A 72,089-nucleotide genomic window follows, 5' to 3' on the forward strand; every position below is an offset into this window, starting at 1 on the left:
CCTGGGTGTGCCCTGCAGGAGTCTCTAGGGTTTGGAGACTCAAACAGGGTTCCGCCCTGAGATACAAATGCTAGTCATAGGCTGGGTTAGCACACAGAGCAGACAGAGACCAGGGAGCCAGGAACGATTCACTGCTTTTCCCTGAGGGTGCACTGAGGAATGGGGCCTCAGACTCTTGGATCCCGGCCTGGACTTTGCGAGGCTGTCTTTTTCATTCTCCTCCTCTAAGGAGGCACAGAGAACCTTCAGGGAACAAAAGCCGGAGCAAACTGGAGTAGATTACTGAGCTTGACACCTAGCAAGTGCAGTGCAATTCTGCCCTGGGGCAAAAATGCCACAGAATCAAGGCAACAGGCTCCTTACCCAGAGGATCAGCAAGAACACACCACCAAGTTTACTGATCACTGAGAATGCCCAAACCCCAGGGCTAGGGGAATATAGCATATAGAATTCATGGGTTTTTTTTTCCCCTTGGCTTTAAAAATAAAAATATTTTTCATTGTGTTGTTAGTCACCATCAAATATATCATTAGTTTTTGAGGCAGTGTTCCAAGATTCATTGTTTATGTACAACAGCCAGTGCTCCGTGCAATACATGCCCTCCTTAATACCTAAGACCAGATTCACGCATCCCCCCCACGCCCTCCCCTCCAAATCCCTCAGTTTGTTTCTCAGTCTCTCATGGTTTAGCTCCCCCTATGATTTCCCCCAATTCACTTTTCCTTTTCTCTGCTGATGTCTTCCATGTTATTCCTTATGTTCCACAAGTAATTGAAACCATATGATAATTGACTTTCTCTGCTTGACTTAGTTTATTCAGCAAAATCTCCTCCAGTCCCATCCACACTGATCCAAAAGATGAGTATTCATCATTTCTGATGGCTGAGTAATATTCCATTGTATATTATGGACCACATCTTCTTTATCCATTCACACTTTTGTCTTTCAGTTTTAATTTTTTGGTCTCTCTTCTTGTCAAACAATTTATTTTATCCACAGTTCTTTAATCTTAACTTTCACTTTTGTACTTAACTTTCTATCCTTCCATTATATTTAATTTTCTTTTTGTAAATATTTAAGTTTCTCTTTCTTTATAAGTTTGGGGTGCAGTTTTTTCTAACAGACCAAAATACACCTAGAATCTATTGTAGTATTCTCTTTGCTTTAACTGCCTAATCATACTCTCTTTTCTTCCTCTCCCTCTTTCTCTTCCACTTCTTGTTTTTGTATGTTAAGTTTTTTAGTTGTTTTTGTTTTGTTCTGTTTACTTCAAGTCTTTTTAAATTTTCATCTTCATGGATACATTCTATCCTTTCTGTATATTTAATTTTATTTTTGTGTATATACATGTGAACATATATATAAAATATATATATATATGTATACATATATATGTTACAAGATTATATATATATGGAAATCTGTAAATTTGTAAAATATAGAAGTGCCAGCAGGGACCATATTATTTCATATGTATTATATAATACTGTATATTGTATGTATTATTTATATATATTTCATATGTATATTTATGGAAGATTTTCCTTCTATACAATATTGAGGTGGAGCTTTTTCTAACAAACCAAAAGATACACTCAGGATATGTAGCGTATTGCTCTGTTTTCCCTACATGTCCCATGATATTCTCTCTGTTCTTTTTACCTGGCTGAGTAACTTCCCTTTTTTTTTTTCTTTTTTTTGGTTTTTGGACTTTTAGGTTTCATTTATAGGTGGGTATTATAGAGGGCACAGATTGCATGGAGCACTGGGTGTGGTGAAAAAATAATGATACTGTTATGCTGAAAATAAGTAAATGAAAAAAAATTGAAAAATAAAAAGACCTCATGTGAGACAGGAATCCATCAGAATCCTAGAGGAGAACATAGGCAGTAATCTCTTCGATATCAGCCACAGCAACTACTTTCAACATATGTCTGCAAAGGCAAAGGAAACAAATGCGAAGATGAACTTGTGGGACTTCATCAAAATCAAAAGCTCCTGCACAGAAGAGAATATGGAGCTTGAAATCATATATGGAAAGTCTTGGGGGATAAATAAAAGTCACACAAACACACAAAAAAATATAATGGCACTAACTTCCTATCTTTTCATAGTTACTCTGAATGTAAATGAAATAAATGGACAATCAAAAGGAACAGGGTATAGGATTGGATGAAAAGGCCAAGACCCATCCATAATGTTATTTAAAGAGAATCAGTTTAGACCTAAAGATACCCCCAGACAGGAAGTGAGGGTTTTGGAAAAATATTTATCATGCTAATGGACATCAAAAGAAAATTGGCATAGCAACCCTTATCAGACAAATTAGATTTTATGGGCACCTGGGTGGCTCAGTGGGTTAAAACCTTTGCCTTCGGCTCAGGTCATGATCCCAGGGTCCTGCGCTCGAGCCCCACATTGGGCTCTCTGCTCAGCAGTGAGCCTGCTTCCCTCTCTCTCTCTCCTGCCTCTCTGTCTTCTTGTGATCTCTGTCAAATAAATAAATAAAATCTTTTTAAAAAATTAGATTTTAAACCAAAGACTGTCATAAGAGATGAAGAAGGCTACTATATCATATTAAAGGCTCTATCAAACAAGAAGATCTAATAATGATAAATATTTGTGTTGCTAACACAGGAGCAGCCAATTATATAAGCAAAATATAACGAAATTAAAGAAACACAGCAACAATAATACAATAGTAGTAGGGGACTTGAACACCCCACTTACAGGAATGGACCTATCATTTAAGCAGAAAATCAACCAGGAAACAAGTGTTTTGAATGACACAGGGCACCAAGTGGACTTCACATATATATTCAGAACATTCCATCCTCAAGGAAAAAAAAAAAATACATTTTTCTTGAGTACACATAGAACATTCTCCTCAATAGATTACATACTGGGTCACAATCACATTTCAACCAGTACCAAAGACTGGTATTATTCCTCACGTATTCTTAGATCCCAGTGCTGTGTGAATTTTTAACTTAATCATGAAAGAAACTCACATATATGGAAAGAACTCACATACATGGAGGCTAAAGAGCTTCCTACTAAAGAATGAATGGGTCAACCAGGAAATTAAACAAGAACTGAAAAAAATCATGTAAACAAATGAAAATTAAAAAAAAAAGAAAACAATGGTTTAAAACGTTTGGGATGCAGCAACGGTGGGCCTGAGAGGGAAGCATATAGTAATACAAGGCTTTCACAAGAAACTAGAAGAGTCTCAAATACACAACCTATCCTTACACCCAAAGGAACTGGAAGAAGAACAGCAAAGAAGCCTAAACATGGCAGAAGAACTAATAAAAATCAGAGCATAAGACAATGAAATAGAAATCAAAGAATGGTAGAACAGATAAATGAAACAAGGAGCTAGTTGCGTGAAAGAATCCATAAGATTGATAAACCCCTGCCAGACTTATCAAAAACAGAAAAGAAAGGAACTAAATAAATATAATAATGAATTGTATTTGACCAACAACAAAGAAATACAAACACTGAAGAAACACAATTATAAGAACATATAATGAGCAGTTCTACGTCAACAATTAGGCAATCTGGAAGAAATGGAGGCATTCCTAGAGTTGTCTAAACTACCAAAACTGAAATGGGAAAAAATAGAAAACCTGAACACATAACCAGCCAGGAAGTTGAATCAATAATCACAAATCTCCCAACAACAAGAGTCCAGCACCTGATGACTTCACAGAGGAATTCTACCTCAAAAGGAACTCTACCAAACATTTAATGAAAAACTTACACCTATTCTTCTGACACTGCTTCAAAAAACATAAATGGGAGGAACACTTTCAAACTCTTTCTGTGAAGCCAGCATTACCTGCTCCCCAAAACAAAGACCCCAGCAAGAAGGAGAATTACAGGCCAGTATCCTGATGAACATGGATGCAAAAATTGTCACCAAAATACTAGCCAATAGGATCCAACAGTCCATTAAAAGGATTATTCACCGCAACCAAGTGGTATTTATTCCTGAGTTGCAAGGGTGGCTCAATATCTGAATATCAATCAATACGATATACTCCATAAATAAAAGAAAGGACAAGAACCATATGATCCACTCATAGATGAAAAAAAAAAAAAAAGCACTGACAGGTATAGCAATTTTTCTTGATTAAAAGTCTTTACAGAGTAGGGCTAGAAGGAACATACCTTAATATCATAAAAGTCAAATAAGAAAAGACTAGTGAATATCATTCTCAGTGGGGAAAAACTGAGAGCATTTCCCCTAAGAACAGGAATATAACAGGGATGTCTACTATCACCACAGCTATTCAACACAGTACTAAAAGTCCTAGCCTCAGCAATCAGATAAAGAAGAAATGAAAGGCATCTGAATCAGCAAAGACATAGTCAAACTCTCACTCTGCAGATCACAAGGTACTCTATGTGGAAAACCCAAAAGACTTCACTCCAATATTCTAGAACTCATGCAGAAATTCAGCAATATGGTAGGATATAAAATTAATGCACAGTAATCAGCAGCACTTCTATATCATGTGAGAGAAGAACGGAGAAATTAAGGAGTCGATCCCCTTTACAATTGCACTCAAAACTGTAATATACCTAGGAATAAACCTAACCAAAGAGACATAGGATTTGTCCTCTGAAAACTATGGAACACTCACAAAAGAAATGGAGGAAGACACAAATAAGTGGAAAAACATTTCATACTCATGGGTTACAAGAATGAATGCTGTTCAAATGTCTATGCTGCCTACAGCAATCTATATATTCAATGCAATCTCTATGAAAATACCATCAACTCTTCACAGAGCTGGAAGAAATAATCCTAAAATATGTACAGAGCCACAAAAGACCCTGAAAATCCAAAGGAATGTTGAAAAATAAAACCAAAGGTGGTGGCATTATAATTCCTGACTTTAAGCTCTACTACAAAGCTGTAGTCATCAAGACAGTATGGTACTGGCAAAAAAACAGACACACAGAGCAATGGAACAGAACAGAGAGTCCAGAAATGGACCCTTACCTCTATGGTCAACCAATCTTTGACAGGGCAGGAAAGAATAGTCAATGGAAAAAATGCAGTCTCTTCAACAAATGGTGTTGGAAAAATTGGACAGCCACATGCAGGAGAATGCAAGGTGGACCATTTCCTTACACTATACTCAAAATGGATGAAAGACCTAAATGTAAGACAGGAATCTAGAGGAGAACACAGACAGGAACCTCTATGACCTCAGCCACAACAACTCCTTGCTAGACATATCTCCAAAGGCAAGGGAAACAAAGGCAAAAATGAAGTACTGGGAATTCATCAAAATAAAAAGCTTTTGCACAACACAAGAAACAGTGGACCATACCAAACAACTGACAGAATGGGAGAAGACTATTGGAAATGACCTATCAGATAAAGATCTGGTGTCCCAGATCTATAAAGAATTTATAAAAGTCAACACTCAAGGGACAAATAATATAGTCAAGAAATGGGGAGAAGACATGAACAGACACTTCTCCTAAGAAGACATACAAATGGCCAACAGGTACATGAAAAAATGTTCCACATCACTCAGCATCAGGGAAATAGAATTCAAATGCACAATTAAATAAAAGAAAAAAAGCACAATGAAATACCACCTCACACCAGCCAGAATGCCTAAAATTAACAAGTCAGGACATAACAGATGTTGGTGACGATGCAGAGAAAGAGGAATCCTCTTAGAGTGTTGGTGGAATGCAAGCTGGTACAGGCACTCTAGAAAACAGTATGGATTTTCCTCAAATAATTGCAAATAGAGCTACCCTACGACCCACCAATCACAGTACTGGCTATTTACCCTCAAGATACAAAATGTAATGATCTGAAGGGGCACATGCACCCAAATGTTTACAGCAGCAATGTCCACAATAACCAAACTGGGAAGAGCCCAGATGTCTTCCAATCCATTCCAGTCTTCCTATCCATTCCAAAAGATGAATGGATAAAGATTATATAATGTGTGTTTGTGTGTGTGTGTACACATACACACATACACACAATGGAATGCCACTCAGGCATCAAAAACTGAAATCTTGCCATCTGCAATGACACTGGAACTATGACAATAGAACTAGAAAGTATTACTGTAAACAAAATAAATCAGAGGAAGACAATGATCATATGATATCATACTATCATACTAGTGAAAATATGTGGAATTTAAGGCACAAAACAGAGCATCATAGGGGAAGAGAGGGAAAAATAAAACCAGACGAAACCAGTGAGGTGCACAAACCAGAAGTACTCTTAATCATAGGAAAGGAACTGAGAGCCTCTAGAGAGGAGGATGGTGGAGGGATACAGTAACTAGGTGATGGGCATTAAGGGGTGCTTGTGACGTAATGAGCCTTGTGTTTGATAAAAGACTGATATCACCGACCTCTACCTCTGAAACCTGTAATATATACTAACTAACTGGAATTAAATTAAAGAACTAAAAACAAAAACAATGTACTGCCTACTATGACTAATGTTTTGAAAAGCATGTTAGCAGTTCTTGATTTGAATTTCTTTTTCAAATTTTGAAAAATGACATAAAGCCTTCAGGGGCACCTCAGTGACTCAGTTTTTTAAGCACCCAACTCTTGATTTTGGCTCAAGTCATTATCTTAGGATCATGACATCAAGCCCTGAGATAGGGCCCAGGCTCAACAGAGTATCTTAAGTGAGCCTCTCTCTCCCCTATCCTCTCTCTCTCCCCTGCCCCATTTCTCTCAAAGACAAATAAATCTTAAAAAAAAAAAAAGATTACATGTAAACTTCTCATAAAAAGATTACATTACATACATTACATACATCTATTTCTAGACACTGGTCTGATGTTTTTTCCTGTAGGTTGACATGCCAGCCATAGATTTCCATTGGTTTTCCACCACAGGAAAGAAACTTTCGCTCTTTTGAGATGATATGCTACTATACAGAGAAAACACTAAAGACTCTACCAAGTAACTACTAGAGGGATTAATGAATTCAGTGAAGTTTCAGGATATAAAGCTAATACACAGAGATCTTTTGCATTTTTATACACTCCTAAGGTAAGTCAAGAAAGAGAAATTAAGAAAACAATCCTGTTTACAATTACTGCAGAACGTTTAAAACACCTAGCAATAAACTTAACCAAGGAGGTGAAGCACCTGTACTCTGAAAGCTATCCAACACTGGTGAAAGAAATGGAAGATGGCAGAAACAAATTCATGAGCAAATGCCATGTTCCGCAATTGGGACAACAAAGATTAAAATGTCCATACCACCTAAAAGAACCCATGGTTTAATGCAATCCTACCAAAATATCAACACCAGTTTTCACTCAACCAGAACAAAGAATCCAACAGAACAGAAAAGACCCTGAGTGGCCAAAGCTATCTTGAAAAAGAAGAACAACACTGGAAGTACCAAAATTCCAGATTTGAAGGTATACTACAGTGCTGTCATAAAACAATAAGGCCTGGTACAAAAATGAACACACACATCAATGAACACAACAGACAGTCCAGAAATAACCCCATTCTTATATGGTCAATTCACCCATGACAAAGGAGATCAGAAATGCACAATGGGGAAAAGATCTGTCTCTTCAGCGAATGATATGGAAAGAGGACAGCCACCCATAAACAATGAAATTGCACTGCTTCCTTACAGTATGCCTAAGAAAGACTCAAAAGAGATTAAAGACTTACATGTGAGACCTGACGCCAGTGGCAGTATCATAGCCAATGAGGTTTATCCGAGGCTCAATTATTGCTAATTGAAAATTCCTAAAAGAATATAGGCTGTGATGTCTTTAATATTGACCAGACATGCCCAGGAATTGGGCCCAGACAAGGAGAAACAATGTTGCAAATCTAATGACATAAAAATTAAATAATGATAAAAATTATAATAAAATATTTTAAATATTTAGATATTTATTAAATATTAATAAATATTAAATATCAATTATTTTTAATAGTTAAATATTATTAAATGTATATTTAAATATTTATTAAATATTAAATAAATAAAATAAACAAAATGATAAAAAAGAGGGAATTCAGGCTTGGAGCAAAGAACAATCTGGCCCTGCCCCACATTCTATAATTCCCATTCCTGACAACTGTACCAGCATTAAAAGATTGGTCTGCTGACAACTTGAGAGAGTTCATGAACCACTATTGGCAGGGAAATGTTACAAGACCTTTTGCAAAGACTGCAAAAAGGGCATACCTTGCTTGTCCCACTTGCCCAACATACAATCTTGGGAAACAAACCCATACCTCCCCTGGGCATTTTAAAACACTCAATGAACCATCTGACATTTGGCAACTGAATTTCATGCAATTTCCTCATTTCATGGATAGAAGTAAGTGTTAGTTAATGTGCCTATGTCTTCTCACTAGACAAACGCTTTCCCTTGGAGAAAGGCCAATGACTCTTTTGCGGCTAAAATCCTGTTAGAAAAAATTACCCCTCCCAGCGAAGCCCTCTTGAAGTATACACAGTGACCAGAAAACCCACTTTACCCTGCAGGCGTTTCACCAGTTTGCAATGTTTTGCTAGTTTTAGAAAAATTTCATTGTATGTTACTGTCCTCTGTCTTCAAAGTTAGTCTCACAAAATGACCACACTACTGGGGACTCCATTGGCAAAATCTACGGAGACTTTCCAGCTCCCTGGGTCAAAGGGATTGCTGTCACTCCTAAATCTCAAGTCCACCCCTTTGTGGAAATAGGTCTCTTCCCCTGGGAGATAGTCACTGGATTTGATTTGAATTCGATGTGCATTCGACCACTGCCTCTCTGGACCCACAGTTGGGAAAAGGGGATGTATTTCTAGAAAGCAAAGATCGAATTGCCTCTATTCAACCTAACCACACGGCAGTAGATCAGACTTTTTCATAGTGCACTCCCAGGGGACACTTACCTTGACTGCCACACCTTGCAACCTGGAGATTCTGTTGGGAAAAATCACAAAGATTCTCTCCAACATCCCCCGAGAAGCCTCTCTCCAATACTGCTAATAAAACCTTGCACTCCCAAACTCCAGGGAATGGACGGTTGGGTCCAGGGACACCTTTAAAGGAAGAACCAAAGCCTGACTTGACCTATACATCATCTGGTCACAAGAAGGTTAATACTGCACCAACTGAAATACAAATCATCTGGGGAGACAGCCTTCCCCACATGTATGGACCAGGCCTGCATTCCTCTCCTTACTATTGCTCCTTCTCCATATTCTGTGCAAAGAACACATCATTTTCTGCATTCTGAGTCTCTTGCAAAAGGAAGAAACTTCTTTGGATTATGGCCTTCCCAGAAAACACTAATTTTGATCTTGTGAGCATTTCTAGACATTTAGATGGTTCAGAATTCAAAAGTCATTTCTTTACCTCTACTATTAACTGAATCCTGATTCCAATCCAAATGCATGGTTTCTGAACTTACAACATAACAGACCACTTTTGATAACACATAGAGTTCTAAACTGTTCTTTTGAAAGAACAATACTGTTTGGAAATGTCCCGGAAATATTCCTAGTCTTACAACACGTTCTCTAATGAACGCTTCATGTTTTTCAGTGTACTCTATGTCTCGAAACACACTACCTGATTTCATTCAGTGCACTCTCACAGTATTTCACTATTTTGCTCATAGCCACTCATGGAGGACACTTCCAGGAGGCATACTGGATTCTGAGTTGGCCTTCATATGGAGAAACCCTCCCTCCTTCAGTCCAAACAAGTGCCAATATATATTTTTAGCTGGCTCCTATCATATGTAGAGTCCTGGTTTTGAAACAACATATGGTTTGGAATTGTCTCCTTACTTTGGTTCTGTACTTGCTGTTCCTCAAATCCTTTGTGTTAACACCATGCCCAGTGAGGTGATGCTGGCTCACTGGTTTCAATCATGAGGAGATACAACCTTCACAAGGGGAGTGGGTGAGAGTTTCTCCCTTTTAAGCCTCTCTGTTCCTCAAGGCTCACTTGAGTAGTTTACAACTGTCATGCACATTCAACCAACATGGGATATGCCAACTAGAAAAGGCTTTGCTGGCACTGAAACACAAAACCACTAAATACAAAGAGCTTGACTGTTGATTTGAAATTCCTCCAAGGAAACCTTCCTGAAGTTTTAATTTATAGTACAATTAACTCACACACACTGTTGTATTCATTTCAGGTGTATAATCATGATTCAGCACTTCCATGCAATAGCTGGCATTCATCACAAGAAGACAACTCAGTCCCCATCGTCTGTTGAACCCATCTGCCCCACCAACACCTCCTTTCTGATTACCAACAGGTTGTTCTCTAGTTAAGAGTCTGTTTCGTAGTGTGCCTCTTTTTAATTTCTCTTCGCTCATATGCTTTATATCATAATTTCCACAAATGAGTGAAATCGTATAGTACCTACCTTTCTCTGACTGACTTATTTCATTTGATCAGACGGGACAAAGTCATAAGGGGAATGTCACAGCAGAGGGAAGAGGTTTTGGTAGGGGGTGTTATGACACAGTACCACTCCACATAAATGGGGAGCCAAAAGGAGGACATGGACTTGATCTTGCACATGGGTGTCCCACTATTCCAGCTAGCAGAACTCTATTCTCATCTCTCTATCCAGCCCCCCACCTCCTCCAACAGGCCTCACCCATGAAAAGCCATAAAGATTTGTACCACCAGATGCCTCCAATGCACTTCTGGTTCTTAACAGCCTTTCAAATTGCCCCCTGTCTCTGACAAGAGTGAACCTCTCCGAAGTTCCGCAATGTGCCAAAGGATCAGTCCCCGCTTCTTTGGCCTACATTCAGTTTTCCTTCCTTCTCAACAAACCCAACATTTGCTGATACTTCTAACCTTGAAGGTTACAAACTAGACGGCACTTTGTTTTACCTGGGGCTCTGATTGCAACAGTAATCCGCAAGTGGGCCCCAAGTGCATTCTTCTAAGACACCCTGAGAGCCAGCAAGTTGTGTTTTCAGCTCCCTACTACATGCTGCTCTTGTTCCTCTTGAGTCGGGATTTCTCCCAAGAAACAAGCCAGCTTCTGTAACAAACGAACCATGGCATCTCCGGTATGGCATTCCCGCGGCCCCTCCATCCAGGGATCCTTGAGTAAAATAGGTCTTGTTCAAATATCCTCGAGGAAAATGAGGACCAAACCGTGGGAACACCACCAAAAATGTAACAATGAGGCGGCTTACCTACCAGCAGGTTTCTGGAAGCCACCCAGAGCCCCTCCCTCAGCTCTCAGCCAACAAGGCCGCTTCTGCATCGCAACACAGGAGGCACCAACCTGCTGCAAAGCCCCGAGGGTCTCTCCAGGGTAGCATCAGAACTGGCTGCAAATGCAGCCCTGGCCCTCTGAGGGGCTCTGGGTCCTCAGCTGGTGGCAGAAACCCTTCTGGCTGTGAGGAAAGCAGCGTCAGATGACGCCATGGTGAGCCTTCTGCTCCCTAAATCTGCTGTGGTGCATGGGCACACAAAGTGCCCTTGCTGTCCTGAGGCGCTTGGGCGCCCTCTGCCCGCTTCCCTGGGAATCCCCGCAATGCTCTAAGCTGGGGCTGCTCAGCGGGAGGCACTGAGGCAGCTCTGGTTCCAGGGAGCCTGTTCTCTACACCAGGGCAGGCCTCTGTGTCAGCACCTCAGACACAAAGAAATCACTTCCTTCTTTCTCTGTGAGTGAAGAATGAATCGAACTTGACAATGTCACTACATAATGTGTAGTACTTGCACAACTCCATTCAATAATAAGACTACTGACATACAAAATGGAAAGTTATAGGGGCTCCTGGATGGATCAGTGGGTGATGCCTCCACCTTTGGTTTAGGAAATGATTTCAGGGTCCTGGGAATGAGCCCTGCATCAGGCTCTTAGCTCAACAGGGAGCCTGCTTCCCCCTCTCTCTCTGCCTGCCTCTGCCTACTTGGGATCTCAGTCAAATACATAAATAAAATATTTTTTAAAAATGTAAAGATAGATGCATTTGCCCACCAAAATAGTCATACTACACAATTACACTACTGTAATTTTTTTTCTTTCCTTCTTTTTCCTCTTAGGAACATTTTCCAGTCAGGCCAGGATATATGAAAGTACACTGATACAAGACATCATCTAGCACCATGATCTTGATCATGAGAGTTTATTTTGACCATGCCAATAAAGTGTTCAGTGACACATAGGTGCCAGGGTCAAAATGCAAACCTAGAAAGAGCTTCACATGTGTTATGAATTACTGCATGTCTCTTTAGATCGTATTTTCAATGAAAGGTGCTTTAGATATGGTAGATGGATGAAATCATTTCCATCAGTCTGGTAAGGAACCAATGTTACCTTCGAGTACTAATTGCCATCTCTTCACAGGCAGAAGAAAGCTTGGTGAAGTATGACATTTCTGCTTGGTTGTAGGAGAAGGCTGCAGGGATTGAAGCCATCCACCTAACATCCTGTGTCAGGATGGGCAGTGAACTTGAGGATAGCAACCCCTCATCCTACTGCACATTGCTAGCCCCAGAGGGAGAATATGGACCTTATTCTCAATACTCTGGGTTGAGATCAGCTGTGCCTCTGTGTCAGTTCCAGGCTGCAGGACCTGGGGCCTGGTTCTGGAACTTGAGATAGGCCCTGCTGGTGCAGGAGGAATGCAGTAGGGACAGGGGCATTGAGAGAGATGGCTCAGGGCCACCTCCCCACAGGGCAAACACTAGACACTACCTGCCAAAGAGCAGCATGCTCTCCCTCAAGCCATCTCTCTCCCTGAAAGATCCTGAGGCTGGGTCCCACATTTCCAGGCCAAATGACGGGGACTCACCTTCCCAAGTGAAATGGCCGCTGGAGGAAGATTGGAGCCCTGGGCTCAGAGAACTCTGATGCTCGGGATTCCTGCCTTTTCTTGCCCCAACACTTAAAGCCCCTCCTCCGTGGGCCATGGTTCCCCCTCCACACTCCTTGGCCATGTCCCACCTGTCTTCATGCAATTCCCCTTTGTCCCTTCCTCTCACTATCCCTGTTACCTCTGACTCTTCCTCTCCTACTTTCAGACTCCTGGTGGTGCCACACTGTCTGGGTGCTGTCCAGAAGTCCATTGACAGAAAAGCGTATGATGAACCTGTTGACTTAAATTAGTAAGTGTCATGGAGATCCCACACAGAGCAAGCATGAGAATCAGCTTGTCATTTTTCCATGTATGTACATAATGTAAGGTCCACACTGACACATAGTGAGGTTACAGAGATAAGTGGCGTTTCTAGAGATGATTTAGGTGTAATACATTCTCTGTTAATATGGAATGATTTGAACACCATAAATCTTTCTATCCAAAGTTGAATTCCCAGGACTGAAGGAAGTCTATGTTTTTTAAAAATATATTTAAATTTATTTATTTTCAGCATAACAGTATCATTATTTTTTCACTACACCCAGTGCTCCTTGCAATCTGTGCCCTCTAGAATACCCACCACCTGGTACCTTGACCGCCCACCACCCCGCCACTTCAAACCCCTCAGATTGTTTTTCAGAGTCCATAGTCTCTCATGATTCACCTCCCCTTCCAATTTACCCCAACCCACTTCTCTTTAACTCCCCATGTCCTCCATGCTTTTTATTATGCTCCACAAATAAGTGAAACCATATGATAATTGACTCTCTCTGCTTGACTTATTTCACTCAGCATAATCTCGTCCATGTTGCTACAAAAGTTGGGTATTCATCCTTTCTGATGGAGGCATAATACTCCATAGTGTATATGGACCACATCTTCCTTATCCATTCATCTGTTGAAAGGCATCTTGGTTCTTTCCACAATTTGGCGACCGTGGCCATTGCTGCTATAAACATTGGGGTACAGATGGCCCTTCTTTTCACTACATCTGTATCTTTGGGGTAAATACCCAGGAGTACAATGGCAGGGTCATAGGGAAGTTTTATTTTTTTTAATTTCTTGAGGACTCTCCACACTGTTCTCCAAAGAGGCTGTGCCAACTTGCATTCCCACCAACAGTGTAAGAGGGTTCCCCTTTCTCCACATCCTCTCCAATACATGTTGTTTCCTGTCTTGCTAATTTTGGCCATTCTAACTGGTGTAAGGCGATATCTCAATGTAGTTTTAATTGGAATCTCCCTGATGGCTAGTGATGATGAATATTTTTTCATGTGTCTGATAGCCATTTGTATGTCTTTATTGGAGAAGTGTATGTCCATATCTTCTGACCATTTTTTGATATGATTGTCTGTTTTGTGTGTGTTGAGTTTGAGGAGTTCATTATAGATCCTGGATATCAACCTTTTGTCTGTACTGTCATTTGCAAATATCTTCTCCCATTCCGTGGGTTGCCTCTTTGTTTTCCTGACTGTTTCCTTTGCTTTGCAGAAGCTTTTGATTTTGATGAAGTCCCAAAAGTTCTTTTTCGCTTTTGTTTCCTTTGCCTTTGGAGACATATCTTGAAAGAAGTTGCTGTGGCTGATATCGAAGAGATTACTGCCTATGTTCTTCTCTAGGATTCGGATGGATTCCTGTCTCACATTGAGGTCTTTTATCCATTTTGAGTTTATCTATGTGTACGGTGTAAGAGAATGGTCAAGTTTCATTCTTCTACTTATAGCTGTCCAGTTTTCCCAGCACAATTTATTGAAGAGACTGTCTTTTTTCCACTGTATATTTCTTCCTGTTTTGTCGAAGATTATTTGACCATAGAGTTGAGGGTCCATATCTGGGCTCTCTACTCCATTCTACTGGCCCATGTGTCTGTTTTTATGCCAGTACCATTCTGTCTTGGTTATCACAGCTTTGTAGTAAAGCTTGAAATCAGGTAAGGTGATGCTCCCCCATTTAATTTTTGTTTTTCAACATTTCCTTAGCAACTCGGGGTCTCTTCTGATTCCATACAAATTTTAGGATTATTTGCTCCAGGTTTTGGAAGAATACTGGTGGAATTTTGATCAGAATAGCATTAAATGTATAGATTGCTCTAGGCAGTATATACATTTTAACAATGTTTATTCTTCTGATCCAAGAGCATGGCATGGTCTTCCATCTTTTTGTGTCTTCTTCAATCTCTTTCATGAGTGTTCTGTAGATCCTTGAGTACAAATCTTTTACCTCTTTGGTGAGGTTTATTTCCAGGTATCTTGTGGTTCTTGGTGGTATTGTAGATAGAATCAGATCTCTAATTTCCCTTTCTGTATTTTCATTGTTAGTGTATAAGGAATCCACTGATTTCTGTACATTGACTTTGTATCCTGCCACAATACTGAATGGCTGTATGAGTTCTAGTAGTTTGGGGGTGGGGTCTTTTGGGTTTTCCATATAAAGAATCATGTCATCTGCAAAGAGAGAGAGATTGACTTCTTCATTACCAATTTGGATACCTTTTATTTCCCTTTGTTGTCTGATTGCTGTTGCTAGGACTACTAATACTATGTTGAACAAGAGTGGTGAGAGTGGATATCCTTGTCGTGTTCCTGATCTCAAGAGAAAGAACGCAAGTTTTTCCCAGTTGCTGTGGTTCTTTCATAGATAGATTTGATGAAGTTCAGGAATGTTCCCTCTATCCCTACTCTTTGAAGCATTTTAATCAGGAACGGATGCAATGCTGGACTTTGTCAAATGCTTTTTCTGCATCAATTGAGAGAACCATGTGGTTCTTCTCTCTTCTCTTATTAATTTGTTCTATCACATTGATTGATTTGCAAATGTTGAACCATCCTTGTAGCCCAGGGATGAATTCCCCCTGATCATGGTGGATAAACTTTTTAATGTGTTGTTTGATACTGTTTGCTAGGGTTTTGTTGAGAATCTTAGCGTCCATATTCATCAGTGATATTGGTCTGAAATTCTCCTTTTTGGTAGGGTCTTTGCCTGGTTTGGAGATCAGGGTAATGCTGGCTTCATAGAAAGAGTCTGGAAGTTTTCCTTCTGCTTCAATTTTTTGAAACAGCTTCCGGAGAATAAGTGTTATTTCTTCTTTGAAAGTTTGGTAGAATTCTCTGGAGAAACCATCAGGTCCTGGGCTCTTGTTTTTTCCGAGGGTTTTGATCACCACTTCAATCTCGTTACTAGATATTGGTCTATTCAGGTTGTCAATTTCTTCCTGGTTCAATTTTGCTAGTTTATAGTTTTCCAGGAATGCATCCGTTTCATCTAGGTTGCTAAGTTTATTGCATATAACTGTTGACAATAACTTCTGATGATTGTTTCTACTTCTTTGGTGTTCGTTGTGATCTCTCCCTTTTCATTCATAATATTATGTATTTGAGTTTTCTCTCTTTTCTTTTGGATTAGTGTCGCCAGTGGTTTATCGATCTTATTGATTCTTTCAAAAAACCAGCTTCTAGTTTCATTGATATGTTCTACTGTATCTATGGTTTCTACCTCATCGATCTCAGCTCTAAACTTGATTATTTCCCTTCTTATGTGTGGAGTTGGTTTGATTTGTTGTTGATTCTCCAGTTCTTTAAGGTGTAGTGAGAGCTGCTGTGTTCTGGATTTTTCAGTTTTTTTGAGGGAGGCTTGGATGGCTATGTATTTCCCCTTCAGACCGCCTTTGCTCTATCCCATAGGTTTTGGATGGTAGTATCTTCATTGTCATTGGTTTCCATGAATTGTTTTAGTTCTTCCTTGATCTTCTGGTTGATCCAAGCATTCTTAAGCATGGTGGTCTCTAGCATCCAGGTGTCTGAGTTCCTTTGGGACTTTTACTTGTGATTGAGCTCCAGTTTCAAAGCATTGTGATCTGAGAATGTGCAGGGAATCATCTCAGTATTTTGGTATCGGTTGAGTCCTGATTTGTGACCCAGTATGTGGTCTATTCTTGAGAAGGTTCCGTGTGCACTTGAGAAGAATGAGTATTCTGTTGTTTTAGGGTGGAATGTTCTGTATATATCTATGAGGTCCATCTCGTCCAATGTGTCATTCAATGCCCTTGTTTCTTTATTGATTTTCTGCTTGGATGATCTGTCCATTTCTGAGAGAGGCGGGTTAAGATCTCCAACAATTAGTGTATTCATATCAATATGACTCTTTATCTTGATTAACAGTTTTCTTATGTAATTGGCTGCTCCCATATTGGGGGCATAGATATTTACAATTCTTAGATCATCTTGGTGGATAGTCTATTTCAGAATGATGTAGTGTCCTTCTGGATCTCTGACTGCAGTCTTTAGTTTTTAAAATCTAATTTGTCTGATATGAGAATTGCTAGCCCAGCCTTCTTTTGAGGCACATTGGCATGAAAGTTGCTTCTCCATCCCTTCACTTTCAGTCTAGGTGTATCTTTAGGTTCAAAATGGGTCTCTTGTAGACAACATATGGATGGGTTCTGTCGTTTTATCCAGTCTGCAACTCCGTTCCATTTTATGGGCGCATTTAGGCCATTCACACATTGAGGGTGATTATTGATAGATACGTTTTTATTGACATCATGTTACTTTTGAAGTCTCTCGTTCCGTAGATTGTCTCTATATTTCTGTTCAATGCTATTCTTGGGCTTTTTCCTCCTTTAAAGAAGCCCCCTTAATATTTCCTGCAGTATCGGCTTGGTGGTTGCGTAGTCTTTTAAGCCTTGCCGATCCTGGAAACTCTTTATCTCTCCATCCATTTTGAATGTCAGTCTTGCTGGATAAAGTATTTTTGGATGTATGTTCTTCTCATTTAGTGCCCTGAATATATCTTGCCAGCCCTTTTCTGGCTTGCCAGGTCTCTGTGGACAGGTCTCACGTTATTCTGATGGGCTTTCCTCTGTACATAAGGATCTTCTTTGTCCTAGCTGCTTTCAAGAGGTTCTGCCTACAATTCTAATTCTTCATTCTAACTTTTAGGTGTCTCGACGACTTTCAAGAATCTGTAATCTTGGGGGGAAACCTTTCGGCCTCTAGTACATAAACTCTGGTTCCATTCATGAGATTTGGAAAATTTTCATGAAGAACTTGTTCCACTATATCTTCTAGACTTCTTTCGTTCTCCATCCCTTCAGGGATTCCAATGATTCTGACGTTGGAATGTTTCATGGCATCATTTATTTCCCTGATTCTGTTTTCGTGGCTTCTAAGCTGTGTGTTCCAGGCTTCCTCCTTATCCTTTCTCTCTATCTGTTTGTCCTCCAGATCATTAATTCTATCTTCTGTCTCAGTTACTCTAGCATTGAGAGAATTTAGATTACATTGGAACTCATTGAGAGCATTGTGAAGCTCATCCCTGGTAGCTTTCAGCTCTTCCCTAATATTGAAATCATGGTCTCTGGTCGTTTTCCGTTCGGCCCTAATCAATTCCGTTTGGTCACCCATGGCTTTCTCCAACCTAGCTATTGCTTGGATAATTGTAAGCCTGAATTCTCTTTCCGACATAATGTCTATGTTGATAGCCTTTAGCTCTGTTGCAGAAGGTCCATCCTCTCTATTTTTCTTCTGTTGGGCATTCCTCCTCCTAGTCATTTTGGTGAGAGATGGCTGAACGGGTGTAGCTGGGTGTATCGTCTGTGGTGCAGTCAAGGTGCACCCTGGAATGCTTCTGAGCAATCAGGGTTCCCCAACCAAATGAAAGGAAAAAGAAAAGGAAAAGAAAAAAAGAGAGAAGGAGAGAGACAGGAACGAAAAGTGAGATAAAAGAGAAGGTTTAGCCCAAATGGGTCCTAGGTAAGATTTATGAAGCATACAAACAGACACAGACAAACAAAAAGACTGATAAAACTATATGACAGGAGAAAGAAATTATATATATATATATATATATATATATATATATATATATATGCAAATAAAGGAAGAACCTCATCAAAAAGAACCCTACATATAAGATTTATATACTATCAGGATAAACACAAAATTACAGAAACACTGGTAGAAGAAAAAGATGGGAGAGTGGTTGTATATTCTCAGTGTGGGTGAGGAAGGTTGTTTTGATTCTTCCTGGATGTATCTTGATATCTTTGTTAAAGGACTCAACTTTCCTAAGATAAGGGGGGATTAGGAATTGGTTTACCTATAGGGGTGGCATTGATTGGGGAAAGGGGATTACCTTGAAGTTTAACTCTATATGAATATTAGAAAATAAAAATTAAAAAAAGGAATAAACTAAACTAAACTAAACTAAAATTAAAAAAAAGAAATTTAAAAAATAGAAATGCAAAAGGAAAACACAGTTGTATGTATCAAAAATTTCAGGTTAGAAGGTTATTATGGAACTTGATGTACTGCACATCTCACTGTGAGAGTAAATAGGTTAAAAATATTCTATATAATAATAAAAAAATTAACTATATAAAAAATTAGCCAGAATAGTGGGAACGAATTAATAATAAAAATTGTCCTATGAAGTAGTGGTGGTTGTTCTCTTGTCATCTATTATTTTTCCCTTTTATGGGTTGGTTTTCTGGGGAGGGGCCTGCCACGTGGGTTTTCAGTCCCTGAAGTTCTCTCAGCTAAGTTTTCCCGCCCCCCTCAAGGGAACTGTTTTTCTCAGGCTTTTGTTCTCTGGAGGTTTTTATATTTGTTCACTTTTGTTTTTCTCTCTTGCCTTGACCGCTTTTGATGGTTTTTGTAGGTTTAGAGGAAAGCAAACTGCACCCTGACCTCCATCTCAGAGAGAAGCCTCAGTCTGCCTGCAGAGCCCATATGAATCCCCCTTTGGCCGCTGGCAGAGCAGGTTCCCAGTCGCGGTCCCTGGGGACTTAGGATTTTTCGCTGTCTGGGCAGCTCCAGAGTGCCAGAGAAGTTCCAAGCAGTGACCACACGCAGATTTTCCTGCTGGCCCGGTCTTGGGAGTGCCTGGACTTTCCGGTCCTAGAGCACCTGGCTGGCATTTGTGTGCACCTCTCTCAGGGGAGGGTGTGGGGCATGACTCGGACTCTGATGGCACAGGAGGGCACTTGCGTGGGTTCTGCAAAAAGACTGTGCTTCTGTTGGCTGGTGAGCCTCCCAGCCCTTCACAGGAGCCCAGCACACTCTCAGGCGCACTGGTGGTTCAGGGAACTGAGACCTGGTTTCTCTGCTGCACTCTCTCTGGCTCTGTGCCAGGGGTAACTGTCCTGGGTCTGGGGACTTAAGCCCCTACCCTGACAACCCAATCCCAGCAATTACCCACCCCCTGACCCCACCCCACACCCGTGGTCCTTTGCTCTTTTTGAGTGCTTTCTACCAGACTCCCAAGTTAATGCTGGTCCCCAGGTCAAGGCACTCTCATACTGGGATATTACTTCCCAATGGGTCGCTTCTGGTGGCTCCATTTGTTTATCTTCTGATATCAGTCCGACTTTTCCACTCAGCTTAACCTGCGCACTGGCTGCTTCTATTCCAGTAGAGATCCAGACGTGTATAATTCTTATCTCAGGCTGTTTTCGTGGGTGATTGGAGATCTTTGGAAGGTAATCAGCTCACATTATGGTGCAGGTTGAAAGGGCGCCTCCTCCTACTTCCCCACCATCTTGTCTCCCTCCTGGAAGTCTATGTTAATACCACATATGCAGTATCATTTTCATTCATATCACACCGGTTATTCCTATGAGATTCCCTTTTGCAGTTTTTTTTCCCACTTTTGCAGTTTTATTAAAAAAGCTGTTCAATTTCCAAATATATGGGGAAATCCTAGTTATCCTTTCTTGATTAATCCAGCACATTTGCAATTATGATCAAAGAACAACTCTTGTGGGTTTCAGTCTTCTGAAATATATTGAGACTTCCTTTATTTCCAATGTATAATTATAGTTGAATTCAATTCCTTCTTTGAAATAGACTAATATCCAGGCAATCCTGGACTCCAGACTGGGGCCCATTCCCCCTTGGAGGGCCAGGATATAAGGAAAGGTAGAGCAAGACCTTCATTTATACTCACACCCCCTCTTACTTACTAGAGGGGATCAGGAGAGATGGTGGACCCAAGGATCTTCCAACACCTGAAGAGTAGTAGTCTGGAGCCAAGATGGATATTGGGAAACCTTGGAGAGCAGAAAAGGAGGAAGGGACATAGAAAGTGGGAGCAGGGGAGGTAGGGTTGGATGATAGTGAGCCTAGGACTGGATACAAAGATAAGGACTAGACGTGAGTTGAGGGTGAGCATATAACCAAGAAGTACCTTTATGGACAAAATGGAAGTCAAAGAAGAAGCTTCAAAAGATAGGATGTTTGAACTCATTAACAGTACCACTGATAATGATACTACAATGTATGTCTCCTTCCAGCCTGAGCATTCCACTTTGTGTGACAAGTTGAATAATCTCACTATTATCTAGGTCACTCTACTGCCTTGCATGCATAGATTTTCAGTTCTCCTACACAAGGGAAATATGTAAGTTGGTTCTCATGACTGAGCTTTGAGATCTCCCAAGAATGTGTGTGTTTTAAAAGGTAGATCCTCTCCTGGGGCACAGAGAGACAACACCCACCATTGTTGGCAGCACCAGGAGTTATGAGGGGTTGGGTGCCTCAGAAAGTGACTCTAAGACAAGGATGTGAGTATAAGTAGTTTCTCTGGAAGGATCTTTGGTGGGAAGAAATGATGGGAGCTAGGATGTGAAGAAGGAGGGCAGCCAACACAGAAGACAGGGTGTTAGTTTAGAGGTCACTGCTTGGGCAACTCTGTCTCCATCCACTGGGAACGTTTTAAATACATGCAGAACAGCCCTGAGTCATCCCATCCAAGTGCAAAAAGACCTGCACGGGCTGAGTGTTGCTCTTATGGACATTGGTTACCTGGCTCTCGAGCTCACTGCCATGGCCAAAGAAGCCAAGGAAGCCAATGGACACCCTCGGGTAAAGAGCTGCAGGCAACTGTGAAGGCAGCCACTGTGTGTACAAGACAGGGCTTGCCAGTGAAGACACCAGAGGGCACCAACCCTCTCCTCTCCTCTCCTCTCCTCTCCTCTCCTCTCCTCTCCTCTCCTCTCCTCTCCTCCCTATCATGACTTATGGGATCTGAAATATTGAGAAATTAGTGTAGTGCTGCCCATCATACACCAAATGACTGCCAGGATGCCTTAATTTCCTGATCACTTACAGTCCCAAGACTGATACTTCTTAAATAACAAGTAATTTCTGTCCCATGACTACTCCAACCCTACTCTTTCACTCCAGAAGTTTCAGTTCAAGCAACTCTTCTTTTTTTTTTTAAGATTTTATTTATTTATTTGACAGAGAGAGATCACAAGTAGGCAGAGAGGCAGGCAGAGAGAGAGAGGAGGAAGCAGGCTCCCCACCGAGCAGAGAGCCCGATGCGGGACTCGATCCCAGGACCCTGAGATCATGACCTGAGCTGAAGGCAGCGGCTCAACCCACTGGGCCACCCAGGCGCCCCTCAAGCAACTCTTCTTGCAAGCACTCTTCAAATCTTTCCAGGAACAAAAAAAATGCACCTTTAACAAGGGAAGGAGGACTATCGACAGCGTATACCTTGTGCCAGGAATAATGAACACTTTTGTCCTCCAGGAAAAAATTCCTATTCCTTGCAGTCTCGGAAGTCATAGGATCTGAGGCTTAAGAGTGTTCACTATCCTTGAAATCAGTATTAGTAAGTGCAGCTTTACAAGCTGAACAGCAATTGACAGTAGATTGCAGTAGTGACAAAATTAAAAATCTAATTATGTTCCCTTCCTATAAACATTAACAATTAACTGTGTATCTTGAAATCAACCATTTATACATACATACATGCATATACATATACATATTTTTTTGAGAACGAGAGAAAAAAGACTGAAATGGTGGGGTGGGATAGAAGGAGATGGAGAATCTTTTTTTTTTTTTTTTTTTTTTTAAAGGTTTTATTTATTTATTTGACAGAGCGAGACACAGTGAGAGAAGGAACACAAGCAGGGGGAGTGGGAGAGGGAGAAGCAGGCTTCCTGTTGAGCAGGGAGCCTGATGCGAGGCTTGATCCCAGGACTCTGGGATCATGACCTGAGCCGAAGGCAGTCGCTTAACAACTGAGCCACACAGGTGCCCCTGGAGAATCTTTTTTTAACAAGATTTTATTTATTTATTTGACAGACAAAGAGATCACAAATAGACAGAGAGGCAGGTAGAGAGAAGAGAGAAGCATGCTCCCCACCAAGCAGAGAACATGATGTGGTGCTCAATTCCAGGACCCTGAGATCAAGACCTGAACTGAAGGCAGAGGATTAACCCACTGAGCCACCCAGACACCCGAGAGGGAGAATCTAAACAGACTCCATGCTCAATGTGGCGCCTGATTTGGGATTAGTCTCATGACCCTGGTATAATGACCTGAGGCAAAAATCAAGACTCTGATGCTTAATCAATTGAGCCACCAAGGTGGTCCCCCCATATCAACTCTATTTTATCCCCTCCAGTAACCTCTAAATAGCCTTTGTTGGTATTAATCATTCTAGTATTACAACCATGATTTTTCCCTCCATGAGTAATTAGCCCCTGAAATGGCAGGCACCAACTTCATAGAGCGCCATGTAAGGACACACCCATTCTAGATTAGAAAACTACATTATGATAGAATACAAAATGTCATATATGTTTTACCTTAACATAAAACATCTGTAATTGCTCTTTCTGTGATTTCTATATTGTGTATTACTCAATTTTGGTAACATAAATGCTATAATTTAAATAAAACAACAGGGGTGCCTGGGTGGCTCAGTGGGTTAAATCTTTGCCTTTGGCTCGGTCATGATCTTGGGGTCCTTGGATGGAGACCCGCATCGGACTCTCTGCTCAGTGGGGACCTTCTTCCCCCCCTCCCCCCGCCTATCTACCTACTTGTGATCTCTCTCTCTGTGTCTAATAAATAAATAAAATGTTTAAATAGTATAAATGAATAGATAAATAAATAAATAAAACAATAGAAGAGAATAGGTGGCAATTACTAGTAAGTAATGGTAGGAATAATTATGCTACATTATGCATTTAAAAAAAAATATTACTAATAAACTTTTCACTTTGTAATAGGTTTAGACTTACCAACAAAACCAAATAGAAAAGACAGGACTAAACATTTCCATACACCTAACACAGTTTGCCCACTATTTTCCTTTTTTGTAATTCTTTAATTCCAATATGGTTCACATATATTAGTTTTTGGAATACAACAGATGGATTCAACACTTTCATGCATTCTCTAGGGCTCATCAGGACAAGCAGCTCCTTCATCCCTATCACCTACTTCACCCATGCTGCCAACCATCACTTTGTTGTCTGTCGTGAAAAGTCTGAGTCTGGATAAAAGAGCTCAGACTGAGGCAGGAATCCACCAAAATCCTAGAGGAGAACACAGGCAGCAACCTCTTTGACCTCAGCCACAGTAACTCCTTCCTAGATGCACCTCCAAAGGCAAGGGAAACAAAAGTGAAAATGAACTTTTGGGATTTCATCAAGATCAAAACTTCTGTGCCACAAACGAAAACCGTCAACAAAACAAAAAGGCAACCCACAAAATGAGAAAACTTATTTGCAAATGACACTACAAAGGGCTGATATACAAAAACTATAAAGAACTTCTCAAACTCAACACCCAAAAAACAAATAATTGAGTCAATAAATGGGCAGAAGATGGGACCAGACACTTCTGCAAAGAAGACATACAAATTGCTAACAGATGCATGAAAAACTGTTCATCATCATTAGCCATCAGGGAGATTCAAATCAAAACCACACAGATACCACCTTCCACCAGGTAGAACCGCAAAAACTGACAAGGCAAGAAACAACCAGTGTTGGAGAAGTTGGGAGAAAGGAGAACCCTCTCATACTGCTGGTGGGAATGGAATTTGGTACAGCCACTTTGGAAAATGGTGTAGAGGTTCCTCAAAACATGAAAAATGAAGGATATGATATTTTACACCAGGGATGAACCTGTTAAAAAAATTACATGTGGCCAAGTGATTCATGTTGGCTGGCTCAATTATTCTCATGATACCTCATTTTTCTCTTCCTCCCCTTCATCCTCTTCAGCAGTAATTGGATAATCAAATATTTCATTTTATAAAGACATTCCAAGACTGGAAGGATGTAGAGTGAGTTCAATGAGTTTCATGCTGAAGGAAAAAGATGTGACAGTAACATGGAACCCCCATATCCTGGGGGACTGACAGGTTTGCAAGAGGGGTGGCCCATCACAGTATTAATCCTTCCAATACTGGGGATATTGAAGTGAGTACACATGAGCCTAAGTGATGCCTTTATGCAGCCTGGATGGGGTGCGGGGTCAACAGTTTTAGATTTAGAAGGCCAACAGTTGTTCAGGGTCTTTTAGAACTGAAGGATTAATCTGAATTGCTTGATTGACTCACTGACTTTATTTATGATAAAAAAATGTTGGTCACAGTTTCACGACATACAGAATTGAGGCAGGCAGTCAATACCTTAACATCTGCTCTCCAGGGTTATGTTTTTAAAAGACTGGATGTGTAGAAAACAAATCTGACTTAGGCACCAGCCACAGGTCTTTAGCTTATGGGTTGCAGCCTGCCAATACACAGGGGCCATCTCTGGCTCACTGATATCACAAAACAGAAACAGAATCTGTTACAATGAAGATGTAATATTTCATCATGAAGGTTTTTTTTTTTTTTTCAAAACAAAGGTCACAAATTACTCAAACTCATAATTTATTCTGTTGTGGTTTGTAGCAAATGAAAAAATTATTTTAAAATGAAAGAATATTTTGGGAGTGATTTAGATGTTAAGTTTTGTGCCATAAACAATTTATATCTTAGGGAATCACAAGAAAATATTGAAAGCCCAAACTCTGGAAAGATTCTGAATTTAGAGTATTATAGATTATTATAGTGTTTATATGCCTAATCATATAGTGATAGTAAGATCTAGTCTTATATGTATAACAAAATTCAAAAATAATTTTTAATGCTACTACAACATTATATTAGACCTGAAACACTATTGAGAATATTCAAAGAAAAATGCTAACCCTGGTTATTGACGGGAAAACAGGTAAAGCCCATCAGTGATGAAAAGCTTCAATTATAACAGATGTAATATTAAGAATGTCGTAAGGGGGGCGCCTGGGTGGCTCAGTTGTTATGCATCTGCCTTTGTCTCAGGTCCTGATCCCAGAGTCCTGAGATCAAGCCCCACATCAGGCTCCTTGCTCTATGGGAAGCCTGCTTCTCCCTCTCCCACTCCCTCTGCTTGTGCCCTCTCTCTCTGTAAAACTAATAAATAAAATTAAAAAAAAATAATGTCATAAGGGGAGCACCTGGGTGGCTCAGTGGGTTAGAGCCTCTGCCTTAGGCTCAGGTCATGATCCCAGGGGTCTGGGATCGAGCCCTGCATCGAGCTTTCTGCGGTGCAGGGAGCCTGCTTCCTCCTTTCTCTCTGCCTGCTTCTCTGCCTACTTGTGATCTGTCTGGCCAACTAATAAATGGAATCTTTAAAAAAAAAAAAAACTGTCATAAGGGTGTGCCTGGGTGGTTCAGAGGTTTAAGCACCTGCCTTCTGCTCTGGTCATTTCTCAAGGTCCTGGGATCTAGCCATGCAGCAGGCTCCCTGCTCAGCAGAGTCGGCTTCTCCGTCTGCCTAACCTCCTCCATACATGCTCTCTCGTTCTCTGTCTCTCAGATTAATAAATAAAATCCTAAAAACAAAGAATTGGGTCATAAAGATAGATGATACATTGGTTGATTTTCTTAGCATGGAGAAGAAATAAGGATATGTTAATTTATGAAATCAATAAATGGTTAAAAAAAGGATACCGTCAAAATATTGCTTATATCCATACACTGCATGTTAACTAAGTAGAACTTAAATAAAAATTTGAAAAGAATAAATAATTGCCCATATCCAGACATAAGATAATGGAGCACCTGCAGCATGTTTGGAAAAGAATGGAAGACATTTTTTCTTCCCTCACAATGATTACGTCCACTTGCACCTTGCTCAGAAACTAACCTTAAGAGGGACATCATCTCCATTTAGGAGATGCAAACATGCATCTTTCATATTCCATATTTCAATATGCAAACTTTCAAAATTTCATACTTAGGATATATGATTTTTCCAAATTCAATGGACTTGGGAGATATTCTCAGGCCTTAGTCATAAACAGAAAATCTCCAATAAATACACTATAATTAAATGAAATCATATGGATGCATATAGATTACACTTCTTTTGTAATATGTCAAGGTGGCATGATAGTTTTAAATGGGTGCGAAACGTTAATAGAGATGTAAACAACAAATCCTGAAGGGACACAAAGTTGCACGCTCACCAGAAGGTCTGTTTTCTTTACAAGTCACAAAGGAACCTAAAGGTACGTGTGAGGCATGGAAAACTCAGGAAGAGCTATGCATATGATATCTGAATTAGAAATAAGCAACAAAGGAAAAGAAAATGTGGGAAGTGCATGAATCGGTCGATCTAAGCATCTATTTTAATATCTTCAACAAATAGCAGCAGCTTTTTTTCAAATGCTGATTCACAGGTTTTGCTTAGTACAATCTTTTGCATATTGAGAAGTGGTCTTGACACGTTGAACAGAAGAAATCTCAGTGGAATCCTGCGAAAGAGCTCTTCCTGAACTCTTTAACCAATTTAAAACTGCTGAAGATTGTTCCTGGCTCATGAGAAAATTAGAAAACATGGCAAATCTCAGTTGAAAATAAAGAGATAAGCAGGGGCACCTGGGTGAATCAGGTCTTGATGTCAGGATCCTGGGATCGAGTCCCACGTTGGAGTCCCCACTCAGTGTTGTCACCTTCTCCCTCTGCCTCTGCCTCCCCCTCCTCACCACTGTACTTGCATAAAATCATTAAAAAAGAAAACAGAGAAAAGGAGATGAGGTAAAAGGCACGTTTTGAAGATATTATTGATGAGTTTCCTTCCAATGATCATGAGAAAGGATAAATAAAACAATTCCTGTTTTCCTTGTAAATTTAACCTTAAAAAAATGAAAGGTTTATGGAATCAGGGACCTGTCAAGTTTGCACTTGTTTTCCAAGTACTGTAACATTGTGGGAAAAAATAAACACTGAAAAGTAATAAAAGCATCAGTGCAGGACAGTCTGTGCTTTTACCTGGGGTACTGGGTCTAGCAGAAGTCAGAGAGCGGGATCCCAGCTCCTCCTTCTAGAAGGTCCTGAAGGTCAATGGTTCTTGCATTCTTGGCCCAACCCAATGTAGCTCCAGTTTCTCTGAAGCTGAGTCACGATTTCTCCCCAGAAAGAAGTTGGCATTGGTGAAAAACCAACCACAGTATTTCTGTTGCAGTGTCCCGTGACCTCTCAATCCAGAGCCCCCTGAGTAAAATAGGGTCTTCAAATGTCCTCAGGGACAATGAGGACCAAACCCTGGGAAGAGCCCCAATATGTCATCACCTATTGTACTTTCTCACCTACCAGCATGTTCTGGGGAAGCTCCCAGAGTCCCCTACTCAGCACTCAGCCAACAAGGCAGCTTCTCTGTCACACCTCAGGAGGCAGGAAGTTACTGCAAAGGCCCCAGGGTCTCCCCAGGGCATCGGGTGAACCGGCTGGAAATACAGCTCTGGCTCTCTATCCTGCGGCAGTGAGAATGGAGCTGGACCCCATGACCTGGGAAGAAGGAGGGCTTTGCAGGATCCAGCAGCTCTGCTGCAGAAGGGATTGGGAAAAAAGGGCCTAAAAGGGGACAGAAGCATACACACCCAAATCCTCCTGCTGCTGAGGAAGGGATGGGTCTCCTGTCTGGGAGCTCTGCCCTGACCATCCCTCAACAGGGAAACTGTGGGAGGACTGTGGGGCATCATGGGTCTTACCACAAACACTGCCACTATCAGCTCCACTCAAGGCCCCCCTGTGGTTGGAGGGCAGCTGGTGAGGTGAAAACCCTGCACAAAACCTGGTTTAATGCAGGGCCTCCTCACCAGGCTCTCAGGGCTCACAAGACACTTCATTCTCTGCTCACTGTCACAGTAGACCACTGCCAAGGGACAGCCACCTGTCCCGCTGATCACTACCTCCCTAAACAAGCAGGTGCCATGTGCTCAAGAGGATCTGTCACCAGAGTTAATACAAACACCAGCAGATCTAAATTCAACCTGGGACCCCTCCCCAGAAAGGTTCCTGGGGTCCCTGCAGTAGAAGTACCATGAAGGGTAATATTGCTCTATCCTCCATCCCCCCACTGCTGCCAGGGTGTTATCTGTCTGAAGGCTTCACCCTGTGCCCTCGAAGGAGAGGGACTGTAGTTCCCGCTGAAGGGAGATGCTGACACAGAGACAGAACCATGAACAGTTTATTGGGGAGATACCAGGAGAGACAAAGCACAGGGTACAGGATGGGCAGAGAAAGCATTCAGACCACCAGGAAGAAACATTCATATCTTGACTAGATATAAACTCATTGGAGCCTGGTTGTTGGAGGTCAAGGAAGTCTTCAGATTACAAAATTATTACCCTGTAAGGCAAGAGGATTTGGGTTAGTACAATGAGATCTTATGTTTTCCTAAATGCTCTCTGCCTTGCATACTGTATCTGAGGCCTTGGATGAACACTTGTGTGTGTGGCCACATCTGTGAGTCTGTATGTAATAGACAATAACTGTCTTCACATCTCACATAGAAATATCTGATTGTACCTGTTCTCTTAACTATATTTTACTTCATTGTGGCTAGGACCTGACATTTAATAGAAAAAAAGGGGGCTCTTTGTCTTGTCTTTGAAATGAGAATTGCCACTACCGGGGCTGAGGTATTACACTCTTAGTGTATTTTATGGACTTAAACAAACATTTTTTGATGCTCATTGGCATGGAGCTATTTTCATTTAAACAGTGAGAATGGTGAATGGTCAGAGCCCAGATTCTTTGCCAATTATTATTATTATTTTTTCTTTTTGAGACAGAGACAGAAAAAGCACAAGCTTGTGAGCGAAGAGGGATGGGGGAGAAGGTGAGGCAGAGAGAGAATCCCAGATAGGCTCCACACTCAGCACCGAGCCCGACTTGGGCCTCAATCTCTAAAGCTCGAGATCATGACCTGAGCAGGAATCAAGATTCTGCTGCTTAACCCACTGAGTCGCCCAGGAGCCCCAGCAGGTTCTTTATGTACTTCAACTCCTATTGTTCTAGTGACCTCAGAATCCAATATGTTCTCTCTATGGCAGATTAAAATAAAAGCTGAGGCTCTGAGAAGGCCCCACTGAGAGCTGGTATTTGGACTGAGAAATCTGGAATACAGGCAAATCTGGACACTGGGACTGAAGTCCCAGGGAAATGCACAGCTATAGACAGGGTGGTGATGCCGATGCGGAGGCCTGGTGACAGGGCTCCAGCTAGGGCTGCTCCTGGCCAACCCTGACTCTCCCACTAACAGTCTGACTCGGGCTGAGGCCAGGGCGGCCACCCTTCACTGGTTCTCCGTCTTGTCTTCATGTTTTCTCACTGCGGGACTTAAAGTCAGCCAGACAAGAATCCCCAAAGACCAAGTTAAATTTCCCAAATCTCCACGACACTCTTTCACATGGTTCAGAATTTTCAGAAATTCAGGGAAACAACGCTCTTCACAGACTATGAGTGAATGGCCTCATGGCAAAAATGAATTTCTGAGACAAATAATGGCGTGATCCACACTGTGTGAGTGAACACATGCTGCAGTCGGTGTGGACGGCATGGTGTCTTCACACTCACTCTCAAGCTGCTGGCCTGCCAGGAACGGCCTCACCCTCCCTGAGAGAAGCACAGCCTCTCCCTGAGCACCGCAGGCCTTCTGGGCATCCACAACCTCCTGTTTCTGTGTGACTCAGGGCTCCCTCCCTTCTTTCTAGATACATCTCTAGTTCTTCCCTTATACAGAACACACAGTCTATGTCCTGTCATCAGTGTGTCTCTCCCTTCTCTCAGACACACACCTTCAATTCCTCACATTAAGGCCTCATCCCTCCCGGAGCACAGAGCATCGTCTCCATACCATATGTGTGTGAAACCTGCTGTGCCCAGCATTCGGAGAAGGGCAGGTCTCTGCCACCAAAAGGAGCCTACAACCCTCTCAGTATGACTGGAAGACAAGGTCCATCAATTCTAAATACAGAACAACCAGAAGAAAGTTACCATGTCTTTAGCAGTCTTCACTCCCTCATGCCACGAGAGGCCTGTAGTCAGCACCGCTGGTCCTTGTGAAGGACGCACAAGCATCTATACCCACACCATGGAAAAGACAGAAGCTTCTCCACCTGGAAGTTACTGGGCAACATTCCAACAAACCCTCTGCACCTGCCTCCAGCATCTGCCACTTTTTCTTTCATTCTCACCTCCCAGACCATACAAGAGCATTGCCTACAAGTTTCTAAACTGCAGAGGACAAGGGCAGACGCCTACGCTAATGAACAATGAAGGGACCACAGACCTTGTCAGGCGTATATACAACTAAGGAAATGACAGCTTAAACCCTACACACTGCAGATGAAATGAGAGGTGTTTTTCCCTCCCAGAACAACGTATGCAGATACTGGATGTGCACAACGGTAAGAGACAGATGTCTGCCATTGTGCAACGGAGACACTTCCTTCCCAACAATGGCACCTGCCCACTGCTTAGTGTGTGCAAATAGCCAGGCACAAGCACGTGTGTCCTGAAGAACTTCAGAATCATACAGCGTCCCCAGCCTGGTTTCCCCTTGAATGTCAAGCCCTGAACACAAACTCTGCCTTTGCTCCACTGACACAACCAGAAGGTGATGATCTGGAAATAGACGTCTGTAAGCTCTGCATGAAGACTTGTCACTTTGAACGGGAAACGACACCACACACAGACCCCAGGATATACCCAACACACACAGATCAGGACACTGTGCTGCCCAGAAAGGAACAGGACTCCAGAAATGGGTACAACTGATAACACGCCTGCATTTACTTGGTTCTTTTCTGGGACCTTCTCATGCACGGTGCTGCTATTGTCCCCTTGGGCTCCACAGGCTTCTGATTGGGACCGAAGGCCGAGAAGGGACAGAGGTGGATTCAGACTGGCGACGACCACACAGGATTCAAGCCAACCCTCTACCCCTGCCCCAGCCTATTCCCCTTTCTCCTTCTGGAGGGTCCACCATGTTTCTCACAGTACCCCCCTGACCCCTGTGGACGAAGGCGGGAACTGTCCATCACCCTCGCAGATACGACCACTCTGCCTGGGACATATGTTTCCAGAACTAATCTATAATGCTGGACAACTGGGGGTCTCCACATGTGAGACTGATGTGAAGGTTGTGCTTCATCCAGCCCAGAGCCCAGAACATCGTGTCTGTGTAGTACACCTGGGCAATGCTTCTATGTCTGTCCTCTGTGGAATGTCACTTTTCTGCTCCATAGTAGACGCCTGCTGCCCAGTTCTTTATGGCGAACCAGACAGTCCATGATATGGACGTCAGACAAAGTGGAGGAATGTTACCATGTCCTCACTTGGGCTTATTGCTGCACTGCAAAACCTTGTGGTACCACCTCTCCATCCTCTCCACCGACAGAAGGGGTTCAACTATGAATAAGCTCTATGACCCATGTCAATTCAGATCATCTCACCTTGTGGTGGAGGAACGAGGTGTGGCCGAGGCCCCCATGTCGACCACTGTGGAGGTGGATGAGGAGGAGGGAAGTCTGGTACATTCCACCCCATGTGGTAGGGCATACGGAGGAGCCCTGGGCAATGAGGGAACTCTCTCACACCTCTAGCGACCTGCAGAACAGACAAGAAAATATTTTAGCAAAACAGACAAAAGTTGCAACACCAAGAAAAGAAACCAAAACAAAGAGCTCTCAGCATCCGGCTCCTTCTCCAATACCACCTTCCAGGAGAGCTGCATCATGCTAGAAAACTTACATGCCAGTACAATGAGCGGGGAGAGGGCAATGGCTTTTACAGAAATAGCCTGTCACCACACATCACTGCCCATGTCGGCCCACATTCTCCAGCAATAAGTAGTGTCTTCAAGATGAAAAAGGATCATTGCAAACTAAAGCAGCACATTCCAGACACGGAGGCATCGAAATCCTGGACAATACTTCCTCTATCCTCCTCAGCCACCAGAGAAGATTTTGCTTTGAGCAGAATAGAGAGAATGTGACGAAACTGAATGCCCTTTCTCCACAAAGTTTCCGAGCCACTTGAGGGGAATCGTTGGCCTATAAGTCCCTGACTCTACCCACGCTGCCTCGCTCCTGACAAAGGGGTCCTCTACTCTCTACAGTTTCTGTCCATGGCTACAAAGACACTTGAGGAATTAGGGCCTTGTGGTCTGACAGGGGCACTGGAACAGTGTCGTCCAAGGGACATGATATCAAAAACCTTTATTTACACTGAGCAGCTGTGCTTGTCTTTTTTTTTTTTTAAAGATTTTATTTATTTGACAGAGAGAGATCAGAAGCAGGCAGAGAGAGAGAGAGGAAGGGAAGCAGGCTCTCTGCTGAGCAGAGAGTCTGATGTGGGGCTTGATCCTAGGATATAGGATCATGACCTGAGCCTAAGGCAAAGGCTTTAACACATTGAGCCACACAGGCGTCCCCTGTGTTTGTCTGAAAACACAGCCATTTGGAAATTTCAACCTACTGAGTTCCAGAGTAATTTTGTACAATGGGAAATGAAGATGGGAAGGCTATATAAGAGAATTCACAAAAGGGTATATGCTTCCCAGTGGAAAACTTCACATGTGTGATGAGAAAAGAAATCAACTCTCACAGTAACTTAGGACCAAATGACCTGCTCCTGGAAACCCAGCTGAAGGGCTGGGAGGCAGTGATCATGCACGTAATCACTGATGTCCCCCTTCAGAACGTGTGACCCAGTGTGCGATTACGACAGTGCACATAAGAGCTTTGACACTTCAAAATACTTGTAGAAAGGGTCTTAAGTGGGCTGGTTCTGCAAGGCACATTTTCCAGCAGAAGTAAAATGGAGATGACTTGTGAAACATGCCCTGAGAACATTGCAGACTGCAAAGGAGACAGTATAAAATGCAGAGAGAGTTTTCCCCAGTTTCCGTTTGTGAGGATTCCCAGACCCATCTATCCCCAGCATGAGCACAACACCAGTGCACCTGAACGTAACCTAAAGGGAGTCGCGCTGGCCAGAAGACTTCACTGTGGAGGGAGGGGCCCTCCTCCCCCAGTTAATTCCCCGGAGTGCACTGTGGGCAGGCAGGGGTACACATCCGCACACACATCTTCCCCACCACCATGTTCCAATACTATAGCATCTGTGCCAGAACAGCTATCCGCCCCCTGTGTCTCACCTAGCACCTGGGGTGAAGAGATTCCATGGGTAAAACTACTGTCACCACATGTTAATATAGATCTGCACACCTCGACAGAGACAAGAGTGTGACACCAAGGATAATCAACTAAGGAAAAAACTCCATTCATGACAGGCCAGAATCTACAGCTGGGACCACACCTCCCCCATCACAGCAAACAGAGCAGCTCCTTCTATACTTTGAGAACAAACACAATGATAGGCCGTGGAAAGCCTGTTGTCCACACGTGGAAGTGCAGGTGCTTATGGGTCAACCGGAAGCCCACCAGCATCCCCCCTGAACAGCTCTGCTTCCCTCCCTGACAATGGGATCTCCTACGCTCCACAAGGGCTGTCCATGGCCACAGACACCGCTGACGAGATAGGACTGTCCGGAGTCCTGCAGAGGACCTGGAAGAGTGCTTTCTGAGTAACAGGACCCCTTTGAGTGAGCGAGACCAGCTCTGTGGATCTACGTCCCCGACATTTGGACAGTCCTTAGCTCAGGCACAGAGCAAATGCCTAGTCTTTGGTACTGAGACCCACTGATGGGCCGATTCGATACCCCCAAATGGGAACCAGTGTGTCTGGAGAGCACAGGCAATGCTCCCAAGATGGGTCGGGAGAGACCCTATGAGTTGGCACAGCCATCAGACCCCATCAGAACCCGCTCATGGAAGCACAAGTAAAACACGTGTGAGGTGTGGGCCTTGCAGAGAGTCACTGGGATTCCCTCTTCAGGGCTGCTGCTCCAGGGGGTGTTTTCTATGACACACCTGGCACCTGCCAGAGTTCATCATCATCTCACCCGGGGCCAACTGGAGGGATTCCAGCTGTCGTCTTCATCCACTCAGATGGGACGCACGGGAGGTCACAGCTCACCTTCTCCACAAACACTCAAGCTGCCCAAAGCATGTGGGGCAAGTGTGACGCGGTCTTGGCTTTTCCCATTTTCCATCTGAGGACCTCTGCAGATACCCTCCCAGGTTAGTCTCCTGACCCGAATAGTAAAAATGCTCCAGCTCCCACAGGAAAGCAAACGGCAAGGAGTCAGCTGGAGTAGCTGACTTCACTGTGGGGTGAGATGTCACCCTCCTTCAGTTATGTACACACACACATACACGCACGTCCACACACACACACATACACACACAGATGCATGAGGTGAGCATCCTACCATCACGTGTCTCAAAGCATCTACAGCTTTGGGAGGAAGCACAAAATTGAAGATCTCTAACAGAGCAGGCAGAGGCTCCTGGGTGAACAGCGTGCACTCTGAAAGGGATGATCGCAGGACACACACCAAGGCCACAGGCTAGGACAGGGACCTGTCCACACTGCAATCCATTTCAGAAACGGACACAACTAAAAATGCCCAAGCACTTACCGTATGCATCTCTGGGTTGCTTTGAGGGCTAGTGCTGCTGTTCATCCTGGGAACCACTCTAGATGCTAGATCAGACAAAGGTCAGAGTTTTATATTGGTTTCGTGCCCTCCATGCCTTCCTCTCCCCATCTTGCACTCTTTCCCACACTTGGGTCCCTTATCAGAAGGTTTCACCCGTGACTCAAGTGAGTCCTTTGCAATGAGAGACACCAGTCTCCTCTTGCCTGAGACACTCCAGGGCCCTGGTTCCAGTGTTTCTGTAAGTAACCCATCACGTGTAAACAGGTCGGGGTACAACTGGCTATCAACACTAAAATTGGGGTGCTCAACACACATCAGAAAAAAATCACTGTATCTTCATAGATTAAACACCTAAGTGAGAATAGCCTTGCGTGGGGACATCCACAAACCCTCAACATGAACAGCCCATGTTCTCTTCTCAGGCCACAGGTGAATGGTTCATTTGTCCATCCTGCATTTGGGACCTAGAATGCGTGACTGGCCAACAAATAAACATTTCAGGGAAGAAACAGATTTTGACATTTGTATAGTCACGAAAAAAGAAATCATAGACAGATTGAGCAATAAAGCTATGGCATTGCACAAAAAACATGAGAGGAGTAAAATATATTTCATTGCTCAATATGGTCCTATAGATGACAAATAAAACAAAAATATAGAAACCTCCATAATGAGTAAATAAATGCCCTTTTTCACAAATAGTCTTTTTTTTTTGTCAAGGTTTGACCACTGAGTCAAAGTGGAAAGGGTGCTCGTCTCGCACCTTCTCAGGATCAGCTCTTCCAAAGGGGGTAGCAGGGGGAAGGTGTGGAGTGGCGTGAGCTCCACCTGTCACGGGGGCAAGTGTCCTGCTGCCTGGGGACATATAAGAAAAGCACCCTCCTGTCACCCCTTCAGACAACCTGCATGCTGGAGGTGGACACACAGCAATCACCCACAGGAACAGGAAGGACAACGTGTGGTTTCACAGCAGAAATCAGGCTGCTGCATTTCACATCGTGCTCCCTACCTTGCCACACAGGCTTCTGCGACTCAGGCCTTCCCGGCATCAGTTCCCGCCTCACGGATCCCACAGGTAGCATCTCCCTTTGCATCATGCGCAGTCTTGAACACAGAAAAAGAATGGACATCTCTAAGAATTACAACACCATGTCCTCTCCTACGCAGTAAACAGCATAGCCGTTACCTCTCCAAACACCCGTAAAAACGCACATTAAACTCTCACACCTGTATTTCAGGTAGGCGTTCTCCCTGCTCTGCTGCATCATCCTTGTTTCCCAATACCGAGCCTTCATCTGCGGCAGAAAAACACACCCACCTTCAGTTGTGTCCAACTGTGCCGCAAACGAAGATGAGGAAAAGGAAAATACTTACCCAGTTAGCCAGAGCGTTCCTCTCTTGAACTGGGATCTGAAAAAGCCAACACACCAGAAACCCATGTTCAGGGCTCTAAGGCCCACGACCATCACCTGCAGGGGGCGCCAAGGAGTCAGTGTGTTGGACACAAGTCCCATTACCTTGTGGTTGAAGGTGAGGTTAGACTCCTGCAGCTCTTCCTGCATTTTTTCCACTTCTTGTCTGTGAGGGGGATAATTGTTTTCATCAGACAAAACACAACACTGGGTGTGATTTTCAATCATCTGCCAATGTGGCCATCCTCCTCTTATCTGTCCCCTCATACAATTGATCCTGACACAGGAAACACTTTCACCTGACTATAATTGGACTGTGGGATCAAAGCTGTTCTTACAGCCTTTTCTTCATCATTTTTCTTTGCCTGCGGGATCAAAACTGACAAAACTTCCTTACCCGTTTTCAATCTTTCCCTCAGTTATCACATGAAAAATGTCTTTTGTCATGAAGCTCTATTCTCCTTTAACTTCTATCCTCACTATGGTTCCCAGGTTTGCAAAGACCAGCACCATCAGATGCCACTACTGGGCTTATGGGAAGGACTCATCCTAGGACAAACTGTTTTCCTCCAAACACCACCTCAAGGACACTGGTATGGAGCTAGTTTCCACAGTCAGGCCAAACTGGGGATCCGGATATGTTTAGTAACGTAATTGTTTTGTGCCTTATCTTTCTGTGTCAGTTAATTCGCTCTGGATACATCCTCTAAATTTTAGTGTATATTACTTAATTGAGTTCTCAAAATGTACAAAGATTAACAATCCAAAGGGAGGGAGGAGTCAAGATGGTCGAGAAACAGCAGGCTGAGATGACATCAGGTAGCAGGAGACGAGCTAAATAGCTTATCAAAACATTCCAAACACCTACAAATTCAACAGGAGATCCAAGAGAAAAAGAGCATCAATTTGAGAAACAGAAAATCGACTACTTTCTGAAAGGTAGGACCCACGGAGAAGTGAATCCAAAACGACGGGAAGAGAGACCCTGGGGGGAGGGTCCAGCCTCTGACAAGCAACAGAGCACAAAACCAGGAATTTTAAAAGTGATGCGCACTGAGGGATATCGCTCCAGAGGCTAAACCGGGCTGAAGCCCGTGCAGGGACAGCGTGCACCCAGGTCCTGCAGGGTCACAGAAGGCCTGGGGGTGTCTGAGTGTCATAGAACATGCATGTATTAGAGCAGGGAAGCCGGGAACAGAAAGAGAGCCAAGGAGTGACCTCTCAACTCAGCGTTACCTTGAACCGTAATCCATGGCACAGGATCTGGGGAAATCCCCCCAAAAGAGCTCAGCGATCTAAGGGTTTCAGAGACTCCAGGTGGAGCTGTGTGCCAGAGACAGAGACACTTGGTCACAGCGTGGGTGAGGTCTGAGCACAGCCGGAGGCCAGGGAGAGGGAAATGATGAGTGCTTTTCTCTGAGGGCGCACTGAGGAATGGGTCCCTGAGCTCTCAGCTCCTCCAGGCCAGAGATTGGGAGGCCACCACTTTCATTACTGATCTCTGGAACTCTACGGAAAAGTGTTCAGGAAACAAAATCTCCTGAAAGTGACCCCAGAGACCCCAGCGGATTTCTTAGCCTGGCCTCTGGAAAGGGTGGTGCAATTCCGCCTGGGGCAAAGAGACCTGCGGATCACTACAACAGGCCCCTCCCTGAGAAGACCAACAAGAAATCCAGTCAAGACCAAGTTCACTTACCAAGGAGAACAGTGGAATACCAGAGGAGGCGTAAGCAAACCATGAATTCACGGCTTACTCCTCATGATACTTTAGTCTTGCAAAGTTAATTTTTTAACACTACTTTTTTTATCTTCAGCTATTTTTTTTAACTTTTACCGTTTCTTCTTTTAACATTTTTTAAACTAGTTTATCTTAACAATACTTTTCATTAAAAAAAATTTTTCGAACCTTCATTATTATTGTTGTATGTTATCCTTCATTGTATCTAACTTCAGTTTCTGTATACACGTAGGGTTTTTTCTTCTAAAAAATTTGGGGTACAACTTCTTCTAATAGATGAAACTACACCCTAAATCTACCACCGGGCTTCTTCTACTCTCCAGCCTGAGCAATTCTTCTCCACTTTCTTTTTCTTTATTCTCCCAACCAACTTACATATCAACTCTTTCTTTAGAAATTTAAAAAAAAATCTTTTCATCTTAATAGTAATATTCTGTCCTTTCATTGTGTTTACTCTTATATATGTTTTCCATTCTTTAAAATTTTGGGAGGTAATTTCTTGTAAGAGACAAAAATACACCCAAAATTAAGTGAATGACGCTGTTCTAGTCACCAGTCTAATATGTATATATGTATTTCTTTTTTATATTATTTCATTATTTGTATTCTTTTAAAATTTTTTTCCCTGAACTTCCTTTTACCCCCTTTCTCTCCCACCACGATTTGGGGTCTCTTCTGATTTGGCTCAAGCACACTTTCCTGGGGTCTTTCCCACCCTTTTAGTATTTTATTTGCTCCTTCAAATATTCTTATCTGGACAAAGTGACAAGGTGGAAAAACTCACCACAAAAAAAAGAACAAGAGGCAGTACCGAAGGCTAGGGATCTAATCAATATGGACATTGGTAATATGTCAGATCTAGAGTTCAAAATGACGATTCCCAAGGTTCTAGCCACACGCTACAAAGGCATGGAAGATATTAAAGAAACCCTATCTGGAGATATAAAAGCCCTTTCTGGATAAATAAAAGAACCACAGTTTAACCATGTTGAAATCAAAAAAGTTATTAAAGAGGTGCAATCAAAGATGGAGGCTCTTACTGCTAGGATAAATGAGGCAGAAAAAAGAATTAGTGATATAGAAGACCAAATAACAGAGAATAAAGAAGCTGAGCAAAAGAGAGACAAACAACTACAGGACTACTTGGGGAGTATTCCAGAGATAAGTGATACCATAAGACAAAACAACATTAGAATAACTGGGATTCCAGAAGGAGAAGAAGAGAGAGCAGAGCAGAAGGTCTATTGGAGAGAATTATTGGAGAGAATTTCCCTAATATGGCAAAGGGAGCAAGCATCAAAATCCAGGAGGTGTAGAGAACCCCCCTCGAAATCAATAAGAATAGGTCCACAACCCGTCATCTAATAGTAAAATTTACAAGTCTTAGCAACAAAGAGAAAATCCTGACAGCACCCCGGGACAAGAAGTCTGTAACATACAATGGTAAAAATATTAGATTGGCAGCAAACTTATCCAAAGTGACATGGCAGACCAGCAAGGACTGGCAAGATATATTCAGAGCAATAAACGAGAACAATATGCAGCCAAGAATACTATATCCAGCTAGACTATCATTGAAAATAGAAGGAGAGGTAAAAACATTCCAGGACAAACAAAAACTGAAAGAATTTGCAAACACCAAACCAGCTCTACAAAAAATATTGAAAGTAGTCCTCTAAGCAAAGAGAGAGCCTAAACGTTGTAGATCAGAAAGGAACAGAGACAACATACAGTAACAGTCATCTTACAGGCAATACAACGGCACTAAATTTATATCTCTCAATAGTTCCCCTGAATGTAAATGGGTTAAATGCCCCAATCAAAAGACACAGGATATCAGAATGGATAAAAAAACAATACCCAACCATATGCTGCCTACAAGAAACTCATTTTAGACCCTAAGACACATCCAAATTTAAAGTGAGGGTGTGGAAAACAATTTACCATGCTAATGAAAATCAGAAGAAATCTGGAGTGGCAATCCTTCTATCAGATCAATTAGATTTTATGCCAAAGACTATAGTAAAAGAGATGAGGAAGGACACTATATTATACTCAAAGGGTCTCTCCAACAAGAAGATCTAACAATTTTAAATATCTACGCCCCTGACATGGGAGTAGCCAACTATATAAACCAATTAATAACAAAATCAAAGAAACACATCAACAATAATACAAGAAGAGTAGGGGACTTTAACACTCTCCTCACTGAAATGGACAGATCATGCAAGCGAAAGATGAACAAGGAAATAAAGGCCTTAAATGACACACTGGACCATCACAGATGTATTCAGAACATTCCATCCCAAAGCAACAATACGTATTCTTCTCTAATGCACATGGAACATTTTCCAAAATAGATCACATTCTGGGTCATAAATCCGGCCTCAACCGGAATCAAAAGATTGGGATCATCCCCTGCATATTTTCAGACCACAAAGCTCTGAAGCTGGAACTCAATCACAAGAGGAAAGTTGGAAGGAACTCAAATGACAGAGAAAGGAAGCTAAAGACCATCCTATTAAAGAATGAATGGGTCAACCAGGAAAATAAAGAAGAATTGAAAAAAAAAAATTCATGAAAACAAATGACAATGAAAACACAATGGTTCAAAATCTGTGGGACACAGCAAAGGCAGTGCTGAGAGGAAAATATATAGCGATACAAGCCTTTCTCAAGAAATAAGAAAGGTCTCAAATACACAACCTAACCCTACACCTAAAGGAGCTCGAGAAAGAACACCAAAGAAAACCTAAACTCAGCAGGAGAAGAGAAATCATAAAGATCAGAGCAAAAATTAATGAAATAGAAACAAACAGGGGCGCCTGGGTGGCTCAGTGAATTGGGCTTCTGCCTTCGGCTCAGGTCATGATCCCAGGGTCCCGGGATCGAGCCCCGCATCGGGCTCTCTGCTCAGCGGGAAGCCTGCTTCCTCCTCCCTCTCTCTGCCTGCCTCTCTGCCTACTGCCTACTTGTGATCTCTCTCTCTGTCAAATAAATACTTAAAATCTTTCAAAACAAACAAACCAACAAATAAACCAAAGAATAGAACAAATCAATGAAACTAGAAGCTGGTTCTCTGAAAGAATTAATAAGATTGATAAACCCCTGGCCACACCTATGAAAGGAAAAGAAAAAGGACCCAAATTAATAAAATCACAAATGAAAGAGGAGAGATCAAACCAACACCAAAGAAATACAAACAATTATAAGAACATATTATGAGCAACTCTTCGCCAACAAATTTGACAATCTGGAAGAAGTGGGTGTACTAGTAGAGACAATATTATCTACCACAAGTGAGCCAGGAAGAAATAGAAAACCTTAACAGGCCCATAACCAGTAGGGAGACTGAAATAGTCATCAAAAATATCCAAACAAATAAAAGCCCAGGGCCAGATTGCTTCCCAGGGAAATTCTTTCAAACATTTAAAGAAGAATTAATTCCTATTGTCCCGAAACTGTTCCAAAAAACTGAAATGGTAGGAAAACTTCCAAACTCGTTTTATGAGGCCTGCATCACCTTGATCCCCAAACCAGACAAGGATCCCATCCAAAAAGAGAATTACAGATCAAGATCCTTGATGAACACAGACGCAAGTATTCTCACCAAAATACTAGCCAATAGGATCCAAGAGTACATTAAAATGATTATTCTCCACCACCAAGTGGGATTTATTCCAGGGCTGCAAGGTTGGTTCAACATCCGCAAATCAATTAATGTGATACAATACATTAAGAAAAGAACAAGAACCACATGATACTCTCAATAGATGCTGAAAAAGCATTGGACAAAGTATAGCATTCCTTCCTGATCAGAACACTTCAAAGTGTAGGGATAGAGGGCACATATCTCAATATTATCAAAGCCATCTATGGAAAACCCACTGCAAATATCATTCTCAATGGAGAAAAACTGAGAGCTTTTCCGCTAAGGTCAGGAACACGGCAGGGATGTCCATTATCACCACTGCTATTCAACATAGTACTAGAAATCCACGCCTCAGCAATCAGACAACAAAAAGATATCAAAAACATCCAAATCGTCAAAAAAAAAAAAAAAAGTCAAACTCTCACTCTTTGCAGATGATATGATACTATATGTGGAAACCCCAAAAGACTTCACTCCAAATCTGATAGAACTTGTACAGGAATTCAGTAAAGTGTCAGGATATAAAACCGATGCACAGAAATCAGTTGCATTGCTTTACACAACAACAAGACAAAAGGACGAAAATTAAGAGACAACCCCATTTACAACTGCAACAAAAACCACAAGATAATTAGGAATACAACTAAGCAAAGAGGCAAAGAATCTATACTAAGAAAACTCTAAAGTACTCATGAAAGAAATTGAGGAAGACACAAAGAAATGGAAAAAGGTTCCATGCACCTGGATTGGACAAACAAATATTATAAAAATGTCTTTGCTACCTAAAGAAATTCACACATTTAATGCAATCCCTATCAAAATCCCATCCATTTTTTTTCAAAGAAATTGAACAAATAATCCTAAAATTTATATGGAACCAGAAAAAACCTCGAATAGCCAAAGCAATATTGAAAAAGAAAGCCAAAGTTGGTGGCATCACAATTCTGGAATTCAAGCTCTGCTACAAAGCTGTCATCATCAAGACAGAATGGTACTGGAACAAAAACTGACACATAGATCAATGGACCAGAAGAGAGAACCCAAAAATACACCCTCAACTCTATGGTCAACTAATCTTCAACAAAGCAGGAAAGAACGTCCAATGTCCAAATGACAGTCTCTTCAACAAATGGTGTTGGGAAAATTGGACAGCCACATGCATTAAAATGAAACTGGACCATTTCCTTACACTACATAGGAAAATAGACTATAAATGGACGAAGGACGTCAATGTGAGAAAGGAATCCATCAAAATCCTTGAGGAGAATACAGGCAACAACATCTTCAACCTCAACCACAGCAACTTCTTCCTAGAATCATCATCAAAAGGGAGGAAATCAAAGGCAAAAACAAATTATTGAAACTTCATCAAGACCAAAAGCTTCTGCACATCAAAGGAAACAGTTAACAAAACCAAAAGACAACTGACAGAATGGGAGAAGATATTTGCAAACAACATATCAGATAAAGGGGTAGGATCCAAAATCTATAAAGAGCTTCGGAAACTCAACAACCAAAGAACAAATAATCCAATCAAGAAATGGCAGAGGACATGAACAGACATTTCTGCAAAGACATCCAGATGGCCAACAGACACATGAAAAATTGCTCCACATCACTCGGCATCAGGGAAATTCAAATCAAAACCACAATGAGATACCACCTCACACTAGTCAGAATGGCTAAGATTAACAAGTCAGGAAATGACAGATGCTGGCGAGGATGCATAGAAAAAGGAACACTCTTACACTTTTGGTGGGAATGTAAGCTGGTGCAACCAACTCTGGAAAACAACATGGTGGTTTGTCAAAAAGCTGAAAATAGAGTTACCCTATGACCCAGCAATTGCACTACTGGCTATTTACCCTAATGATACAAACGTAGTGATCTGAAGGGCCACGTGTACCTGAATGTTTATAGCAGCAATGTCCACAATAGCCAAACTACGGAAAGGACCTAGATGTCCATCAAAAATGAGTGGATAAAGAAGATGTGGTATATATATATACAATGGAATACTATGAAGCCATCAAAAGAAATATCTTGCCATTTGCGACGACGTGCATGGAACTAGAGGGAATTATCCTTATCGAAAGAAGTCGACCGGATAAAGACAACTATCATAGGGTCTCCCTGATATGAGGAAGTGGAGATGCAACGTGGGGGGTTGTGGGGTAGGAAAAGAATAAATGAAACAAGATGTCACAAAATAAACTGAGGGATGCTGGGGGGAAGGTTGTAGGGAGAGGATGGTGGGGTTATGGACACTGGGGAGGGTATGAGCTATGGTGAGTGCTGTGAAGTTTGTAAGCCTGGTGAATAACAGACCTGTACCCCTGGGGCTAAGAATACATCATAGGTTTATAAGAAAATTAAAAAATTAAAAAAAAATCCAAAGGGAACTTTTCAGGAGCCAATAGTATGTAGTGTCTGAACTTACCTGTACTTCTCCATTTCTTCTTCAGTTACTTTCAGATATTTATTGGCGGCTAACAGCTCATTCTTAGTTGCATTCAATTCATACAGTTTCTCTTCTAGCTTCCTAAGATGGGAGAGATATATACATTGTCCAGTAGCCACGGTAATGAATTTTTGCCATTTATTCTTCTAGCACACCTGATGGCCTATGTTGGAATGTCCCCGCCAAAAGCACAGACTGACAACACAACAGGAAAATGAATGAAGGCCCCATTTAGGGTTGAAGAAACATCGAACTTTTGCTGCTGGCCAAGCTCCCTGCAATCGGGGCTGTCTTTTTACTTGTCTACTTTAACTCATTCACCATGTCACCAAATAATATTGCACTCTGTGCCCTCTTGGAATGCATCTTTGGTTTGAGATGGTGAAGGATCATTTCAATTCAAAGTGAAAAGCCAAGCCTGACGAGCTACACTCATTAGGATGAATAGGGGCCCATCATTAGTCTCTGTGGGGAGCCCTGATCCTCAGACCAAGGCTGTGCCCCCACATTCAGCCCAAAGGAACTTCCAGAATATGGCTTCACTGGTATGGAAACTCACTCCCACACATCTCTAGGCTTTAGAAGTACAAACCCTGGCTCCTCGGGGTACATCCTGGTATAGGAAACGGCCAATCTTAGTGCCGAAAATATGTCCTCAAATAATCCATGTGAACTGTCACATACTCAGGGTGTTATCTCAGTGGAACATAGTTCAGATGTAAATCTGTCAACTCCAGTTACTCTAACTTTATTTAAAAAAAAAGATTTTATTTATTTATTTGAGAGAGAGAGATCTGAAGTATGCAGAGAGGTAGGCAGAGTGTGTGTGTGTGGGGGGAAGCTGGCTGTCCACTGAGCAGAGAACCCAATGCTGGGCTCCATCCCAGGGGGACCATGAACTCAGCCGAAAGCAGAGGCTCTAACCTACTGAACCACCCAGGCGCCCCAAGTCAACCTTCTTGACCAAAACCAGCTTCATGGATGGTGAAGGCAGCAAACGGTGATGCTTAGAAAGTTTGGTCTGCTGGGCTGCCCTCAACTCTTTTGTTCATGGTGTTCATTCACAAGGTTTCAACAGGACACTTGTCAAGAATCTCATGCAGAAAGACTTAGGGACAGACAAAAGCTCTAGAAAGAGAAGGACAGGAGCATCTGCTTCTGCTCTCTCAACCATCCTTCAGCAAATGTCTTCTGGAGCGGCAGTCAGTGTGTGGCTCAGGGATATGGTGTTGAAGAGAGAAAGGTGGTCAGGACATTGGGCCTGCCCCAAGAAGGTCCTGAAGTATGTAAATTATAAGTAAGACTCCTTTCTTTGCCTGAATTGTGTTCTAACAGCAGAAATAAAAGTAATGAAATATTATTATTATTAAAATTAATATTATTTCAAAGATTGATTTGAGAGAAGGAAAGAGTGAGGGGAGTGGGTCTTTACCAATGAACAGAACCCAAGTGCCTGTGAGAGAGAGTGGCCCCCACCCCTGATGTGGGAAGGAATAACACAAAGCTGAGTCTCCAGGGTAGACAGGGAACAGTTTTGCTTTTCCACATGAATGAGGGACTCCAACGTCCTTATCTCTCCTGAGAAATAAAAGGACACACTGGACAAGAGAGCAAACTTGTGAGTGAATGCACCCAATTTCTAAAGGGCACATGAAGAAACATGATAATCAGATGGAGAAGAAGGAAGCCTAGGAGAAAGCCAGCCTGGCAATGGGAGCCAGTTTCCGGAGGACACATCAGTGAATTCTAGAACAGGCAAGTGAATACAAAGTAAATGAACAAGCAACCTTTTGGGGACAGGTTGGAATGCAACAAGTGAAGCTCTCATCCGCCAGCAAAGGTGAGACTTAGTGAAACTGCAGGCTTTGGTTGGGATCCAAGAGACATACACCTAGAAAATCGTGTGGAGCGGCACCAGGATGGCTCAGTAATTATCTGCTTAAAAGTATTTGGTACAGGTCATGATCCCAGGGTCCTGCAATAGAGCCCCACACTGGACTCCCTGTTCGGCGGGAAGCCTGCTTCTCCCTCTCACACTCCCCCTGCTTGAGTTCTATCGCAGTGTCTCTTTCTGTCAAATAGATAAATAAAATCTCTTAGAAAGAAAGAAAGAAAGAAAGAAAGAAGTAGAAAAAAAAAAAAAGAAAATCAGGTGGTCAGGAAATACCCTGGCCTTCTAAGGTATTGGGCTGCAGTGAATGATCTCAGTTGTACACCAGATAAAGGGACCCAGTATTGCTGCAGCCCCAGCACACTTTCCACAAAGAAACTTTCCCTGTTTCTGCAGGAAGAGAATTCCATTTTTCTCTCCATGTTCTGGACCCAAGTCTCATACTGAACAAGAAATGGACCTAATGCAGGAGTGGTCAGAGCATGTGATGAGAGTTAAAATGAAAGGGAAATGTAGACTGATCCACGTATCAAAGTGATTAATGCTGGTACCTTCCCCCTTCTTCCCCAATGAATCACACAATAACATGTGGCAAGTCATTAGAACAGAAAGGAAAATTCAGGTTACACAAATCAAGACAGGAATGGCAGCCCAATTCTACAGAATGCATTTGGCAAAAGTACACAAAGATCCAATTCCAGAAGATCCAAATAGTTGCCGCCACGAAAATTCATACAACAATATCTGTGACAACACAGCAATAGCTTACTCTTCTGCAGTCAGTTTTCGGTTTTCAGAGAACTCCACCACCATATCCAATTTTTTCTTTAGCAGGTTCAATTCTGCTTCTTTTGAACACTGGTCTTCCAGGAATGTTTTCCTTTCTGTAAAGGATGAGTTTAATTTTCTATGTTTGTGCCATGACCTGAGAACTTGGTTTCAATGGGGAAAGGAGAAGGGCAACGCTGTGAAGGCAGAAAGGCATTCTCTCCCTGCCCGATGCAAACTCATTGCCACCATATGGAGATTTCATCCCCCAAAACAAGGTACCTTTCAGTTCTTGGTTTTTTGATGTCAAGGCTCTCAACTCTTGATCCGCCAGTGCATCTTGGGCCTTTAAGACAGATTTGAGAAAAGACATATGAGGGCACCTAACAGGACAGGATCATGGAGGGCAACAAAGAAAGCCCTTGAGGCATAAATGGAATAAGGGACAAGTAACGAAACTAGTTCATGTCAAAAAACGCACAAATGGCTTTCTTAGAGGAACTGATATAAAATAATATTCTACTATACATATTGGGCTTGCTATCATCCTTCACTGCTCACATATTTTGTGGGATTTTCTATGTAACTTGGAGGGCAGCACTGAAAGATGTGATGATTACCCAGCTGTGAAATAAACCATACTTCCTAGGCCTTGAAATTGCAAATCTCATCGGGGTGGTCCTAAGTGAAATCACAGTTCACGGTTCAGTAGAGCTTTCTGTTCCCAGATGCCCATGCTCTACTGCGCAAACAGCACAGGAGTACACTGCACTCACCTCACCCAAATAAACCAAAAGCCTCCCAAGCCACATTATAGTACAACTAACACCTAACTTTTACCACATCCACATTCTTAATATTCTTTTCTCTCTGAGCTTGTAAGAGAGCCTGTTTACAATGAAGGGAGTCCTTCAAATTTTCATTAATCTCTTCCACCTTTTTGATGTTCTCCTTCAAGAAAACATATTGAATGAGTAACAGTGATTCATTCCTTGGGGCACCTGGGTTGCACCTGGGTGGCCCAGTCTGTGGAGTGTCTGACTCCTGCTTTCGTTTGCCTCAAGTCCTGATCTCAGGGTCATGGGATTGATCCCCGCATCAGGCGAAACACTCGGCACGGTGTCAGCTTGGCATTCTCTCTCTGTCTCCTTCAGACCCCCTCGCCTCACTCTTTCCTTCTCTCAAATCAATCTTTGAAATAATAATAATTTTAATAATAATAATAATATTTTATTACTTTTATTTCTGCTGTTAGAACACAATTCAGCCAAAGAAAGGAGTCTTACTTTTAATTTACGTACTCCAGCAAGGGAATGCTTATGTTCTCTCTTCGTTTCCACTTGCTTCTTTGCTTCCCTGGCCTACAAAAAATATGAAAAAGAATCAGAAGTCCAAAATAGCATGTTAAAGAAACCTATATCTGTGCCTCTCCTTTTGTGACAAAGAAAGAGGCAGTACTCTACATTTGTGAAGCTTCTCTTACTCAAGGACCATTTCTGGGTTGCATGATATAGATCGATAGAATGAACTACCAGAGGGTAAGTAACCAATATGAAATCACAAAAAAATATTTGAAAGGGTACACATACCTTCTCCTCCCAACTCGCTATGTTTTTTTCAAGATCCCTGTTTTCGTTTTTAAGGTTATTAATCTTCATCTTGATTTGGTCTAAAGTAACTGAAAGGAGAAAAAAGAATTTTAAGATAATTAGCAAAAACAGCGACATTGAATAATCCCAATATATTAGCACCACAGTACATTCTCTGACACTTGGGTGTCACTAACGTGCTAGCATTCCCATTGTGCCTGAAGGAAGCATGTTGTAGCAGCATTTGAAACCTAAGACATTCTATATCAGTGAGATTCCTACTTAAAATGTTTTTCAAACATAAAAAAAGAAACAATCGAAAGCTTTCTCATTTTTCTCCCACCTGTAAGCACCATTCTTGGAAAATTCAAACCTTGCATATGCTAATGTCATCGCCAGAGATGTGACCGAAAAATTAAGCATCCTAGCAACTAACATCTCTCTCCTCCAGTGATTCAGATACAAAAGCAGGTCCCTGCAAACAACACATAATGAGCAAAACTATACATTGTTTCTGCTCAGTGGATCGTCTAACTCCAGGTCCTACTTGGAATTCCACACAAGGAAAGCTCAAGATGTCAGGTGAGTGACAACTCACAGGCCTTCGGAAACTTTCTGCTGCTCCCAGATCGCCTTTCATGAACCCCGGGATGGGGGCTCTGGAGGACCAGTTCTCTGCTATAAACACATTTGGGTACAATCTCCACGTTACAGAGAGTCTTTGGAGGCCCTGGATAATGCACAAGCCTGAGAAGACAAGCTTTTTTCATCACAACAGGAGAATGTTACCCTGCACCCTTAAAGGGAAACAACACTCATGAGGAGACTGATGGCAGCTGCATAACACTTGTAAGGTCTAGAACACAGACTCCTCTAAGAGCCACTTAATTTTCTCATCGTGGGGCACCTGGGTGGCTCAGTTGGTTAAGGGTCTGCCTTCTGCTGGGATCAGGATCCTGGGTCCTGGGATCACATCCCACATCCAACTCTCTGCTCAGCAAGGACCTGCTTCTCCCTCTCTGTCTGCCTCCCACTCTGCCAGCTTGTGCTCTCTCTCTATATATATATCTACTGAATAAACAGAATCTCTTAAAAAATAATTCTCTCATCTTGCCTCAAAGTGCAAACTTCTCTTCTCCTGGCCCACCGTGAGCGCTCTCCTGCTCTGAGACCTCTCTTCTCACCAGAACCACTTCCACACTCACAACAACGAACAACGACATTCAATGGCTTCCTAAGTGCCAGGTGGCCACCCAGGCTGTCAACAGCCAGCACCATGGAATCACCACAATGCATGATCCCCACACACTATCCATTATCCCCGCTGGCACAGGCTTTATTCCATTCATTCTCCCCTGGCAGGCAACGACCCCTCCACTTCAGACTTAAAACCACAGTTTACTTCTCTCCTGTAACACACGCTCTGCATGGCAATATCTGCCTTCTTCCCTATGTGTAGCCATTTTGCTAGACTCAGAGAGTTTTCTCCTTTTGACATTTCACCAAGAGCCAGCTCATGGTGAAGTACTCACTCCAGACCTCACGCTGTCATCATCACTTGCCTCCTAAACATGTCTCTGCAAAATTACACCTTGTATTCTCCCTAGTCCCACGAAGAGTTCCTTCTCCTGGTCTCTTAGAGATGGCAACTCCCTCCACACTGTCACTTAGACTCCACATGGGGAAGAGAAGCATTTTCAAGTCTTAAGTCAGTGAGACATCAGAAGTCACCATATTTATCCCTCATCAAATTAAAAACACATCAAATACGGGTACTGAGAAATTTTGGCAAAGAAAACTGAAGCCCCAAATCTTACCTTCGTATTGTCGAGGCTTTATCTAAGAGAGGAAGAAACAAAGATAAGCTCGATGACAAAACATATTATGAGTAATAATCTATAGTACAGATATTACCACAATTATAATCCAAAGATATTACAACAATCACCTTGCTTAGCAGCATGAATTCACAGGATTAAAAAGGAAGATAAAATTAGAATTTTTCATGAAGTCATCATTGTTTACAATCAATTTATGATAAAGAGCACAACTTGTGTTTAACTTATTTTTGCCCCCAAATTCTATTCACATAGTAGTCAATGAATGTTCAACCTCTTCAATTTTGACAAGGGATCATGCAGACATTGAAAAGATATCCTTTAATTCATTATTTCCCTAGCTATTTTTTATGTTAGTCACCACACAGTCTGTCATTAGTTTTTGTTTTCTTGTTTTTTTTAATTTATTTTTTATTTATTTTCAGCCTAACAGTATTCTTTGTTTTTGTACCACACCCAGTGCTCCATGCAATCCATGCCCTCTCTAATACCACCACCCCAACTTCCCAACCCCAAGACTTAAAACCCCTGAGATTGTTTTTCAGAGTCCATAATCTATCATAGTTCACCTCCCCTTCCAATTTCCCCCAACTCCCTTCTCCTAACTCCCCATGTCCACCATGCTCCACCAATAAGTGAAACCATATGATAACTGACTCTGTTTGTTGCCTTATTTCACTCAGCATAATCTCCTCCAGTCCCATCCATGTTGCTAAAAAATCTGGGTATTCGGGGGTGCCTGGGTGGCTCAGTGGGTTAAGCCGCTGCCTTCGGCTCAGGTCATGATCTCAGGGTCCTGGGATCAAGTCCCGCATAGGGCTCTCTGCTCGGCAGGGTGCCTGCTTCCTCCTCTTTCTCTCTGCCTGCCTCTCTGCCTATTTGTGATCTCTCTCTGTCAAAAAAATAAATAATAAAAATCTTAAAAAAAATAAAAAAAAAAGCTGGGTATTCGTCCGTTCTGATGGAGGCATAATACTCCATAGTGTATTTGGACCACATCTTCCTTATCCATTCGTCCGTTGAAGGGCATCTTGGTTCTTTCCACAGTTTGGCAACTGTGGCCATTGCTGCTATAAACACTGGGGTACAGATGGCCCTTCTTATCACTACATCTGTATCTTTGGGGTAAATATCCAGTAGTGCAATGGCAGGTCATAGAGAAGCTCTATTTTTAATTTCTTAAGGAATGTCCACACTGTTCTCTAATGAGGCTGCACCAACTTGCATTCCCACCAACAATGGAAGAGGGTTCCCCTTTCTCCACATCCCCTCCAACACATATTGTTTCCCGTTTGGTTAATTTTGGCCATATCTCAATGTAGTTTGAATTTGAATCTCCCTGAGGGTAGTGAGGATGAACATTTTTTCATGTGTCTGATAGCCATCTGTATGACTTCATTGGAGAAGTGTATGTTCATACCTTCTGCCCATTTTTTGATATGATTATCTATTTGGTGTGTGTTGAGTTTGAGGTGCTCTTTGTAGATCCTGGATATCAACCTTTTGTCTGTACTGTCATTTGCAAATATCTTCTCCAATTCCGTCTGTTGTCTCTGTGTTTTATTGACTGCTTCCTTTGCTCTGCAGAAGCTTTTGATTTTGCTGAAGTCCCAAGTTTATTTTGGCTTTTGTTTCCTTTGCCTTTGGGGACATATCTTGAAAGGAGTTGCTGTGGCTGATATCGAAGAGATTACTGCCTATGTTCTCTTCTAGGATTCGGATGGATTCCTGTCTCACGTTGAGGTCATTTATCCATTTTGAGTTTATAGTTGTGTATGGTATAAGAGAATGGTCGAGTTTCATTCTTCTACATATAGCTGCCCAGTTTTCCCAGCACTATTTATGGAAGAGTCTGGTTTTTTTTTTTTTTCCACCGTATATTTTTTCCTGCTTTGTCAAAGATTATTTGCCCATAGAGTTGAGGGTCAATATCGGGGCTCTCTACTCTGTTCCACTGGTCTATGTGTCTGTTTGTATGCCAGTACCATGCTGTCTTGGTGATCAGAGCTTTGTAGTAAAGCTTGAAATCAGGTAACGTGATGCCCCGCATTTTATTTTTGTTTTTCAACATTTCCTTAGCGATTCAGTGTCTCTTCTGATTCCATAGAAATTTTTGGATAATTTGCTCCAGGTATTTGAAGAATACTGGTGAAATTTTGATTGGAATGGCATTAAAAGTATAGATTGCTCTAGGCAGTATAGACATTTTAACAATGTTTATTCTTCTGATCCTAGAGCATGGCATGGTCTTCCATCTTTGTGTGTCTTCTTCAATTTCTTTCTTGAGTGTTCTGTAGTTCTCGAGTACAGATCCTTTACCTCTTTGATTAGGTTTATTCCCAGGTATCTTATGGTTCTTGGTGATATTGTAGGTAGAATCAGTTCTCTAATTTCCCTTTCTGTATTTTCATTGTTAGTGTATAAGAAATCCACTGATTTCTGTACATTGACTTTGTATCCTGCCTCATTAATGAATGGCTGTGTGAGTTCTAGTAGTTTGGGGGTGGGGTCTTTTGGGTTTTCCATATAAAGAATCATGTCATCCGCAAAGAGAGAGAGTTTTACTTCTTCATTGCCAAATTGGATACCTTTTATTTCTCTTTGTTGTCTGATTACTGTTGCTAGGACTTCTAATACTATGTTGAACAAGAGTGGTGAGATTGGGCAACCTTGTCGTGTTCCTGATCTCAACGGGAAGGCTGCAAGCTTTTTCCCATTGAGGATGATATTTGCTGTAGGTCTTTCATAGATAGATTTGATGAAGTTCAGGAATGTTCCCTCTATCCCTATACTTTGAAGCGTTTTAATGCATCGGATGCTAGATTTTGTCAAATGCTTTTTCTGCATCGATTGAGAGGACCATGTGGTTCTTCTCTCTTCTCATACTAATTTGTTCTATCACATTGATTGATTTGCAAATGTTGAATCATCCTTGTAGCTAAGGGATGAATCCCACCTGGTCATAGTGGATAATCTTTTTAATAAGCTGTTGGATCCTGTTTGCTAAGATCTTGCTGAGAATCTTAGCATCCATATTCCTCAGTGATATTGATCTGAAATTCTCCTTTTTGGTAGCGTCTTTGCCTGGTTTGGGAATCAGGGTAATGCTGGCTTCATGGAAAGAATCTGGAAGTTTTCCTTCTGCTTCAATTGTTTGAAACAGTTTCAGGAGAATAGGTGTTATTTCTTCTTGGAAAGTTTGGTAGAATTCCCCTGGGAATCCGTCAGGACCTGGACTCTTGTTTTTGGGAGATTTTTGATCACTGCTCCAATCTCATTACTAGACATTGGTCTATTCCGGTTGTTGAATTCTTCCTGGTTCAATTTTGGGAGTTTATAGTTTTCTAGGAATGCATCCATTTCATCTAGGTTGCTAAGCTTATTGGTATATAAACTGTTGATAATAACTTCTGATGATTGTTTCTACTGCCTTGGTGTTTATTGTGATCTCTCCCTTTTCATTCATAATTTTATGAATTTCGCCTTTCTCTCTTTTCTTTTGGGTTAGTGTGACCAATGGTTTATCGATCTTATTGATTCTTCCAAAAACCAGCTTCTAGTTTCATGGATACATTCTACTGTATCTCTGGTTTCTACCTCATTGATCTCAGCTCTAATCTTGATGATTTCCGTTCTTATGTGTGGAGTTGGTTTGATTTGTTGTTGATTCTTCAGTTCTTTAAGGTGTAGAGACAGCTGCTGTGTTCTGGAATTTTCAATTTTTTTGATGGAGACTTGGGTGGCTATGTATTTCCCCATTAGGGCCACCTTTGCTGTATCCCATAGGTTTTGGACCGAAGTGTCTTCATTCTCATTCGTTTCCATGAATTGTTTCAGTTCTTCTTTGATCTCCTGGTTGATCCAAGCATTCTTAAGCAGGGTGGTCTTTAGCTTCCAGTTATTTGAGTTCCTTCGGAACTTTTCCTTGTGATTGAGCTCCAGTTTCAAAGCATTGTGATCTGAGAATATGCAGGGAATCATCTAAGTCTTTTGGTATCAGTTGAGTCCTGATTTGTGACCCAGTATGTGGTTTATTCTTGAGAAGGTTCCACGTGCACTTGAGGAGAATGAGTATTCTGTTGTTTTAGGGTGGAATGTTCTGTATATATCTATGAGGTCCATCTGGTCCGATGTGTTATTCAATGCTCTTGTTTCTTTATTGATTTTCTGTTTCGATTATCTATTTCTGAGAGAGGCGGGTTAAGATCTCCTACTATTAATGTATTCATATCAATATGGTTTACCTGCCCATTGGTGTCTTCTGCCCCTGTTGAGATCCAGATGTGTAAAATTCTGATCTCATGCTGATTTCATAGGTGATCAGAGTTCTTTCGTAGGTAATCAGCTCGCTTTAGAGTACATGTTGAAAAGGTGCCTCTTCCAACTTTCCCACGCCATCTTGTCCCTTCTGTCATTAGTTTTTGATGTAGTGTTCCAGGATACACTGTTTGTGTATAACACCCAGTGCTCCATGAAATAGGTAACCTTCTTATTACCCATCACCAGGCTCCTCATATCCCTCTCCTCTAAAACCCTCAGTTTGCTTCCCAGAGTCCATAGTCTCTCATGGTTCATCTCCCCCTCTGACTTTTCCCCCCCTTTTCATTTTTCCCTTCCTTCTCCAAATATTCCCTATGCTGTTCCTTATGTTCCACAAATAATTGAAACCAAAGGATAATTGACTTTCTCCACTGGACTTTTTTCACTTAGTATATTTCCCTCACATTTTTGCAACCTAGTATCTGCACTGAAGTACAGAATTTGGCACTATTTTAAAATACTGAAAGAAAGAAAATGGAAGGAAGGAGGAAAGAATGCAGGCAGGCAGGCAAGGGAGCAAAGGCTGTGTCAAGGATATGCCACCTCTTTCCTTCTCTACAAAGCTATCTTGAAACCTTACAAAGAGTTGGCTGTTTGCTGAATTCACACACAGTTATGACATATCAGGTGCTATGCAGTTTCCCAGACTGTTTAAATGCAGTGTCATCAAAAAGAAGTAAAAGCCATCAGATGAGATAAATAGTGGCCCATTATGAGATGAAGCATAAGCCATGACAGAAATGACAGTTGATGGTTCCAAAAAGGGAAGTGAGGCAATTCAGATTTGAGTCAACCTCATGTTATTATAGCTCAACAACATCTAGGCAAGACCTCACTTTGACACCATTAACATATTTCCTGTTTTAAAAGGTTTACAGGATGATGAGAGGCTGGGGCCAACCTGCAAATCTTGCCAGGATATTGGAATATCACCATGCTATCAATAAACCAGTCATAGTATGTTGTTGGGGAGAGTGCATCAGGGGAGGGAAATCAGAAAGCCATGGTTATTCCTTTGATTTCACATGTTGATAAGGAACCTCTGAGCTCCTGTGGCCTATGTCACCAGCCCCATGGGCAGGGGAAGTGGAAAGGTCGATGGCTACACCAAATATATAATATTTTTCTGTTCTCTTTGAAGGGAAGTTTTCTCCATTGTGAGGGAGAGGGGGAATAGTCCCACGGAGAAAGAAACTCAAAAGAGTTCTTTCTTCTTACAAAGGTCTGCCCTCAAATGAAACTATGTCTCCAGAGTCTAAATGGCGGTTTCCCAAAGACTCAGGCACAGAGGTGAGGGAAATCCTCAACTCCAGTGCCATCTTCTCCCTGTCTCACTGGTGAGGACCTCAGTCTATCTCTGAGCCAGAGAAGCAGAAAACCTCACCCTAACTCCCACTTACCTCCCTTCCTTCAGCAGGACGCAGTATCTAGCTTTCAACACAACCCTACAAGGCATGCTGCAGGTAAAACCATGACAGCAAGCACGAGAATCACACTTCCTGTGGCAGAAGTGATGGGGAGAGCAGGCTGGACTTTCAAGTCTCTTTGATGTAAGATACTGGGTCTAAGGGAAAAGTGCACAAGAGGAAGAAGAGATGGTAAATGTGGGCAGAGATAGGAAACTCTAAGATTGTAACATGTTGTCTAGAAAGACAACAACACCATTATAAAAATCAAGAGTGCTTGTGCTGGCTTCATGAAGAGACTCAAAATAAACCAGAGGAAAGAATCATTGACAGGAAAGAAACTTCCAAAAGAGAAACACAAATACAAAAATTACACAGAAAACACAGAAAACTCAAGACTGATAGGTCATTACAAAATGTGTAACACACACATAACAGGAATAACTATTCCTATAGGAGAGTGGACGGAGAGCTATTTGAAGGAATAATGACAGAGGATTGTCTGAAATTAATGGAGTTACCTAATCAAGATCCAGGAAAATCAAAACATTGAAAGAAGGATAAATACCAAAACACACACACACACACAAACAATGAACCAAAACCACCAATGTTTCCTAATCTAGAATATTCAGCTACAGATCATTAAAGAAAAAAAAATGTTTTGGAAATCTGGAGCAGGGATTGGGAGTGGGTGTGGGAAGGGGAGAGGTGAGCAGTAACACCTTACTCCAGAGAAAAGGATAAGAATGACATCACACTTCTTTTCAGAAACCATGCCATCAAGAAGGATGAAGTGTTTATACTGTTTAAAGGAACATCGAGCTAGAAATCTGTTGCCAGTGAAATGGTCCTTCAACACACACCACACAGTAAGGAAACCCGTCAGGAATAATGGCGGGCATTATTTCCAAGATGAAGGGGTCAATTCTCCAAAAAGACACAACAATTTCTAATACGTATGCATCAACAACAGAGTGTCAGAGCACATGAAACAGAAACTGAAAATACTGCTGGTAGGAACAGATGAATCCATTCCTACAGCTGGATAATTCAAAATCCTCTTATCCCTCATTGACAGACCCAGAGATGCAGAATATTCATGAGAACACAGGTGAACGGACCAGCATCACCCATCCACCCCATCCACTACACATTGGCAGAATACTTCATTCAACAATGAAGTATAGACATTCTGCTCGGGCTGACATGAAACAGTCACTAAGAGAGCCAAAATTTGGGGCCATACAACACATGTGAACCACCAAAGGAATTGAAATCATTGGAACTATGCTCTCAGACCCCTGTTGACTTAAACTAGAGATCGAGAACAGAAAGATAGCTGGAGAAATGACCAGAGAGAGAGAGATTCAACAGCCCACTTCTAAAGAAGACATGGGTGGAAGGGCAGGTGGGTGGACAGATGGGTGAAGGAGGTGAAGGGAAAGAAGAGTGCACTTCTTCTGCTGAGCACTGAGAAATGTACAGAATTGCAGAGTCATGTTGTACACCTGAAACTCACATTACACTGTTTGCCAATTATGCTTGAACTTAAAAAAAAAGAACATATGGATCAAGAAGGCACTTCAATAGAAATTTAAAACTACATCAATCTAGGTGATAATCAACATTGACATATTAGAGGGAAATTTGTAGTATTGAATAGACATAAAAATGTCCAGGGGCTCTAACATTTTTTGCTTATTTATGAATGAAAGTACAGAAGGTACATTAATATACTTACAGCAAGGATGGTTCTCCAGAGGTATATGAGAAAGGCACAAGTTCCCAAGAAGGCAGTTAAAATGAGAAGCTTCCACAGAACTTCAGTCCCATGAGGGCCAAGACAGAAATGATCAGGCAAGGAAAGGACAAGCTGAAATACCATTTAAGACAATGAGGAATCTCAAAGACTTTTACTGTGTATCTGTCACAAAAAATCAACTTTACAAACCCTTAGTCAGACTCCAGGAGGTGAGCATACCTCTTAACTAGCTCCTCCTGGAGGAGAAGGAGCACAGAGGCATTTCCAAGGAGCTTGGGCAAACTTTTGGCAGTGATGAGTGTGTTTACCAACTTACCATGATGATGGCTTCCTTGTTGCTTCCCTATGTCTAATATCAACAAAAAGTATTCTTTGAAAAGATGTTGTGATCATATATACATTATGACACACTAAAGCTGCAGGCAAAATCTAATAGACAAATCTTAAGAGATTTTATTTTATCTACAAGCACGTTGCAACTGTTTTTTCTATAGCTAACAGAACTTGAGAATTTATAAGCCAACACAAAATAAACAAGGTAAGTCAATGTAAACTAAGAATAGGTAAGGAGTCAGTGACTTCTACTGTATATCCATGGAGGACCTGGAAAAACTCCTTTGGACCATTTCCAAAACTACACCCAAAATTTAAGGACGAATGAGGGAAAGCATGAATAGAATTTGTACTAGAGGTACAAATGAGCACATTATATGGACACATGTTTATAGATCAGGACATAAGTGAGAGAGACAGGAGGCTGCTCGTTAATACGACATGTGATTATTGCCCAATAAAAATAAATCAGAGTTACTGATTAGTTTCTGAAAACATTGTTGTTTTCTTTCAATGCTCACTCTGATTCTGAATCACAAACCCAGATGTCAGATTTCTGAAGTACATAATCAGGTGATCATGTATGTTCTAAGCATATCTGTGAGGGTTAGTATCTCCAAAAAGCCAATGGAAGCAATTCATGTTCCTATTTCTTGGTACTGTAAGTAAATCATGCAAGAGCAACTTAAAATTTAACTTTCTAAAGAGGGAAAATATTAACGAATGTATTTATTTATTTTAAAGAGAGATGGGAAAAGGCAGAGGGAGACTGAGTAGCTGAGTGGCAGCTGAGCAGGGAGCCCAACCAGGGCTCAATCCCAGCACCCTGGGATCATGACCCAAGCCTAAGGCAGACACTTAACTGCCTGAACCACCCAGGTGCCTGTGCATTCTAATACAAAATTCCTGGATACAAACACCGAGGCTTAGGAACACATCATTTTACAAAAACTACACTTAGAAGTATTTCAGGAGAAAAGACACTAACAATGCAATTCATACTAATTCACACCAAGCTTGAATTTTGTGCAAACACACCTCTCTAGAAAGGAGCTCCTGAAATCTAAAACATTTTCCTCTTCAGCCCTCATAGCTGAGGTCAGGAAAATGTGTGCTGGTGGGAAACGTACACTGCCTTTAATAGCCACTGTCTGGAAGAGAGCAGTAGCTGTCAGCACAATGGTTGGTCATGGGGATCAAATGCACAAAAGACAGAGGCTGTCTTGTCAGGAATGTAAAACACGCCCATCTGTGGGCACTCAGTACATCTGGCAGCTGTCTGGATGCTGATACCAGTAGCTGAGTCTTAACTAGAGGACAGCCAGTGGGGCCAAAAACTCTAGGTTCTCCGACAGTGGCCATGAGCAGGTGGAGGTGGGAAATGCAACACCAGTTCATTTAGGCAAGAGTTCAGAGATGAGGAAGGGTGAGAAAGGTGAACTGATCCATGAGATGCAGCCCAGGTAGAGGGGAATGATTCCAATCCAGACGACCAAGAAATTCCCTCTTCTGAAGACTCAAATGAAACCGAATGGGGTCTACTTTGACTAGAGGTCTTCATGTGGGATGGGTCTGCCTCAATACAAGCATCCTTCTTGACTATTGACACTTCCGGATCCCTCTTTCATAATCTGGTGCAAGCGGATCTAAAGTAGTCTACTTATTTCCAGGGGTGTTCCCTAACTGTTGGCTGACTCTCTCTCTTTCTCCTGGGGTACAGGGTTTACTTGTTCATGACAGAGTGAAATATTCATGCTGGGAACCACGTATTTCTTTATATTTGGACAATCCTAAGGACATCCAGGACTTTATTATTTTGGGAAAATCAACACACTGCACAGACTTGGTCAAAGAAAGGACAACAACTCATTCACTTCCTAATCACATCACTCCTAGTGATTTTCCTGTGACATATATCCCAGCAGGTTGTGGTCTATTAGTGTCTTGTGGGATTCTCAGGTCTCCATGGACCTGGTGGGACACACAGTCCCTGGGGACAGCCTCCAACCAAGAAGCAGAGCAAAAAGGATATTTCACTTCTTAACACTCTAGTCCCAACCCCAATGCTTAAGATAACCAGGGATGTCAAACTCTACAAATATAAACAATGCGCTGACACAAAAACAAACTAAACAGAAGCTGTACCCTGAATTTACCAGGCTTGCAGTAGGATCTTCACCAGGATCCCAGGGGACAATCTAGCACCCCTAGCTCCTACTAAATTAGAGTTCCTGAGATTTTTGAAGACAATTTTAAAGAGATATAATGTACATATCACACAAGCCCCCTATTTAGGACAAAGAGCTCAATGGCTTTTCCTATCTTCACAAATCCTTCCTCCTGACACTATAAACCTGGTGCCTTCAGGTTTCCATCCTACCAAAGCTGTGCTTCTTGGACCCAGCAGCACAGACAGGACCCGAAACATGAGGGAAATGGCTGTGGCCTCAACACCTTCAGGTTGACCCTGAAACCTGCCCTGTGGTGCCCAGTCATCAGGAAGAACTCTCATTCTTCTGTGGGTACCATCAAGAACCCCATGAAAAAGCTGTGATTAAATAACCCAGTCGGAAGGAAGAAACCACTAGCAGCTTATGGGCACCCAAGTAGCTCAGTCAGATACGTGACCAAGTCTTGGTTTGGATCAAGTTATGATCTCATGGTCCTGAGGTTGAGGCCACTTTGGGCTCTGTGCTCACTGCACAGCTGGTTTGGGATTTTGTCTTTCCCACCCTCTCTGCCCCCTACACATCAGCCCTTTTCCTCTATTCCTCAAATAATTCATATCAGAAGAAGAAGAAGAAGAAGAAGAAGAAGAAGAAGAAGAAGAAGAAGAAGAAGAAGAAGAAGAAGAAGAGGAAGAAGAGTAGAAGAAGAAGGAGAAGAAGGATAAGAAGGAAGACATGAGTGAAGTGTCACATTTACTCACATTTGGGTAGTGAAGTGTCACATTTACTCACATTTGGGTTTGGGGAACTGGGACAGTGGAGCAAGACAAGCCAGAAGAGTAGCCTTTGCACCATCATGTCCTGGTCCTTTTAAGGGGCACTGTGGGCCCAGGGAGGAAGTGGAGATGGTTGGGGGGCAGGGGAGGGTGGGTGGGGGTGTTTGGAAGGGGTGGGGAGGGGCAGGGTGGTAGTTAGGGAGGGGAATAGGGAAGAGATAGAGGGTAGGATGGGGAAGGTGTTGGTCAGGAGGAGGGGTCAGGGACAGTGTCAGGCGGTGTCAGGGTCAGATTAAGTACTCAAGGGGAAGTAGCACGGTTCAGAAAAGTTAGGAGGTCAGCAGGTTAGTAAAGGACAAGGTCAGCAGGACACATTAGCAGATAAAGTGAACTCTCAGGAGCAGTTGGTGTGGATAATCCATCCTCCACCAAGCCTTCCCGGGTTTGAACGTTTCCTTAGCAACCTAGAAACAATCCAATCTCTCGACCAATCCCCTGCCTTTGCCACTAGTAGCTCAACATGGATGCCACAGGTGACCTCATTGGTACAAAGCCCCTTCTCACCTGATACCCCAACACATGCCATCGCAACGACAGATCCTCTCTGGATCTTTAGCCATTCTTCTTGTTTACTTCCTCCAACCCAGGTCCCTGTTCCCTCTTCTGGGTGCTCTCTCCTTCCCTTCCAAACTCCCGTCTGAGCGCCACTGGCTGAACAATGTAGAAAGCAAAGGAGAACCAAACTGCAACAATAAGCAAGTACACAACCAGAGTAGGAGGTTCGAGCCCTCTCTCAGCAACTCAATGCAGACAGAACATCCACAAGATGTAGATCTTAATGGCAAACCATCTGAATCCCATAGCTGTCTCCATACATCTGTCCACATCCACATCCACTGATTTTAGGCACATAGGAGACCATTTCAAAAATACGCCCAATTTACTTTAGCCATAAGGGAAATTTCAATTTTGTTTCAGATGCATCAATTCAGGCAACTACAGAGCATCTTGTGGTAATATAATGTGCTAGAAATCACTGATAAAAAGTGAACTAGAAATTCCCATACGTTTAGAAATTGAGAAGTACCTCTATCATGGGAACAGGAGTAAAGAAATAGAAAAAAGAGGGGCTCCTGGTGGCTCACTTCATGATCAGGTCCTATGATCAAGCCCCTCATCGGGCTCTGTGCTCAGTAGGGAGCCTGCTTTCCCCTCACTCTCTGCCTGCCTCTCTGCCAACTTGTGATCTCTCTCTGTGTGTCAAATAAGTAAATAAAATCTTAAATAAAAAAGAAATAGAAAAGGAAAAGAGCAACACTGGAACTGAATGATACGAGGATGATACAATTGAAATCAAATATGTCTTCTGGGCTGGAATATCCTTCGGTATTAGTCTGAGAAGACTTCATGGTCTCAAAATCATCCCCAATTGGCTGAGACATTGGAACACCTCCGACAGAGTCATCTGTCACTTCTATTTGTGACCCTCCTATGCACTAGCTTCAGCTTTACATGAGGAAACTTTACAGGGAAACAGTCCAATCAGACTCTCATGTCATCTTCTGGGACCTCCAGGAATGAGAGCATTTTAAGAGAAGACTTTCACCAGCTTCTCCCCTGGCGAATCTAGGATAACAACCAGAGAGCTGGCAGCTCCATCTGTGCTGGGTAGGGACAGCCAAGCATGTGGGCAGGGCCAGGGACCCAGGAGACTAGACAAACCCCTTGTTATCCTCTCTCCTGGGGCCTGTCCTGAGCTGAACTTCCTAAACTGTGTCTCCCTAAGACTCTCAAATGTTTCCTCAACTCCTTCTGGCCCAAGACAGCTGATTTTCAGTGCTCTACAAACCACCACTTTATTATTGTGTAAATTTCTTGTAAACAGGAACCACTCTAGTACTGCTTAAATAGCACAACAGCTTGTTTTTTCTAATTAACGTATAATGTAGTTTTTGTTTCAGGGGTAGTCTGTTATTCATCAGTCACATACAGTTCAAGCACTCACCAAAGCACATACCCTCTCCAATGCCCATTCTACAGCCACCCCATCCTCCCACCCACTTCCACTCCTGCCACCCTCAGTTACAACAATATCCTAAACATACACATACATAAACCATAAAAAACAAGCCAACAACAAAACAAGGATAACAAAACAAAGTATTCAATTCTGCTTAGATGCCGCTGTCCACCTCAAGAACCTCAGAGTTGGGCTGCTAGGGTTGTAGAAGGAGACCAGCTATGGAAGGGGTGGAGTCAGACTATCCCAAAAGGGAACAGGAGAGAAGCCCAACCTGTAAGGGGGCCAGGGACTTCCATGGAAGATGGCCAGAGTCACCTTGATTAGAACTGGAATCGGTAGCAGGGAAAGAAGCAGGGAATAGAGTTTGGGGGCCTCAAATAGATGAGATCAGTCATGGAGTTGAGGTGGGGTCCCCAAAGCCAGTGTCAGTCTCTCATCTATGAATCCCTTTGTGGCCCCTGGAGACAAGCCAGGAGCCTAGAGTTTGAGATACAGCTGTCCTGCTTACCTGCTGTTTGGCTTGGTGCTCATTTCCTTCACTGAACCGGGAGTGTCCATGCCCATGTCCATAACTGTGTGGAGGACAAGAAGAAGTCACATGTTGAGAACGTGCACACATTGACGTCATCACCACCAGGGGCTCAGTGTCTCTGGAGATCCAGTGCCTCATGTCTCACCCCTGTTAATGGCAGCCCGGGTGACAACCACACGTCCCTCCTGTTTCAGGCCTGTGCTATGCACTGCCCTTTGCCGACATCAGCATTCCGGCACCAGATGGCAGGAAGATCCCATGAACTGTGGGGTGAGCTCTGGGCCCCTGGGAAGACTGAGAGACTCCTGGACCGTGGGAAAGGTGAACAAGTGAGGGATTATACAGGACTGGGCAACTGAGCTCCGGGGCACCCTGAAAGGAATGGGGGATTGGGCACCTGTGGAAAGGGCTGCAGTCATCTTACAAGATTCCTGGGTCCCCACAGTGCAGATCCCTCCTACACTCCTGCTGGTGCTGGCAGGGATCTGGAAGCACCTACAACACCAGCAGCAGAAGTCGCAGCAGATCAATGGGATGCTGGATGGACCTGGGAAGAATGGTCTGGCAGGAAAGTGGAATCACCAGGCTGGGATGCCCTTGGCCTCCTCCTCCTTCCCCAGCCACCTCTCAACCTCTGACTCTGACTTCACCTTCCAGCAGGGCATGGAAAGCCAAGCAGAGGGGGACACCCGCGGCCAAGGAAAGGTCCCTCCCCAGAGCTCTGTGTCCTTCTTTCTGAACAGACAGCAGGAGTCACCCAAGGCCCCTGGAAAAGGGAGGGAGAATCTGGCCCCAGAGCCCTCTCTGATGGGGCCTGGGGAGAATCCTGGAGGGACAGAATGTAGCACTGGTTCGTAGTCTAAAAAGTCTATGTTTATTAAGGAAATGGAAAAAATCAAGTTGCCAGTTGAGCCTCTGGAAGAGAACAGGACCAGTTTCCATTCTTCCAATTTCTACTCTTTGCCTGGATAATTACTTCACCTCTCCAAACCTCTGTGTCATACTCTGTGATGTGGGGACAGCATGGATTCATTCCTCAGGGCATGGAAGCAAAGATTCCACTCCCTCTGCTCCATGCAGGTAACTAGTCAGGCTCTTCTTGTGGCCCATGGTCAAGGATGGGCTGTACCCCCGCCCACCCCCCAAAAGCCGAAACCAGCACTGCTTGGAGGAGTAACACCATAGGTGGAGTCCTTGTGGTCCGCCCCTCTCCCTTCACAGCCCAGGACCTCAGCCCTACCTAGGCCACTGGGCCTTGAGCATCCTTCAGTGCCGCCACTGCCTCTGCCGCCCCCCCTTGAGCCTCCACAGCTGCCAGTCTCCTGAGACCAACTCCCACCTGCGCTGCCTCTACTGACTGCATGTCATGGAGTGTGTGCTCCTTGGGGGCATGCGGGCCTCTTGGTGACCTAGTGGCCCAGCAAGGTGGAGCGTGTGATTCCGGCAAGTGGCGATGGGCTCCAGGCCCTGCAAGTCTGCCTTAAGGGGCTGTAGTGGGGACCCAGTCCAGAAGCCGTTCCCAGGGAGGCAGTTCCCCACACTGAGGCTTGCAACTGCCAGTGCTGCTTGCTATGCCTCCAGGCTTGGAGTGCCCTGGGAGCCAGCGGGCCTCTTTCTTTTGGCCCTAGTTCCCCTGCTCCCTTCTGCTCTTCTGCCACCAGGAGCTTTGGAGCAGCCTCTCCTGAAGTCCTGGCCTCTTGCCCATACCCCAGGCCGAAGCCCCTTCCCAGGCTCCTGAGGCAGGAGAGAAGTGTGCTGACAAAGTAAAGAAAGCAATGCATACCCTGGAAAGCTAAATCCACACGTGACAACACAGAGACCAAAGGCTTAATTACATGTGCTCCATCAGACCCTGTCCAGACACCAGTGCCCTGTGTGGGGGACAGTCATTCACAATCTCTCTCCTGCCTGGAACTACTGATTTTAATGATGGCATGGCATGTGATTTTGAGGAATTGTGTAATTTTCTGAATGAGTCAAGTGACAAACAGTACAGTCAGCAGTGTTATACTACATATTCTCAGGCCATTTTCAGGGCTCAGAGGGTTAAGCATCCCCCTCCCGACTCTGGCTCACTTCATGATCTCAGGGTCCTGGGATGGAGCCTTCAGTCTGCCTCCTGGCTCAGTGCAGAGTGTACCTGACATTCTTACTCTCCCCTCTACCCTCCCCATGCCCCCGATGGAGACTCTCAAATAAATAAATATCCTTAAAAGGATAAGTAAACCTTTAAAACAAACAAAAAAACAAAAACAAAAACAAGAACAAAACCCTCCTTACCTAAAAAGGAAGGAGGGAACCATGGGGGCGAAGACGCCACCCACAAAAAGGCCCTCCTGAAAGAGCCAAAGGACTGCAGTACACGTCATTTAGGTGTCGGAGGCAGGCCCGCGACCAGGGCGGCCTCCGCCATTAAAAGATGGCGCCTGGCTAGTTGCCAGGTTAGGATTGCCTCATGAGACTAAGCAGAATGCCCAAAGAGGAAGTAAACAGCATAGGTTGCTAGCATAGTTGTTCATTTAGGTGTGCAGCCTGATTCGCTCCCTCCTGTACCCTGCTCGCTGACTGGTCAGGTAAGCGTATATAAGTGTGTAGACTTGCGGAAATAAAGAGAGAGAAGATACATCTGAACTGGGGCTTCTTGTCGTCCTTGGGGGTCGAGGGCGATAAATGGCGCCGGCATCCAGGAACTAAATAAAGGAATCTTGCAAGGTAATCTGCAGGAAAGCGGGGAGTAAAGTTCCGCAGGTAAGCAGGGACATTAGCCACGTTCAAAAGTGGGAATTCCGCGGTAAAGCAGGGAGTAAAGGCCACGTTCAAAAGTGGGAATTCCACGGTAAAGCGGGAAGTAAATGTCGACTGAAGTATATGCGTGTAAAAAGTTGATGTGTTAGTTACTGTCTTTAACGTCCGCGTCTGTTGTCTGTGTGTTCATAATGGGATCTGAAGTATCTAAAGTGCGGTTGGGAGAGTCTTTAAAAGACCTGCTGAAAGCCAATGGAAATTCACTAAAAGCAAAAACTGCTCGGGCCTTTTTGAATACAGTGGAAAAGGCGGCTCCATGGTTCCTAGATGAAGGCTTGCTAAACATACCTCAATGGGACCACTTAGGAGAGGATTTGAAGAAACAGGACAATAAAACGCCTTTGCCACCTGGGTCCCTGGCAATATGGGCCTTAGTCCGGGGATGACTGGTGGGGCCTAAACCCAAATATTAATCAGCTCTACAAGAGGGAGCATTGGCATTGGAGGAAGTGAAAGAGGATCGGTCTTCTCGTGCCTCAGAGGGGGGTAGTTCTAGTGAAGAGGAAGAAGAAATGTCAGGGCAGGAGTTAGGCCGTAAAATGCATTGCAACTTTGAACAGTTGAAACTATTGGCTCCAGCGACGCCTAGTGCCCTCCGATGAGTGGGTGGTATTGCCTCAGGGCATGGCCAACAGCCCTACAATGTGCCAATTACATGTGGACCAAGCCCTGAAGGAGGTTAGAACACAATTTCCCCCGCTCATTGTGTATCATTATATGGATGATATTTTGCTGTGCCATAAAAAAGAACAATATATTGAGAAGGCCCTTTCCTTTCTTTTCAAACATTTTGAGAAATTCGGATTACACATAGCACCAGAAGAGGTCCAAATGACGCCCATTAAAGAGAATTTGGGAACTACGTTAGAGAATACTAAAGTCAGACCTTTAAAGATAACCCTGCGGATGGATCACCTATACACGTTAAATGATTTTCAAAAATTGGTAAGAGATATCAATTGGATGAGGCCCTATCTAAAACTCACTGATCAGGAATTGTCACCCTTATTTGAGACACTTAAAGGAGACCCTAACCTCACCTCTCCTCGTCAGTGGACTGAGGGGGCAAAAGAAGCCATCAGTCTGATCCAGAAAAGGCTAGAAGCTGCTCAGATAGACAGAAATGACTACTCCAAACCTTTGCTATTTTGTATCCTTGCCGAAAAACGAGCTCCCACTGCAGTTTTTTGGCAATCTGGCCCCATATCATGGGTTAGTTTGACCCACTCTCCAGGGAAGGTCTTGCCCTGGTACCCAAGTGCCATTGCACAAATTATACTTAAAGGGATTAAACTTAGTATAGCAGCATTTGGTAAACAAACAGATACTATAATATCACCATATACGCAGGAACAAATAAAGTGCCTAGCAGCCTGTGATGATGACTGAGCCATTTTGATAACTATAACGTGCACTCAATTTGATAGTCACTACCCATCACATCCACGGCTACAGTTCAGTTTATCCAATCCAATCATATACCCTAGGATCACTCACCATAAACCCCTCAGTAACGTAAGGCTTATATTCACTGATGGATCTAAGCAAGGAGTAGGAGCTATAGTTACCAAAGAAGAGAGTTGGACCTTCCTATTTCAAAGCTCCTCTCCCCAAGAAACCGAGCTGCTCACAGTGATAAAAGCATTTCAAATGTTTCATCAAGAACCCTTCAACCTTTTATCAGATAGTAGATATGTGGTGCAAGCTGTCTCTATCATTGAAAATGTGGGTTCTATTAATGCCAGGTCTACTATCTCTGAGGCATTACAAGAAATCCAAACATTAGTTTGGGACAGGAAGGCTCCATTTTATATTGGCCACATATGAGCTCATACAACCTTACCAGGCCCCCTGACAAAAAGTAATTGGTTAGCAGACTCCTTAACCAGAGGAGAATTTGTCTTTGCCATTGAGGACCCAGTGCAACAGGTGAGACATTATCATAAGCTGTTGCATGTGAATGCTTTAACTCTTTGCCTCAAATTTAACATAACAAAAGTGCAGGCATGGGACATAGTAGTCTCCTGAAGAAATTGTGTGACCTTACTACCTGCACCCTTCCTTGGGGGTTAATCCTAAGGGTTTGTTACCTAATCATATATGGCAAATGGATGTCACACATGTTTAAGAATTTGGAAAGTTAAGATATGTTCATGTCTCTGTAGATACCTGCTCTGGAATAATTTTCACCTCAGTGCATACGGGGGGGAAAATCCAGAGATGTTATCGCCCATTGCCTACAGGCTTTCGTGGCATGGGGAAAGCCACACCAGTTAAAGACAGATAATGGCCCAGCCTACACCTCAAAGCCCTTTAAAGCCCTCCTACAACAACTTGACATTCACTTGATACATGGAATACCCTATAACCCACAAGGACAGAGTGTTGCGGAGCGCGGACATCTTACAATAAAAAATGCGCTTTATAAACAAAAAGGGGGAATAGGGGACACCTTCAGGTCCCCTAAAGATAAGCTCAACGCCATTCTCTTTATTTTGAATTTTTCAATGTTGGACCAAACGGGTAAATCAGCTGCAGACAGACATGGAAGTGCTGCTGCTGCTCCCCCTAAGCCTTTAGTACTTTGGAAGGACATCTTCACAGGAAAGTGCAATGGACCAGATTCAGTGTTAGTATGGAGTAGGGGGTCTGTATGTGTTTTTCCACAGGAAAAGGAGGCTCCAATTTGGATCCCAGAGCAGCTGGTGCGTGCAGCCTTGCCTCCGAACACCAGTCATGATGCTGAAGATGCTGATGATAACTCTGGGGATGCTACACCTCCTGTGGCTGACTCAAGCCAGAAAGCTGTGGGCAGAGGTTAAAGCATGGCCATATCCTTTACCAGTGACTATCTCTTCTCTCATATTCCCTCCTCTCCCTTTGATGCATGGCAGGTCTGTAACTTGCTAGGAGCATGTACTGATATCTCAGCAGTGTCCATGTTAAATGGCAAATTCCTCAACTGTTTTATAAACAAAATGACTCTAGTACCTTTGAGGCAACAGTTAATGTGTCTTGTCCCAATAATATTACTTATCAGCCCACTCCCATATGCGTCTTGCCACCGTTCCTTTTCCTCGTAACAAATGCTAGCGAGCTGAATGATACGTTAATTGCACTAAGAATTGCTATCTTTCCCAGTGCTGGAATGTAACGGCCTTCAAGCTGGTTGTGATTATACATATCCCTACCCATGTTCCTATCCCAGTTTCCATTCCAGAGGACAAGTTACCGGTTGTGCTATCCGGAAAGAAGAGAGATTTTGGTATCACAGCCACCGTTGTGACAGCACTGGCTATATCTACAGCAGCTGCCACGGCAGCAGCAGTCTCACTTGCTACAACTATACCCACTGCAGAAGTTGTAAACACCCCTGCAGAAGGAACGGCGGCTGTCCTTCAAACAGTCTCAGATCAATGCACATCTGCAAGCAGGAATCCCGATTGTCAACCAGAGAGTGGATTTGGTTCAAGAACAAGTGGACATATTGGGGGCCCTATTGGGACTGGGATGTATAGCACCCTTCCCGGCAATTTGTGTAACTCCCATAGCCTATACTAATATGAGTGACTTACAGAATGTCTCCTGACAGCTCTCCCAATACTTGTGGGGGGATTAGTCCACAGAATTCCAAAACTACACTCAGCACCTGCTACTACGCATAACAAGGATAAAGAACACCAGAGATGAGCTGGCAACCCTCCCAGAGATAATCAAAACATTGCAAGATGTGTTAACCTTTATGAAACAAGTGGCTAGCGTAATTTGTCTGATGATAATCCTCGTAGTGGGCTTGATTCTGCTAGTAAGAAAACTGCAAATTTGGAGGCGACAGCAACATAGGCAATAGCAAGCCATGGTGCAGGACTTGTTTAGCCATCGAGGCTGGAACATCCCACCAAGTGTGGCTAAGTATGCTGGATCGGTAGTCAATGACAGGTAAGATTGGTGGGGGAAATATACCAACCTAAGACAGGATGCAGATCATTGATATCTGCCGTCTGATGATGGGTAAGGATATTCCCCGCCACTGACAACCTAAGACAGGCACAATCCCTGCCATAATAGAAAAAAGGGGAGATGTTGGAGGCAGGCCCCTGGCCAGGGCGGCCTCCGCCATTAAAAGATGGCACCTGGCTAGTTGCCAGGTTAGGATAGCCTCATGAGACTAAGCAGAATGCCCAAAGAGGAAGTAAACAGCATTGGTTGCTAGCAAAGTTGTTCGTTTAGGTGTGCAGCCTGATTCGCTCCCTCCTGTACCCTGCTCGCTGATTGGTCAGGTAAGCGTATATAAGTGTGTAGACTTGTGGAAATAAAGAGAGAGAAGATACATCTGAACTGGGGCTTCTTGTCGTTCTTGCGGGTTGAGGGTGATATTGAGGGATCCACAATTAGCTGACGTTCTACTGAACTGAGTTAGTGCTGACAACTTCCTCAAGTAGCTGCCGTTTACCAAAAGAGCTTTTAATAATCTTGGAAGTTCTTCAGCATTGACAGAAGCACAGGAGAAACCTATGCCACGTGACGAATGCACTCCAACCTCCCATCCCAGTAACTGACAGGATACACTGACAAGTTGGCTGGCCTGGTCTCAGGATGTGGCAGGCAACTAAGGAAAGGTTGACTAGCCTGTCCACGAAGGTTCCACCTTTAATTCTCCCCAACCCCAGGAGCTAAATGGCAGAGTCTTCAGAAATAACATAAAGAAGTAACTACCCCTTGCCCCCAAAAGAAAGGAGCGTGCACGCTGCCCAAAAAGGCAAAGGTGTACCTTAACACTGTCTAGAACGAGTTTCTCATCACTGTGTAGTTTCACATTCTGCTCTGATTTCTAAAAACACTTGCCACTGGCCACAATTATTTCACTTTTCTGTATACTTGCTGAATTTCTCTTCTTCTCCACAGTATTCCAAACGCAATGAGAACAAGGACATTGTCTGTTTTTCCACCACTAGACACCAGAGCCCATTTCGTGGTATACTCCAGAAAAACCTGTCAAATAAGAACAACTACCCAGGTAATTTACTGGAAGGTT

Source organism: Mustela nivalis (assembly GCF_964662115.1).
Source record: "Mustela nivalis genome assembly, contig: HAP1_SCAFFOLD_232, whole genome shotgun sequence".
Classification (NCBI taxonomy): domain Eukaryota; kingdom Metazoa; phylum Chordata; class Mammalia; order Carnivora; family Mustelidae; genus Mustela; species Mustela nivalis.